Source organism: Triturus cristatus, chromosome 12 (assembly GCF_964204655.1).
Source record: "Triturus cristatus chromosome 12, aTriCri1.1, whole genome shotgun sequence".
NCBI lineage: Eukaryota > Metazoa > Chordata > Amphibia > Caudata > Salamandridae > Triturus > Triturus cristatus.
In genome coordinates, this window is record NC_140595.1 from 43,944,738 (window position 1) to 44,016,826 (window position 72,089).

Below are 72,089 nucleotides of genomic sequence, written 5' to 3' on the forward strand. Positions count from 1 at the left end.
GCAGAGGCAGCCCTTCGGGCCGCGGAGAAGCCAAAATAAATATTGTCTTAGAGGCGAGAGCCCTGCCGAACAGGGGGCTGCGGCACGAGGCTTTCTTGGGATTCTAGTCCTTCTTTTGTGTCTAGCGCAGAAGGGTCCTGCCAAAGTTTCTGAACCAGAGGGGTGGCAGAAGCACGAGTTTTGCATAAAGAGCAATACCAATCATGTATTTTGAATATAGGCCTTGCTGCTACAGTTAAATAGAAGGGGAAATTAAGACTCAAATCAATATTTGTTTTACTTAATGGGTTGAAGGAATTTGAAGGGTTAGAAAAGCCAACGTGCACGCCAGGGGTGTATCTTCATAGGGGTGTGTGGGGCCTTACACCCCTCTAATAAATGCATTTTCTGGTAAATAGTTGGGTATTGGTGATTTCAGTCGGGTATGGTGAGGTATCTCGGATTTTTACACACACAGACAAAGACTACCTTTGGCCGAAGTAGCTACACTTAGTCCAGATTTCTAGCTTTGACCTTCCTGCTCAGGTAGACAATTTTGACGAGGCTTGTATAATTTCATGTGCAGGTGGAGCTGTGTGTATTTTCACAGGATTGTAACCTTTGAGCTTCTGGTTGAGGGACTTAATTTACTTCATATAATTTCCTTTAGCCATCAGCTTCAGCTATGTGTAATTAACCAGATGTATAACTCTTGCTCTTCAGGGTGGTAGGATTAAATAGTCTAAGGTGTCTTGAGGGTCAATTTATTTTTCAAAGCGCACCCTGACTGAGTTAAAAACAGGTGCAGATCCACTAAGGAAATTAGTATCCTCTGTATGCCTGGGTCAACATGTTTCAGCCATCACACCAATGCCTCACCGGGCTCGTTGGCTTTCATCAGGACCTCATAAGGATCCCGTTAGTATCCTATCTGTGTGCATTCAATTGTGAAACTTCCATTCACCATACTCATACATGACATACATACCGACCCATTTGGTCTCTATGTTCGCATTTCTTTAGTAGCGTCCTGTGTAGAGCTCCATGACGGGAAGGAGGCAGGTGGACCTTGTAGTCAAACTTTAATCAAAGGTCTCTTCCTGGTCTTGAACCTATGTGTTTCCTCCATCCCCAGCATCTTCCACCCAGGCCACCCTAGACTGTTTCAAATCTAGGACCCCACCCAATAACCAAAGAGCTCCCTTGGCCGTCAAGGTTAAGAATGTCCAGATGCACTATGTATCTGGACTGGACGACCATACCACTTAGAATCCTAGTGGGTAAGAATAGTTTTTATACCACAGGGTAATCCCGTTGGGCTTGTATGGAGGGATAGGCTAAGCACAGTTGGGGTTCCCTCCTGTTGTTTTTGTATGTTAGATGGGTGGGAAGGTGAGCGGACCCCGTATCACTTCTCACTCCCTCCTTCTTGGAATATAGATCTTAACATTATGACAGATGCATGTGTGCCAGGTTGTGATGTAAAGTGTTCAAGTGAGATGGCTGGGCTAGGTTGGGGCAGTAAAACCAAAATGGCAGAACAACACCACACTAGAACTGATGATGTCTCTCAGATCGAGACAAATGCCCATCGACAAGACTTAGAGATGTAATGCTTAAGTTAAAGCAGGAATGTATTCTCTGACCAGCCATACGAAGCAGACAGTCTTGGCTTCTATTCGATGAATCTCAGAAAGGGATCATTGAAAAAGGCACGCCTAACTTAAGGCAGATGCTTCGTTCGATGCCTTTCCCCAGTAATCTGTTTTTCATCCGCAAGGCACTGATATTCCGCATCTAAGGCACGTATCCCACATTCACTTCATTTAGCATCGAAACGCTAATCCTGAAGAAGAAAGCCTCGTGCACGCAGATACCCGCAGGCCAACTCCTCTGGGCAATTTACTACATACATTTCAATCGTGATGCGGTCGTTCCTCTCGATTAAGTAAAAGCTATTGGAAGGCAATAGATTATCATATCTCTGGTTTAGCCAAAGCCCTTGTCTCCAGGGGAAAGCTACTGTGATTAATTTATTAAGAGATATTTCTGAGGGCTCATATTAAATTAAAGTACCTTGTTCGCTGCACGGGATCCACGCTACGTATAAACAGCTAAACAAAACAGAACACTGCTTCATTACAACCATTGATAAAATATTAAAAAGGAAGGAAAATAAATTATTCAAATCCCCCTTCCGTTATTTTTCTGGCCTGATTCAGAAGGCCAAAGGCAGGGCATGGCAGCGTGCTGCCAGGCGAGCGGGGAAAAAAGTGGGAAAGAGGAAACTGGCGGCCAAGCCTGCCCGCGCCTTCCCGTGCAAAGGACCGCAGGGCCGCGATCATTCTCGCAGCTCCGATTAAAGCGGAGTTATCTCCGCTCAGGGCTGGCTGTGCCACTGTTTTTATACCAGCCCTGTAATGATGTTTCATGAATTTTGATGAAGGCAAATCCAGTGATTAGAAGCACTAATCACCGTTTCCCCTGGCTCCTGACCTCTCAGCGAATATCCCTTCTCGGTGGATGGTGACATCTTAACGAGGGCCAAGAGAAAGGCCTGGCAAGCAGAGCCGGTGGACGCGAGGGGGGAGCAGGTAATGGGGTGACATACCCATACTGTAAATGCCAACTTTGTACTTACGAGAGCAATTATTGTAGACCAGCAGCATCTCCGTCCCCGCATCCGAATGCCTGTCACCGATGTGGGAGCGGACTGTCGAAGGAAGGTGGCCTTTAATTGGTGGGTAACGTGGAAAAGGGAGTGACATTCAATGCAACTGGGATCTACTTCCCCTTGTGACCTTAGTAGGAACTGCATTCCCAACCCAACACCTCAATATTTCTTTATGTTCTGTGGCTACCTTGGTGAGCCAGGTCTGGGTTCAAAAATGGGTCTGCACGGGTTTATGGAAGGACAGAGCAATGGTCGCGAGGCTCCGAGGGCTGGTGGGCTCCATGAGGAAGTCTAGCGTCAGCCACTGTTTTTGAATATCATGGCCACCCCACTTTGGGAACACACATGTTTTGGTATTTACTGGATTCTGCAAACCATTGGTACCCCAAATCAATTATTGGTGCAAAAAAATGGTAGCATCAGCCAGACCCTGGCTAGGCTGTGGAGAAAGTAGGACTATCTGTAACAGGCAAATTACTATAAACGGCTTAGATGGATGATGGAGATTCTGTGAAATGACAGGAAAGTCTGGAGTGTGACTACTTCCAAAGTGCTGGAGACCTTGGCAAGCCTGTCATTTCCTGGGTCAGTCCTTTCCTGGCTTCTGTGCTGCATCAGAGAGAACCAGATGCAATGCAAACAAAGCCTGCAATGCAATCTCTTCTTCTTCTCACATAATCATCACTGCCCAAGCCCCCGGGGAGAGTGAAGTGTCTGCACTGAAATGGCCGCCTACTCTGAAATGGCCGCCTTTCCTTTGAAGTAGCATTACACCGGGTCAGGTTCGTCAAAGTACTTTGCCACCCACACACAATATGGCAGAGCTCTTTGAAGAATGTGGTCCGAAAAAACAGAGTTCGATTGGCTAATAACTGGGAATGATCCTATAATATAATAGAAAAACCGACAAAGTACTGAGCGTCACCCACATGAAAAGTAGCTTCTGTTTTTTATCTTATCTTTGCTCGTTTTGGACCATTTCTTCTCTTTAGAATACCCCTTACTCACTCTCTGTTCCTTACGCTCCCACCCACTCGTCCTTTTCATGAGCTTGTTCTCTTTATATCACAGTTGCACACAATCATAGAGACAAATCAATGAATGAAACACAAGGAGTGTTCTTTAAAAATATCAGAGCAGGTGTTAATCTCTGTACATGGCGCAACTCAGTCTCTTCACTATGGTGAGACGTAATGGCAACTTGATGAAGCACCATGTGTCTATGATCCCCAAAATAACCCTTTCTAGACTCTTCCCTCCTCTACCCCTACTTACATCATCTCAAACCTCTTTTACTATTCAAATCTCTCAAACAAGCCTTTCTAAACCCTTCCCTCTGACTCTTCCCCCTCCACCTACCCATTACTCATCCCATAACCCTCCTACTGCTATGAACTCCCCAAAAAAATATTAATAATTTCTAGACCCTTCCTTCTTCTATCCCTCCACTATTCCTTTTGCAATCCAGATAACAGACTCACATGTCCACCACTCAAATGTATTTCATAGTTCACTATACTAATTCACCACTAATCCTTTATGGGTTCTGAAGTAGCGTGCTACTTGCCAAAAAAGTGCTTCGACACCCAGGGGTAGCAAGCAATATATAAATGCAAACCTTTTTCCCACTTCTATCCCTCCACTGTCTTCCTAAATGCACATAACTGACTAGCATATCTACCACTCAAATTACTTTCATATTTCACTATACTAATTCACCACTAATCCTTTATGGGTTCCGGAGTAGCGTGCTACTCGCCGAAGAAGCGCTTCCACAGCTCGTCAGGGGTACTAAACGCTATATAAATGCAGTTACAATACAATACGATGCCTGCAACAAGAGTGTATTCTGCAAATTGAGGGCAATCTGGGTGTTCCTCTCTTGCTTTTTGAGTTCTAAGAGCAGTCGGCTGTCTCTTTCGAGGTACCTAGCGTATGAGCCCTCAGCAATGGTACACCGCAGTCATTCCATCAGGACATGTCCACCATGTATGCCACTGTGCTGTGGATAACAGCAAGAGAGCAGATGAAGCAAGATGTTATTTGCCTCTTCATTACATCCTTTGTTTTAGGGCAACTATGTTTGGTTATAGTCAGTGCTTTAAATGGGGGCAAAATAGTGCAGGTACTCATTTAAATGTGCCGAGTGGGCGGGGTTTGGGGGCGGGGCTTAGAAGTCATGCCGATACTTATTGACTTCGATACTACTTGCCGCACATACCAAAACACATGAGAAATGTCTTTCACTAAACAAAGCAGGTTTTTTTTACTCATTAGAAACAACCGAAACCCAAACGCGGCGATATTTCAACATTTCGTTGTTTTGTAATATGTGCAACATCAATTCTGTTAATTGCTGTTGCTCCGCACAATTCTATATGTTCTCCAGTGACACAGAAAGAAACAAGCAGACATGAACCCACAACGCAGTACACACATTTCTTTTAATATAACTTCCAAGAGTGTCTCTATTGTCTCCCCCATTCTCTCGTTTTTCTCAACAATCGCAGACAAACATTAGCAGACACTTAACAAAAGAATCGGGTGGGCTTAAAGCCATTTGAACCTGGTTACCTCCCATGGCTCTCTTAATTACGCTGTAACTGGGCTGCCTCGATGTCTGTGAACACCCGATTGGTATGCAAATGAGCCCACGCTGAACTGTTCAGCTGGGCTGGCGCAGGTCTACAGAAGTGCCTTAGCTATCAAAGAAAGACCGCCAGGACCAGCTTTTCATGAGTACCGGTACTCTCCTCGGCTGTAGAGAAGTGCCGGTACTCCGAGTGCTAAATCTAAGAAGTGTCGGTACTCCGTACCGGTGAGTACCGGCCCATTTAAAGCACTGGTTATAGTTGTAATTTCCCCTAGACACTGCCATGTTACAGCTGATTCCCTCGAGGTGTGGAAGAGGCTTTAGAGGGTACAGTGCATGGACGCTTGAAGGTTAAAATGCTGTTAGCCACTGAGAGCCAATAACTTTTTATCGCCACTACATGATGTGGTTCCCAGTATTGTCCTGGTTTTGGTAGACAGATGGTTAGTAGTTGTAATGTATTCATTGATTTATAACCTGATTTAGATGTTGGCGGGATTGGTCTTGCCGTTGTTTTTTGTGCGGTATTCCCGCCCGCCACCCTGGCAGTACGCCCGATCGATAAAGATGCTGGATGGCAATGGGAGAGAAGACCGTCGCGGTCCCTCCGACTCTGCCGGGGCTCTGTTACCCACCCTTATGGCGGGATGGGCTGCAGCAGGTAGTGGATGGACTCCAGCCAGATTTCCGCTCTCCGGATTTGGATGTGGGCTGTTTCTAAGGGAATTCCGGCGGGAATCCCTCCTATTTCGAGTTGATGGAATGGGACGAAAATAGGGGAAAACTCACCTTTTTTCGGGGTACAGCCTGCTATTTCGTCCTCTACTCCTTCACCCAGGTCCCACCTTACCTGCTGCACCTTGACCGCAACGGGCCGGCACCCTGTTTTGACGGACCCGAAGTTAGGTGTTTGTGGTGTGTGTGGCTATACATTGCATGGCGTGTATAGGTTGATGGGGTGCAATTCAAAATTTACAAAATATGCCCACTACACATAACCTACATACACATACGTACACATACACAACAAATATGTTATTTAAATTTTTTGTTTTTGTTTTACCTGTCAGCCCACCACCACGGTCACCCCCGTCAGTACTCCGCGGGCATGACACCGCCAGCCCAATGGAAACATCCAAATCTGCTCGGCGGTACCCCGCCGTCGAGACTGCGACAGTGGGCTGTTCACCAGCACAGAAGACCCTCAGCTGTAGTCTTTTGTGTATCGCGTATATATCTAAATACGACGAGCGGAAGACCGTCAGCTTGGCGGAGTACTCAGTCCCGCCGCCGTGGTGGGATGGCAGAAAGACTGCCAAGATCTAAATCAGACCCTTACTGTGGCCCTCACGCTTTCTTACACCTGCACGGCACGGTCGGGGAGAGTCTGTAATGGATACAAATTTGGCTTTTAGACTCCAGAAATGGGTACAAAGAGGACTGGCAGAAACAGCCTGTAAGTCAACAGGCAGTCTGTCTAGAAGGGTGTCAGATCGACCCCTTCAACAAGAGGGCAATACACCTCGAGATCTTTAGAGACACCACAACTTGCATTGAGACATCAGAGCAACACACATGTAGGTCTTCAAGGACAACAGCTCTTGGCTTTCAGACTCCAGACTGACAACAACAAAGCAGGGACATCTTAAGGATTTTGGGGGACCTGGGCCAAACATATTTTGGGGGCCCCTGTTCAGAACAGCTTTGAATTTATGATCCAATTTGAGCCCCTGTTTCCCACGCAGTTTCCGCTTCCTCAGCTGCATTAGCGATCCAGTTTGCATCATAGGCATTAGCCTATATACTACTGATGCAAACAGACGCGTGCAGCTGACAGCAGTAGTAGTTAGTGTTTCATGCCCTGCTACTAGGTTTTTAATACTTTTTAAATTGTATATTGTGGCTGAATTACTCTGTGCTTTTTAACAATTTCCTCTACCTACGCGCACTTGCACTTTACTTGATTCTGCTTGCCTACACCTCCTTAGCTGCTCCGATTCGCATCTCGCTTTTTCTCCAGTCCTGGTCCGCCATGGCTGATACGCCGATTGTGCGGAGGGCTGGGGCTACTATCGGGCTCCTTCCTTCCGCCCACGTAGTTTCCGCATCCTCAGCTGCCTTAGCGGTCCAGTTTCATCAAAGGCATTAGCCTATATATTCCCGATGCAAACGGACGCGTGCCTTCGGCGCGCCGCTGGTGTGCCAAAGGCAAGGCCCTCTGCGTCCTTCAGCATCCCGGAGGCGTCTGGCTTTGGCCATGCTGCCCAGTTCCCCTCCGGTGAGTTTCTTCCACTACATTACAATAGGGAAAAACCGCTTAGCCTTAGGTGGCTACCATTATGTCAGTGTACAGCCGTTGATCCGAGCTTGGAGGTAGACTTTCGATTTAATAAGTGCAACTGGTCTCTCCTCCAGCCCAGGAAACTTGCACCCAAGATCCTCCCACGCAACAATAAGTATAAAAACAATAAGAAAACAGAGGACTTAAAGGCCACCCTTTTAAATTGTCGTTCTATGCAAATGCATGAACCACACATTTATGACCTACTTTTAGACGAACAGCCTGATCTTTTATTTCTCACTGAGACCTGGCTGTCTGTAGCCTCCAACCCTACTATCACTTTGGCCATCCCTACGGGTTATATAACCCTTAGGAGAGACCGACAAAGTAGGAAGGGGGCCGGTGTCACCATAATTTACAATTAAAAACTAGACAGCTCTCCCATACCAATGGAAAACATTGAGGGTGCAGAGTCCTTAGGCTTCTGCTGTACCTTATCCCACCATCATAGCATAGCTGTTTTTATGATTTATAGACCTCTCATTGCAATTGGAAATGTTATTACTACACTTAATACAGCCACCACCTCCCTGGCCTTAAAATACAACAACTGCCTTATTCGGGGAGATTTCAATATGTATATGGACAATGGAAAAGACCCTCAAACAATTTCCTTGTTTGGGACGCTGCAGGCCTGCAACATGTTTCAATCTATTTCTTCGGCCACCCATGAGAAGGGCCATACCCTCGAACAAATCTTTCACAACTTTGACATATAAGCAAGCCTACCTCTTCCCATTACCTGGTCTGACCACCTCCTATTAAAATGTGTCATTCCCAACTCTGCCACAGCCCCTCGGGCTAACACAGAGCAGAGGGTCCCTAATTACAGGACGTTCCATAAAATATCCATCCCGATGTTAGCAGATGCCCTCGGTTGTTCCTCACCGGAGCTGTCTGGCTGCCCCGACTCGGAAACCCTCTCAATAGATTCATGGCTCCTTACCAACATTGGTACAATGGTACCGGTTGTTTCCCGCTCCTCAAAGAGGTCGGCCTCACCAGCTCCATGGTTTAACGGTTCCCTCAGATCTAGCAAAAGAAATTGTAGAAAAATGGAACGGAAATGGCGTAACTCCTATCTACCTGAGGACAGGAAGGTGTATAAAGACACCTTAAAAGCTCATTACATTCTTGTGAAGGCAACCAAGAAAAACTTCTTTAAAACCAAAATAGAAAATGCCCAAAATAAGAGTAAGGAAATCTTTAGCATAGTTAAATCCTTTACCGTCCCGAAAGCAGGCACAAAGGAAGGGCCATGTACGGAAGAATGGTCTAAGCAAATAGCTCAATTCTTCCACAAAAAGATCTCCGTGATCCAACAAGCCTTCAGTAACATTTCAGAGGAAGAACTGACCTTCTACCTTAATTCCAATAGCAAATTTCACCTCTTGGTCCTCCATCTTTACTAGTTTTCCCTGAGTTTTAGCTTGAAGAGTCACTGACCCTTCTCCAAACCATTAAGTCTGGCTCTCCTACCGACCCATGTCCAGCGAATATCCTGAACCTATTAGCTCCCACCATAAACCCCACGGTAAACCAGCTCTTTAATGCTTCCCTCTCCTCAGGCAACATGCCGAAATTATGGAAGAATGCTAAGATTCTTCCACTGATAAAAAAGGCTAACGCCAAACTGACGGACCCTGCCAACTACAGGCCAATCTTCCTGCCCTCTCCAAAGTTTAAAAAAAGCATGTAAACAAGCCCCTCCAAAAACACATTGATGATGGGAAGCTCCTTCATGAGTCCCAATCCGGTTTTAGGGCTAACTACAGTACGGAGTCCGCTCTCCTGGATGTGACTGAATTTCTCAAGGGTAAGCTGGACCAGGTAGGCAAGGCTGTTCTGATAGTGCTCGATCTGTCGGCGGCCTTCGATACGGTCCCACTTGAGAGGCTCCTGGAGAGACTTGCTAACATCGACCTGGGAGGGCGCCTTAACATGGATGTCATCCTTCTTGGCAAATAGATCTCAGGACATCTGGCTCTCACCTTTCTCATCCCCGGTTCCGGCCATGAATGTAGATGTCGCTCAGGGCTCCATTCTCAGTCCTACCCTTTTTAATATATATCTATCCCCCCTTGCATTTCTGGTAGAGGAAGAGAGCGTCAAAATTGGTTCCTATACTGATGACACTCAGCTGATTTTTACATGTGAAAAAGGAACCGACTTTGACGGTGCAATGATTAGGTCTTGCCTCACAAAGGTTTTTAACTGGCTTAAGATCAATCAGCTGAAGTGCAATCCTGACAAAACTGAAGTAATCCAGAAATGCCTGACTGGAGCTCTTGGTGGCCAAAAGATCTGCTGCCCCCCCCCCCCCCCCCCCCGGAAAAGGAGAAAGTCAAAAACGTAGGAATTGTCATAGACAAGACACTCTCCATGCGCTTTCCAATCCAAAATCTAACTGAAGCTTGCTTTGGCATACTCCGGATGCTAAAAAACATTCCTGCCACTGTTACCGCATGAAAGTAGAAAGATCGTGGTGCAGGCTCTGGTGACATCAAAGCTTGACTATGTCAACAGCTTGTACCTCGGTCTTCCCAAAGCCCTTATCCAGCGCCTACCAGTAGTACAAACCAGAGCCATCCTAAGACCTAAACCCAGATCTAGTATGAACCCTATTCTTAAGTCTCTACACTGGCTCCGCATAAAAGAACGGATCAACTTCAAAGCGATGACCATCTTCTTTAAAGCTTTCCACAGCTTAGGAGCCGGCTACCTAAATAAGCGAGTTAATCACTGCACAACATCTAGACCCCTAAGATCTTCCAATGCCTACCTCTGGCCATCGTGCCTAAAATATGCCGTGCCCGCACTGGAGGCAGATCCCTCTGCTTTCTAGGTGCAAAATTGTGGAATAGACTCCCTGAGTCTCTGAGACTAACCACAAACCTACTCTCTTTCAGGAAGAACTTAAAAACATGGCTTTTTAATAACTGATGGGTCTTTTACGCACGTTTTCCTCCCGCTGTCATGTGCCAAGACACTCTAGTCTGAGTGGCTGCGCGCTTTATTAAATACATTATTTCATTTAATTTCATTAGGTCCCTGACAGTGCAAAGGAACACTCGTCCAAATTCTAAGGGCCTTATTTATGAGGCCTTGTTTCACTTTTATGCCGCCGGTGCGTCACTTTTTGTGACGCACTGGCAGCGAAAACAAGCATTGGCTTAGCCAATAGGTCTCGCTTTTGGGACCTTATAAGTGTTTAGCCATCATGCAACAGTTGCATAACTAAACACTTATAAGGTCCCAAAAGCGAGACCTATTGGCTATGCCAATGCTTGTTTTAACTGCTGCAATCTATTGAAGCCTCACGGAGAACATCAAAGCGGCCATGCGGCTGCGAAGGTGATCGCGATCAAACATCAAAGCGGCTGTGCGGCAGCGAAAGTGAAAGTAATCTCGGTAAAGCGCTACGCGCGCGCCCGCGCACATGCACTGTAGCTCTAGGCTGGCCTGGTAGCACTTTTTGGGGCCCTCACAAAATGTCTCGCCAGACCAGCGCATGCGCTGGGTCAGGCGAGACCTAAAAATGTGCCATGTTGCGCCCTATTTACAAAGTGACCCATCTAGGCAGATGCGTCACTTTGTAAAGCCCTGCACCACATTATTCCTCTGCCAGGTATATTGTATGCAGGGTGGGTGTTCCCCCGCAAAAACCCTCGTAGAAGTGGCATATTGAAATCTATGAGAACTCAGTGCGCCACTTCTAGGAGGCCATTGCGTCAATATCTTACACCTGCCTCACAGCAGGTGTAAGACTGATGCAGGCCCTTTCACATGGGGCTTGCCCCATGTGAAAGGGCACATTGCTGGACTTGCGTCTATTTTCAGACACACCCCAGCAATGTATCACTTTTGCGCCTACAGATACGCCAGAAATACTAACGTATCTGTAACTCCTTGCGACATGATGCGACATACAGTAAATATGACGCATCCGTCACGTTGCAAGGAGGGTGCACTAAGAAGTGACGCATCCCTGTTTTCACACAGCGATGCATCGCTTCTCATAAATAAGGCCCTAAATGTGTTTACATCTAATATTCAGGGATAGGTATGTGTGTTTTCAATATTGTAACACAGTAGCAGCACACCAATATTACTGCAAATAATCTCTGTGACGCCCTCCCATTTCTTATGTGTTAGGCCTTGTTTTGATCTAAAAGAAACTTTTTTTCTGTATACTGCATGAAACATAAACACAACATTTCTCAGCAAAATGGCTGTACTAGACTATAACACATCAGGCACATAAAACATAAATTAAAGGAAAACTGTATTTAAAACAATCCGTTTAAGAAATAATCAAGGTCATTAGGGCAAAACTCTGGAGAACGGAGCTGACTTTGTCAGGCGGCCCCCTGAAAGGCTGGGGCCCTGGGCCAGAGCCCACTTTGCCCATACATTAAAACGTCTCTGCAACAAAGGTCTGAAGATAGGATACGAATTCTCAGCCATGCATTTCACACCTGCTTCATCTTTTTGACTGGCCTGTGCAGTGGCTCTCAAGTGCACAACAGACACATGTGTTAGTGTTACATTAAACAGCTTTCTGGAGCCTGGCCTACAAGGCAACAACAAGGATTTCTAAAAAGCTACACCTTCGCCAGAGTTCGTCAAATGTCCTTCTGAAACAAACCGCACGTGAATCTCCTGTCTACCAGCCCTCCAGAGGAGCCTGCCACTCGGCGCATCTTTAGAGCATAACCAGAACCAGAGGCCTGGAAAAGACGGCCAGAGAATGACAGGGCATGTTCCAGGAGACTGAGCTGCAACCAGTGTCTCTCCTGGTTAGGCGCAGCCATAAAACCTCAAAGATATGGGATCAAAAAGCAGCCTATCCAGGCTGCTCGGCCGCGGAGATCCAGTCCATGCCAAGATACTTAACCTGCATCCAGGGCTTTAAGTGGACCGGGTCCTGCCGGTGCTCAGCACCGCCAGTTCTATAAAGCAGGTGCCGAGACGGGTCCCTATCGGGCACTCCATTTTTGCCCTCCCCCTCAGGGTAAAAAATAATAATCTTAACTCTGCAGCAGCACCACCCTTCCCTGCCTTTGATGTCACTTCAAAGAGACTCGTTATAGATCTTTCACAGTCTCATCATTTCAGAACAGAAGCATTTTCAATATTTTATACAATGAAGTCATAGTTATTGCTAACTTTATCTTATGCAGCCAACAACCATTGGCAAAGCCAATAGTCCTGGCTTCTTGTATGTGTAATGCTACCTGTTGTATTACATATCTGGATGCAATGACAGAAGCAGCAAAATACCAGTCGGGCGGCGCACTACGCTAAGCACAGACTGTTAGGTTAGGTTGTTTTAAGCCACGCCCTTAATTAATCGGCCACGCCTCTTCGAAGAGACCCCCCTCCCCAGATTTTTCATCCCACTTAAAGCCCTGCCTGCACCCGCTGGGTCTCAAAACGAAATAAGAGAATATACCATCTGCTAAGCAGAGAGGTTGGGCATGCAAACTTTGTCACATCCTAAAAAGCAAATGAACCAAACAAAAAGCAGCGGTCCGACCAAATGTCAAATTGTCGAGAAGCCGAACGGGCCGCTCTGCTGCCGCAGACAGGTTGTTTAGGATGATGGGACGTCCATCGGAGAGCAGAGCCTGGAGGGATCCTGCCTTAAACAGAAACCCGGAGATCTCCCAGCCGGGGTCCGGCCCTTCTGCCATGCAGGCAGGCCTGTGGCAGGTTCATTCGCACGGCCAGAGTTGCAGACATGCAACTGACGCCTCCTCATCCCAGCCACGTTTCAGAGGTGACGCCATCACGCACAGGCTTCCTATTTCACAACAGGACCATCGACCTCTATTTGACAGCAGAATTGCCATTTAGTTCCCGCCGGTGGAGGCTGCTGTGCGCGGAAGTGCCCGGCTGACTCTTCAGCCGGCGATGGCTGCTGGCGGGCCCCATGCTGGGAGGAAGGCGCTGCGGGCCCCAGGCCCTCTGTTAGCGGCTGCAGCCGCCTCCGGGGATGCGGGCCCGCTGCACCGCGGTGCACGGCCGCAGCCTCCAGTGCTTCCCCTGAACCTGACAATGAAAGCGACATTGTCTTTCCACCGCAATGCAAATTGGTGTGCGTGTTCCGGGGCCCTGTGCAGATTACGCGAAGATGTCCCTGTAATGGAAGAGAATGTACGAAAACAGCAGCGGCCTGCATTAAAGAGGCCTGCACGGGCCAGGAATACAGAAGAGACGCTGAGAGGCGAAACAGCAAGCAGCCAGCCCAAGGCTCTCTGCTGGTTCTGGCGCTGGCAGCGATTGCAGCGGCAATACCTCGCTGCTGGAGCCCTTACACAGTGTCTGGGCGTGCGCCTGCTGCCCGAGAGGGCGGCCTCTACCTTTAAACGCGCCCAGTGTCCAAGAGCACACCTAGTGTCGGAGGATGCGCCCACTGTCCAAGAACACACCTAGTGTCAGAGGATGCGCCCGCTGTCTAAGAGCACACCTAGTGTCGGAGGATGCGCCCACTGTCTAAGAGCACACCTAGTGTCGGAGGATGCGCCCACTGTGTAAGAGCACACCTAGTGTCGGAGGATGCGCCCGCTGTCTAAGAGCACACCTAGTGTCGGAGGATGCGCCCACTGTGTAAGAGCACACCTAGTGTCGGAGGATGCGCCCACTGTGTAAGAGCACACCTAGTGTCGGAGGATGCGCCCACTGTGTAAGAGCACACCTAGTGTCGGAGGATGCGCCCACTGTGTAAGAGCACACCTAGTGTCGGAGGATGCGCCCACTGTCTAAGAGCACACCTAGTGTCGGAGGATGCGCCCACTGTCAAAGAGCACACCTAGTGTCGGAGGATGCGCCCACTGTCTAAGAGCACACCTAGTGTCGGAGGATACGCCCACTGTCTAAGAGCACACCTAGTGTCGGAGGATGCGCCCACTGTCTAAGAGCACACCTAGTGTCAGAGGATGCGCCCGCTGTCTAAGAGCACACCTAGTGTCAGAGGATGCGCCCACTGTCTAAGAGCACACCTAGTGTCAGAGGATGCGCCCACTGTCTAAGAGCACACCTAGTGTCAGAGGATGCACCCACTGTCCAAGAACACACCTAGTGTCAGAGGATGCGCCCGCTGTCTAAGAGCACACCTAGTGTCAGAGGATGCGCCCACTGTCTAAGAGCACACCTAGTGTCAGAGGATGCGCCCACTGTCTAAGAACACACCTAGTGTCAGAGGATGCGCCCGCTGTCTAAGAGCACACCTAGTGTCGGAGGATGCGCCCACTGTCTAAGAGCACACCTAGTGTCGGAGGATGCGCCCACTGTGTAAGAGCACACCTAGTGTCGGAGGATGCGCCCGCTGTCTAAGAGCACACCTAGTGTCGGAGGATGCGCCCACTGTGTAAGAGCACACCTAGTGTCGGAGGATGCGCCCACTGTGTAAGAGCACACCTAGTGTCGGAGGATGCGCCCACTGTGTAAGAGCACACCTAGTGTCGGAGGATGCGCCCACTGTGTAAGAGCACACCTAGTGTCGGAGGATGCGCCCACTGTCTAAGAGCACACCTAGTGTCGGAGGATGCGCCCACTGTCAAAGAGCACACCTAGTGTCGGAGGATGCGCCCACTGTCTAAGAGCACACCTAGTGTCGGAGGATACGCCCACTGTCTAAGAGCACACCTAGTGTCGGAGGATGCGCCCACTGTCTAAGAGCACACCTAGTGTCAGAGGATGCGCCCGCTGTCTAAGAGCACACCTAGTGTCAGAGGATGCGCCCACTGTCTAAGAGCACACCTAGTGTCAGAGGATGCGCCCACTGTCTAAGAGCACACCTAGTGTCAGAGGATGCACCCACTGTCCAAGAACACACCTAGTGTCAGAGGATGCGCCCGCTGTCTAAGAGCACACCTAGTGTCAGAGGATGCGCCCACTGTCTAAGAGCACACCTAGTGTCAGAGGATGCGCCCACTGTCTAAGAACACACCTAGTGTCAGAGGATGCGCCCGCTGTCTAAGAGCACACCTAGTGTCAGAGGATGCGCCCACTGTCTAAGAGCACACCTAGTGTCAGAGGATGCGCCCACTGTCTAAGAACACATCCCTTGTCTGAGTGTGCGCCTGCTGCCCGAGAGGGCAGCCTCAACCTTTAAACGCGCCCAGTGTCCAAGAGCACACCTAGTGTCAGAGGATGCGCCCACTGTCTAAGAGCACACCTAGTGTCGGAGGATGCGCCCACTGTCTAAGAGCACACCTAGTGTCGGAGGATGCGCTCACTGCCTGAGAACACATCCCTTGTCTGAGCGTGTACCAGTGCCCAGGAGGGTAGCCTCCATCTCCAAACGAGCCCACTGTTCAAGAATACACCTAGTGTCAGAGGATGCGCCCACTGCCTGAGAATACATCCCTTGTCTGAGCGTGCGCCTGCTGCCTGAAAGGGTAGCTTCTATCTTTATAGGACCCGGACCCCCCAGGTTGCTCCCGGCCCCGCCCCCATTCGAAACCACAAATCAATACTTGACGACCAGAGCTGTGGGTAAAAGAGGCCCTGTTTATTACAAACCAACAAACATGACAATATATAATTAATACAATTCCAAACGATATGGATTTATCAAATTCAATCGTTAAACAATATTTACATTTAAGTTGACCATAAAATCATAATCCATCAGCAAGTCTGACATAACTCAATTTATATGCACAAAGAATGTTGTCTATTGCTCCAGCACTAAGGGGCCTTCTGGCTCGCGTCCCCCAACCAACTGAGAACCACGCAAGGCACAACCCACCTGCGTCCTTGAGAGGTGAGCCCCTGCCTTCTGGTCCTTGTCCGCCACCTGAGGGGCCCACCCCTCCACCACCAGGCTGCCCATCGGGGCTCGTAGGGAATAACCAAGGGGGGATGCCCCATGCCCTAGTTTGTAAACTGGCGCCCTTGCCCCCAGCCGGTGACTCCATTCTCTCTGGGGTGAGCTAACCGTATCTCCCCCTCCGTGCCTGCCTAGGGAGTATGCAGGAGGACTCCCCTTAATGTAAGGGAATTTATGTGGCCTCCTTACCGCCACTCTCCGTTCAACTTCCAACACCTTCCCAAGCTCTATCTCTAGGGATGGGTGGGTGGGAGATTCAAGAAGTCCCCTCCACACGGGGCCGGCGCCGAAAGGTAGAGAGGGCGAGGACCAGGGCAAGTTGCCCTAAATAGGCCCCCGCCCTCTCCTCCCCCCCCTCATTGTCTGCGCCGGCCGGAAGTGACGTCACGACGTTGCCCCGGAAGTAATTCTTTGTCTTAGTCACGCCCAATCCTTCGATGAGGAGCTACGAGGGCGTTGCCGGGTTCCCGGGGGGCCGTGCCCTAATGGCGCGCTTCCTTATAGTACGCGCTTTTCCAAACATGTCCACTGTCCAAGAACACACCTAGTGTCGGAGGATGCGCCCACTGTCTGAGAACACATCCCTTGTCTGAGCGTGTGCATGTGCCCGAGAGGGTAGCTTCCATCTTTAAACGAGCCCACTGACCAAGAACACACCTAGTGTCAGAGGATGCGCTCACTGCCTGAGAACATATCCATTGTCTGAGCGTGTACCTGTGCCCAGGAGGGTAGCTTCCATCTTTAAACGAGCCCACTGTCCAAGAACACACCTAGTGTCAGAGGATGTGCTCACTGCCTGAGAACATATCCATTGTCTGAGCGTGTACCTGCTGTGCGAGAGAGTAACCTCTATATTTAAAAAAGTCGGCTGTCCAAGAACACACCTAGTGTCGGAGGATGTGCCCACTGCCTGAGAACACATCCCTTGTCTGAACGTGCGCCTGCTGCCTGAGAGGGTAACTTCTATCTTTAAATGAGCCCACTGTCCAAGAACACACCTAGTGTCGGAGGATGCGCCCACTGCCTGAGAACACATCCCTTGTCTGAACGTGCGCCTGCTGCCTGAGAGGGTAACTTCTATCTTTAAATGAGCCCACTGTCCAAGAACACTCCTAGTGTCAGAGGATGCGCCCACTGTCGGAGAACACATCCATTGTCTGAGCTTGTAAATACAAAAGGGTTTCAGCACTATATACATTTATGTAAGCATAATATGGCGAGAGCAACTCAGTAACAGAGACATCCAGCACGAGATGTGTATTTCATGAAGAAATGTTCTTCTTTATTTTTCTCAGATGAAAAAATCTTTACATTTCATATTTCATGTCCTTATAGCCAACGCGTTTCGTCTCCCACAAGACTTCTTCAGGGCTTACATATGTGATGTATAGAATTTTTTCTTTTTGATGTTCATATAATTCGAATTCAATAGTCAACGTTTTCTTTAGATCACTCAGTCTTCGGCAATGGTTTGATAGCCAGCCACATGCGTAGTCATCACCCGATTTTAGCAAAAAAGCAAACCGTTGCCGAAGACTGAGTGATCTAAAGAAAACGTTGACTATTGAATTCGAATTATATGAACATCAAAAAGAAAAAAAGTCCAAGAACACACCTAGTGTCGGAGGATGCGCCCACTGCCTGAGAATACATGCATCCCTTGTCTGAGCGTGTGCCTGCTGTCTGAGAGGGTAGCCTCCATCTTTAAATGAGCCCGCTGTCAATGAACACACCTAGGTGCCGATTCCGATCCTGTAAAACCCGGGTAAAAATGGTCGTGCGGAGCGTTTTCTCCGTACGACTCGTACCCGGGAATTCCACCGTACAAACCAGCAAGTACGATTCGTATAGAAATACCATTTCCGTACGAATCGTAAAAAACACCGTACGGCTAAAAAATACATACAATTCCGATCCTGGACAGCACGTACGCGACATCCGCACGGAGTCAGGCAGCGTTTTACGGAGCAGCAAGTACGATTCGTATCTACAGCACTCCGCACGGCTATATTTGTACGGGAGCCAAAAAGTGCCGGAAAAGCTAAGTACGCTGCGATGCACGAGGAAAAGGGGGCCCGCTACGTGACGTACACGCCATCACCCACATTGTACGTGTCATCATGTACGGTGCGTACCCCAACATTGCATATGTATGGACCGTACCCCCCACCCGTGTATGTCCGCACCGTACCCCAGACATACCCCCACCCGCGTATGTCCGCACCGTATCCCAGGCGTACCCCCACCCGCGTATGTCCGCACCGTACCCCAGGCGTACCCCCACCTGCGTATGTCCGCACCGTACCCCAGGCGTACCCCCCACCCACGTATGTCCGCACCGTACCCCAGGCGTACCCCAATCCTCGCGTATGTACGGTCCGTACATACGCGAGGATTGGGGATGCCTGGGGTACGGTGCGAACATACGCGGGTGGGGGGTACGCCTGGGGTACGGTCCGTACATACGGGGGTGGGGGGTACGGTCCGTACATACGGGGTGGGGGGTACAGTCCGTACATACGGGGTGGGGGGTACGGTGCAGACGGACGCGGGAGGGGTGGGAGGCTTGGGGGGCCGTACGACTCGTACCCCGGGCACAAGTGTACTCGGGGTAGGGGTCGTACAAAGTTCGCTCCGTACGGGGGCCTTTTCCATGCGCTTGTGTTTTCGGACGGGCGGTACGGATCGTACTTGCGCGCTCGGACTTCAGTTTTACGAGTTGTAAGTAAACCTGTCCGGGGACGTCTCGTAGACTTTTCCCGAGGCGATTCGTATGTATTTTCCACGTACGAATCGTACTTCACCGTTTGTACGGGACTTGTACGATTCGTACGTAAAAAAATACGGATACGAGTCGTACGGGAAAAAAAAATCCAGGATCGGAATCGACCCCCTAGTGTCAGAGGATGCGCCCACTGTCTGAGAACACATCCCATGTCTGAGCGTGTGCCTGCTGTCTGAGAGGGTAGCCTCTATAAAATATATAGAAATATCTAATGGAATGCAGAATGTTATATTTTGTGTAATGTGGTTCTTAACCAATATGTGTGTAGCTACACCCGTCTTTAGAAGAAGTATACTGATGTGATAGGTACATAATGATGTGTTTTTGTTACCTTATATTTGACTGTAACTTACAATGTGATAGTTGATGGATATAAATGAAATTCACTTAAAGAATGTTGTAAGATGGACATTTTTTACTGTGATACCTGATGGAAGTAAATGTAATTTTTGGAAAGGACATTCTTAAAGAAAATACTTGAGAAGTGAGAATTTTTTTGGTAGGTTTATTATTTTCTGAATGCCATATATTTGTTTAGCTAGAGAGACCTCTTTGTGTTTTTAAATAAGTTTTTAGTCTTTTATGCAGTCTTGTTGAATTGATCAGCTCTCTTGTGCCGTGTCTGCATTAGCGGTGGGCGGAATACTACGTTCTGCCAGGGGAATGACAGCATTAGTCGACTCGAGTTGCCGATAAATTCCACTATTCACCGTGTGGCAGAATCTTTCCTCATGCACACCTCCAAAACGGTATGTTGGCGAGATTTAGCATTACCTAGCATGATTTACAGTCTCTAGGAGGACATCAGGCAAGATTTTTCTAACGTGGGTGGTTGCAACCGTTCGTGGTCCGAAAGGCTCTCGCTCTAGTAGAAAATCTAGTAGAGCGGCAGTAGCTATGCCCTAGGGCTCACCGGATGGTGCCATTCGCACTGATTTTTCAGCACAGGATGTGCTACCGGCACTAAATGGCAGCGTGATATTCCAATTTCCCCCCCCTTTGGCGTAACTCAGTGGAATCTCTCAGAGTTTTTATGTAACTCCACGGAATTCCACCGAGTCCAAATCGGCAAGTTCTGCCACCCCGAGTCTGAGTGTGTTGCACAGTTGAAGTTTTAGATGGGCGCTTTGGGGGGATATTTATATATTGTCGAGGAAGTGAGAAGTGTTTTTCTCTCTTTTAATTTATAGGACTATCCATTAATTTATTGGATTTTGTATGTTTGATTGGTGATACATTTTTTTCATGTTGTTTTTTAGTGATTTACTCGGCTACTCGAACTGTTAAATAGGCCCTGATGAAGGGAATTTTATTGTGAAACGTGTTGGCCAATTTGTGCTTGGACATTAAATCGTTGCCAGTCTATGGGAATCTGCCCCACTTGTGAATACCCTTTTGAAGTAGAATTCAGCATTGCTGTAAAGAATACCCTCTAATGCGAAAAGTACCCAATGATGCAGAAGCTCTCCACTCCCGTAAAGATTACCCAATGTTGCAGAAAGTAACCCACTTCAGAAAGTACCCACTTCTGCTGAAAGTACCTATTGATGCAAAATCTCTCCCCTCCTGTAAATACCCACTGCTGCACAAAGTACCCCTCTTCAGAAAACACTAATCCTGCTGAAATAAACTCTGCAGCAACAAGTACTCTCTCCTCTAATGATAAGTAATATTTATTTAGCACTTCAAACTGCACTTCTGCCGTTTTTAAGAGCTGTAAGCAAGAGGCGTTAATATTATATCAAATGTAATGGTACCCAATTTACTGACTTCAAAAGAATGGAAGGCTGAGTCAGCCTTACCACTAATCTGCAGGTCAACGGGTGTTTCAGTGGCGAGCATTGAATTTATTAGCCAATCCGACCTACATTTAATACTGCCATAGTCTGTAGCCACTGTTGTGGCATTTGTGTCATTATAGAAAGTACCCCACCACACATACTGACCACTGAGCCGAATGCACCCACAGCAAAAGAATTAGGCCTGTATGAAATTTCAATTACACTGGCGTAATTTACATACTTTCCTCACCTTTCTTTTCACATGACCCTTTTTTTTTCACAACAAATTTTATTCATTTTTAAAGGTACAGGATGTGCCATGCCCAATCTACACTACAAAAATAATTAATGTGGAAAGTACCATGTTTTTGAGAACCGTAACAAATTAGCCTGCTGAACATCAGGCCTAGCAACTGAAAGGTAGCACCGAACCCCACTGAATACCCACAACCGCATGGGATTTAATGTGTGTGCATCAACATTCAGAGTTACTTGTCTATGGCTTAATGCATATTACCTGGGGATTTATGAGGGGTTAGGATGTGGCAGAGGGGGAAGATCAATACCCCAATATACCGCCCAGCCAGACTAAATTTTTCTGTGTTTCTGCAGGCAGCCCCGCGCCTGGTAAACCGCAATCTCAGCACCCAAACATCTGTCCATGCCTTTTTTCCATTCCTCCATGCTCGGCAGTGAAGCCGCCTTCCACATCTGGGCCCTGTCTCCTTCGGCCAATGTTAGGCCCAGGTGTTATTTGTAGTGGTTTCCACCAATCTTCTTTGATCATGTGGAAGGTTCCAGGCCAGGACGCGACTCACACAAGATGTAATTTTCCGCCAATATGGTTGTAGCACCTCGCAACTCCAGACCATGTGTAAAAATGTGCCCTCAGCACCCCCACAACGGAGGCACCGGGGGATTGAATGACACCCATTTTCCATAGACGGGATCGGGTATAATATGCGCGATGGAGATATTTGAACTGGATAAGGCGGTATCATGAGGAAACCGCTGCACCCTGGGGACTAGCTAGAGCCTCGGTCCAATCGTCATCAGTCATAGTTGGTAGGTCGATCGCTCAAGCGTCTCTGGTCTTATTTAGTGTATTTCGTGTGTGGGTGATCAAGGTCTGACAAATTTGTCTGATCTTATGTGCAGGGCCGGACTGAGAACAGAAACCAGCCCTGGCAAACTGCTCAGCCGGCCCCCCCTGGGCTGAGGGGGCGTGCAGCCGAGCAGTTTGCGAGGGCCGGTTACGGCCGATTTTGTTACAGGGGGCCGATATTGCTGACCACCGGTAAGAAAAACGGATCCCCAGGGGGCCAAAACCAAAGCCCCCCCCCCCCCCCCAGCGGCCTACCGGGGAAACGCCCGGTGCCCCCTATGGCCAGTCCGGCCCTGCTTATGTGCCCCAGGTCTCCTATTAAGATACAACCCTCCAGGAGATAGAACTCAGGTAGTTCCTCGAGTTGACAAATTTGTGGGGTTAAAGCGTGTCATAATTGTAGATATCTGTAGAACTGCGATTTATGTAGCTGAAACTCAGTTTATAATTGTTGAAATGATTTGAGGGTGCAGCCTTGCATAATGTCGCCCAATGTGGAGATCCCAATGAGGTCCCATTTGTGAAAGCCTGTAAGTACGGAGACAGGGTGTATGTATGTGCCCTGCCATAGTGGGGTCGTTTGTGTCAAGCGTCCCAGCCAGCTCATGGTTTTAACCGTGCGTCGCCATAGTTGTATAACTGTTTTTCTGGCCGGAGGGAGGGTGTCAAGATTTATCTGACTATTAAGGAGTTTCTGTAGGGGAGTGCCCTCCATTGCCAGCCGTTCCACAGAATAGGCCGAATCTGATTGGGGGCTATACCACCATTCTTTAATGACTAAGAGATGGGAAGCGGCATGATATGCATATATATCAACCGCTGCAATGCCTCCGCAGTAGGTCGACTGTGTACAAATGTTTAGCACCACTGGAATCGCCCCACCCTGCCATAGGAACTTATTAAATATTGCATTTAGTTGAGTAAACAATGAGCAGGGGATGTTATATGGGAAGTTCTGTAGCCAATACAATAATCAGGGCAGGGAAACCATTTTAAAAATGGCCGACCGACCGTACAGTGACAGAGGCAGTTGTGACCATATTGTGATTTCTTCACAGACGGCTGGGAGAAGCGGGTTGATATTATGTGTCCACGATATCATAGGGCATGATGAGATAAATACCCCCAGATATTTGAATCCCTCTGTGGCATGGGATAATTGTGCGGCCCAGGTCCCACGTCCTTAGTCTCCACACACAGAGTAGAGCACCGGTTTTGAGGGGTTGGTGCCTAAGCCGGAGGTTTCACTGAATACCCGGAGGATCTGAAGAATGCGGGGCCTTGAGGACCAAGGGTCCGTCATGAAAAAGAGCACATCATCGGCATATAGTGCAATTCTGTCAGAATATTCGTGTGACCACTCAAACCCTCAAATCAATGGGAACCGACGCACCCAGGTGGCCAAGGGTTCTATGGCTAAAGCAAATAGCAGTAGGGATAAGGGACAGCCTTGCAGCGTGCCCCGGTGAATGGGAAAGGGAGTCGACCGATGTCCCGCCACCCGCACTGAGGCCGAGAGGTCTGTATATAGCAGCTGTATATAGGCTAAAAAGTGAAGTGCAAAATTAATGGCGCAAAGGAGTTTGAAGAGATATGTCCAGCTTAAGGAATCAAACGCCTTGTTGATGTCGGCCAAGAGGAAAGGCCACAGGTCGGCCCAATGCTTGGGCCCTTGCGAGGGCGTGTGGACCTGTCTGATGTTATGTCAGGTGGATCGCTGTGGCATAAAGCCAGATTGATCTGGGTGAATGAGATCTCGGATGTGCGAACAGAGGCGGCCAGCAAGAACTTTGCTGAGGAGCTTGGGTTCAAAATTAAGAAGAGAGATGGGGCGATCTGAAGAGGGATCCTCGGGGGGGGGGGGGTCGACCAGGCTTTAGGAATACAACGATTTCAGGGTGGCGCCAATCTATGGGTACAATGTGTTGTACAAGACAAGTGCCTCGTGGAGTGTCGCTAGAAGATGTGGGTCCAATGTGGTCGTATGTGGCCGTAGAAAATCACTGGGGAATCAGTTGGGGACGGATGTTTTACCAGGGTGAGTATTGACTAGTACCGCTCTGAGCTAGTCTAAAGTTATAGGGGTGTCTAATAAATCCCGTACTTGGTCAGATACTTTATTGGGGGGTATGTCTGATAGGAATTCGTCAATAAGGGCGCCTGATATAAGTTCCTTCTGTTGAGACAGAAAAGCATAATATGTTGCGAATACTTGGACCACCATCTCTGGGAAGGTACATCGTACTCCTTCTGAATCGCGCAGTGCCGGCACGGGGATAGAGGCCATCTTGGCCTGGCATAACCAATGAAGTATTTTACTAGACTTGTCTCCCCACTGATAAATCCTGTGCTGTGTTGCTAGCCTGATCTCCTGCGCTTCGTTAGTGATGAGTTGGTGTATTTGTTGCTGGATTTGGGGAAGGTTACGCTGCAATCCCGGGGCATTCCCTGTTGCAACTTGCATCTCGAGGGACCGTTGACAATCGTCTAGTTCCAATATTTGGACTAGGCGTCTGTATTTTCCACCTGTCCGGAAACGTATGTCCACCCCTTGGATTGTAGGTTTGAGAGACTCCCATAGGATAATTTTAGACAGTACAGTGTCAGTGTTAGTCGATAGATAACCAGTAATGGTCTGCTGAAGGGCCTCTTGTAAGCGGGGTCCCTAAGGTGCCAGGGCAACATACGCCATTGATAGTGGGGCCTTTGAGATTTTAGATGTAACTTAAGCTGGACAGGAGATTGGTCTGACAGCCCCCTGGGCAAGATGGAAATATGGGATATCCTGTGTGTGTAGCTATGCGCAAGGAAGATATAATCAAGCTGTGATAGTGTGCCATGTACTGCCAAAGTATATGTAAAGCCTTTCTCGGAAGGGTGATGGACGCGCCACACATCTGACCACCCCAGTGTAGTAGCTAGGACGTTAAGTTTGTACTTACTTGTATGGGGTTCCTGTCCTGATCCTTGCCAGCAATCCTGAGGTATCATGACGTTCCAATCAGCATCTAGTACAACAAGGCCCTCAGGGAGCTCCCCCTATATCTGTGAAACTCTGTCTGAATGTTTGCCCCAGGTGGGGCGGAGCGTAGACACTGCCTATGGATAACTGTTCACTGGACAAGGTGCCTGTGATGATGGTGTACCGACCCCCAAGGTCCAACCAATGTTTGGAGATGGTAAATGGGATGCCCCAGAATCGCCGTGCCTCGGGAGCTCCGCGCAAACCCAGAATGGTATATTGTGGTTTATACAAATCTGTTGAGACTTGCGGTTTTATTTCCTAGGAGATGGGTCTCCTGTAATAGGAGGACATCAACTTTACAGCGTTTGGCCGGTCGAAGTACCACACCCTTCTTGATCTTATTGAGTACCCCCCTGACATTCCAGGATACTATGTTTAGCTCCCCTAATTGAGGGCTATAGGTGTGTAGCGTCATCTGTCGTCTGTGTATTACTTTTTCACTGTTGCAGTTACAACGGTGGAATGAGACCTCAGTGTGTGTTCGGTGTCTAAAACAAAAGTAACTTAATATAACAAAACTCCCCCACTCCCAATCCCCCTCCCCTATACTTCTGAGAACATGGAGTACCTGTCGTGGTGGAGAAATCACTGGGGCCCCAACATTGGGAGCCCAGGGAACTCCACCAACAATACCCTAACATCCTAGAACCGTTAAACATGGCAATTTAGGGGCATAGCAGTTCTATGGGTGGCTCCAAGTCAGGTCGATTTACCCAGTAGTTCTGTATCGGAGAAGTAGATGTTGTTATCTATCAAGGCCACAGGCCCGAAAGGTGGTAACAATCGAATGATACTATGTCTCTTTGTCCTGAGTTTGAGACCGCCAGTTGGATCTAGATCTGTGCCTTCTTTTAGAGTTGCCTCTTCTCTACCTACTCCTTTGCGATCCTTGTGAGGAGTCTGAATCCACCGGTGGTGGGATATGCGGCTTAAGATGCATAGTTTCGTCCGCTAAGGCAAAGACAGCCTCAGGAGAGTCAAAGAAAAAGGATATTGAGTTGTACGTAACCCTCATCCGAGCAGGATAGAGAAGCATGTAGTATACATTGAGTTCTCAGAACCTACGCTTAGCAGCCACGAAGGACTGCTGTTGTAGCTGTATGAGTCTGGTGTAGTCCGGGAAAATCATCATTATTGGTTGTGAGTCAAAGAGCAGTCGATCCTTATGAGTTTTTGCAAACTGGAGAATGGTGTCACGATCAGCATAATTTAGCAATTTAGCGTTCACCGGTCGCGGGTTTTCACCGGTCAGGAGGCTTCTTCATCAATGCCCAGTGGGCTCTCTCCTCCACGAAGCAGGAAGATAGGAACTCTCCCGGTAGTAGGGTCTTCAACCATTTTGTAAGAAAGTTGTTCATAGAGGAGCATTTGCAACCTTCTGGGAAGCCGACAAAGTGCAAGTTATCACACCGTGAACGGCCCTCCGCATCTTCAACTTGGGACGCTAGTTCCTGTGTCACGACCGTGAGCTTGTTCACCTTTTATTTTTTTTAAGGGAGGCCACTGTATCGTCTACGGTTGAGACACGGGTTTCAGCTTCCGTGATGAGGTCTACTGCTTTGCGGAGGTCCTGGAGCAGGCATGAGACTTCGGACCCCATAGCTCTGAAATTCGCCTCCAGGGCATCTTGCGATTGCCGCTAGTAGCGTCGTATTATCGGGAATCGGACCGCTGGCCTCTTCTCCTCCCAAGCTGCCGGGGGCCGTAGTAAAGTGATCCAAGGTACTCTGTTTGGAGCTGGCACCCGCTTGTTTGTCTTTGTCCATGGTGGTTGAAAGGGCACGGGAGAGAGGAAGGAAACGAGGAGACGATATTGCGGAAGATCTCCCTTCCAGCAACACTGCGTCCCCACCTTCACGGATCTACACTGCAGAGCAGTAGATCTTGTAGTTTCCGGTGGCGGTACCTTCAAAACACCCACGGCCCCCCTCCGGAGTGGTGTCACAGGCCAGGTCTCATGGAATCAAGCCACCCGGACCGCAAGCCACTCCAAGCCTAGCTTGGCCGCTTCTGCAGCCCAAGGAGGCCGGCCAAGTGGACCCCTAAAAGAAACAGACATGCCGGACCCCCTAACAGTTCGGTCCCACTAGGCCGTAGGAGCCCTTTCCTATGTCTTGGCTGTAGGCACGGCCTGCACAGCACCAGAGTGCCTCAAATGTCAGCTATGCCTCCGAACTCCCAGTTCCTCGGACTCTATTGTCTGGTGTGTGAGGATCTTTGCACTGGGGCCTCCCGAGGGAACTCGTCAACTACCCGGGGCCCCGAACATCGGCGCTGCCTGCGGATCCCTGGCAATCTCTGCGTGGGTCCCCAGGACGAGGGGGAGTCGGGTCGCCAGACACTTGCCCCCTTTCAATATGGGGTCATGACTATCTTCTCCCCGTGTGTAGTGTGTAATAGGACTTCCGGGGACGGCCTTCCTCGACTCTGCCGGTTCTCCAGACGATCCCGCCAGGGGCCCCGCAGTGCCGCCTTAAGGTGGCCGCTTGTGGCCGCCAGTCCGCCCAGGGACACAATGGGATGTCTTATTTAATTTGGAGGCCCCCGGGGCACCACAACGTAGTTTTGGGCCCACGGGGGTTGCGGCCTTCTTCACCCTGCCGGCCGTATGGTTGTGAGGGTCGCAAGTGGTTATCGCACATCAAAGCCGCGCTCGCCCCCGCTGTGGCACTGCGGAGCCCCCTCACCTCAGGCCGAGTCCCTGGCTGGCTGTTTTCTTCGTCCTGGCCTCCGTGATCCGACACACTGACAAGCCGAGCTCGTAGGCCGGCAGCAGCCCAGACCGGGCCTGGCTTTCACCGCAGTTCGTCCGCTCTATCCCATCGTCAATTTTTTTATTCAGCTCTGCTGCAGCACAGTCAGTTCCCCATGATCGGCGCTGTAGGATTGTAAGCTGGGGTCCGGATTAATGACGGATTACGGCAAACGGTGACTTGTGCGGTCGGAGCTTCTTTAAGTCGCGTCCGCCATGTTCACCTTCCAAGCCACACCCCCACATGACACATTTTATGCAAAATTACATAAAACAATGCCAATATGGTACATGGATCATTTGGAGGTTGGTCATTTTTTGTTCTATTTTTTTTTAACGCAATGGGAGTACTCTTGTCAATTTTGGATGTGAGGACGCAATTTGCACTAAAAAAGTAGCGCAAAATTACAGATTTGTGTTTTACATAGTTTTGCTCCATTCTTCTAAATTTCTCATAATTATGCGGAAGAAAATTCTGGAAATTTTGCACTCTCCTCGGTGCACTATTGCTGGACAGTCAATCCACTCCTTATAGTACACATCTTTTTTTAAAGATCCATCTATTTTAACCGTCCATATTGTTTTCAATAAATTCCAACACATATTTGAGCCAAAAATAAGACACTGCAAGTCAGGTCTCACTATTGGTACTGCTGCACACAGTGTTCAGAGTTCCGCCCCTTGTGCCTCAGAGGAAGGTGTGTAAACACTGCTGTCGATTGGTGGACCCAGAAGTGAGGCTGACGACAGAGGCCTGCCAATCACGAGGTCACATGTTTCTTGAACTCTCTGAAGCCAGAGCCCTTTGTATGTAACACACTGTAAGCTTTATCGCCGGAAATGAAAATGGATGGAATGCAGAAAGAACAAGCATTAGCATAGCCAATAGGTCTCGCCTTTGGGACCTTATAAGTGTTTAGCCATGCAGCAGTTAATGTTGTTGCAGTAAGGATATTGTGCTGCATAACTAAATACTTATAAGATCCCAAAAGCGAGACCTATTGGCTATGCCAATGCGTGTCTCTACTGGGCAGAGGTGATGCACTTGTGTGCGCACTATGACAAGATCATAGCATGTCTCAGCAACACTGCTATGCTTTTAGTGTCAATACCGGCAGCAGACATCTGCATTTAATCTGCAACACCATGGTGTTTATAACAGTTTCGCAGTTCCAACGCCGGGACGCCCCTTTGCCGGGGTAGCTGAGCGCTTTATTAAATCAGCTAACATAACATAACATTCCACAGATAAGTACCCTGCGCTGTGTTTCCGTAGAATTTTAAGCAGACAACTGACAGACAACCATTAAAGAAAGAGGGTGGAAAAAATGGCAGAGGTCTGCTGTTGGATATGTGGCAGAACACAGCGCTCCAATCACCCTGAGCATCAACGCGCCTCGATTGGTGTACTGTCTCGGATTAGATAATGTTTTCTTCCGAATTATAGTGGTGAATAGCTATCAGATGTCAGATTGTGCTGCGGGTGGTTCTCATAAGCATTTGTGGTCTAGTCGTCATTTCTCACAGACGCTCTGCTTTGAAATGCATAATGCTCGATGAGATAATAGGAGTGGGCCTAGGCGTCATTCCTTACAGACGTGCCATTTCTGAGTGAATGCTGCTCGATGTGCTGGTGTCGTGAGTAGGCACGGTCACTTCAACATGCAGCTAGCGCATTCATATCTCGCTTGCCCACCTTTAGCAGTTCAGATATGCACTGTATTCTATGGTGAATCTTGATAGCTTCATTACAAGGGGATTTTTCATAACGCGTTCAGCCTCCGACACATGGCTATAATGTGCTTACTTTAACACAGTATGACTTGTAAACCGAGTTCTTGACTGGGTAAAGAAGATGGGGTGATGGTGTCACTGTCCCTACACAGCTTGTAATCTCGTTGCCAGTGTTATATTGAAGACCAGGAGCATGCAAAAGTCTAGTAGGTATTTATCCACATTATCGCAGTCCGGTCAGCTATAAGGAATGACAGTGTGAATGTTGACAAAATGACAATAACCAGCATAACTACTTTTGAAATGCTCCAATAAACGGAGAAGGACGGGGTGAAGGAACAGCTGATAGAGAAGAAATTAGACAAGCATTGGCCGCAAAAGTGTTCTGCTTATTGAGGAGGAGGGGCGTGGGTTGGAGCGGCCCTGAAAGTGACGCGGGAACTGCTTAATGAGGAAGAGGGGGGGGGGGCGGGTTTGCGCGACCCTGAAAGTGAGACGGGAAAGCGAAAGTTTTCTGCTTAATGAGGAAGACAGTTGTGTGCGCACGCATGATAAACCGAAATGTAAAAAACAACACGCGAGTTTTAACGCGATCTGTGGTGGGGGAGGGAATTGAAGCGCAAGCAAAGTGGAGAAAGGCACGCAAGGCTTAATGAGCCATGACACAAACCCAAATGGCGGCTGCACGCGCGGGTGAACGCAACCTTGAGGCCAGCAAAAGCCTCTGGTAGCACTTTGAAAACCCCCTTACTAAATGTCTCGCAGAGCAGCGCATGCGCTGGCTCAGGCGAGACCTAAAAAGGTACACTTCTCAATGGAAGCAACACTAATTTTAGGTCTAGCCTATTGACTGCTTTGGTTGTCTCACCAGCCTCATGTAACACACAATATATAAATAAACATGTATGGGCAACGCCAGTAGGTCTGGCCAAGGCAAGCTTGTGTGATGGTTATTTTTTATAGTACCAACATGTGAGAAAAATTAAATTTGAAAAGAAAACTCACCACTATCTAAAGATTCGGTTACATGCTTGCAATAAAAAAAGTCTTTTTTTATTCTTGGATTTTTTTTATTACTTGAGGCTGGCAAGACAGCTAAAGCTGTTGCTAAGACAACACCTAAAATATTTACATAGGTACAAACTTGGGAGTGTTTTTTTGTCTGCCCTCACTGGTCTGTTCAACTGTCATTCACAGCTTGCTATAGCCTAACACAACTTGCAGCATGGGGCAATGGGTTGGCCCTCTTCAGCTATTGGCTCGCTTGCAATATGAGTCACAGCATCATGCCTGCATACATGTGCACACCTGCCTAAAAAACTGCATTACAGTGCCAGGCCTACAAAGCAATACTTTGCTTTGTCAGTGACTGTTTCTTTCCATTCTATATTCTCATTTATTTTTAGTCATACTTGTGTGTAAATTATCTCTTCAAGTTCCAGTAATTCAAAGCTGATAGTAACCTCTCTTTGTGTCAATAGGAATCATATTTTCCTGAGATGTGCATTAAAACAAAAAAAAAGTTTCTATACCTTTCGCCTGCCTTCTAGGAAGCACCTATTTTCAATTAAAATGAATTATTTAAAAAATAAAACATATATACAAATGTTTAAGCGCCACCATGTTTTCTTATTTCTTATTTTTATTTCTGTGACACATACTGGCAATAAAAACATAAAACGGTCTCACCAGCTTTCCAAGACTCGGCATGTAGTTTCTGCCAATACTTGTTTATCAATATGCAAGTAAATGTCACCATTCACGTCCCTATGACATTCAAATCCACACGCTACTTCTTAAAAGAGTACATTAAAGAAGAAAAAGCGTAATATACCCTTTTCTCTCATTAACCCTTTCACCGCGGCGGGAATTCCGCCGCGGTGCTGGAGGGTGCAGGGGGGCAGCGCGGTGGCGCTGTGCTCATGACGGAGCCGCTCCGTCATGAGCCACGGTTGGGCTGTGCTCATGACGGAACGGTTCCGTCATGACTCCGCCCATTTGCGTTGTCCCCCCGCACAGGCGGGGAAACAGCGCCGCGCAGGCGGAGCGGCCGCCAACGGGCGTGTCATGACGGAACCGTTCCGTCATGAGCACACGGCAACCGTGGCTCATGACGGAACGGTTCCGTCATGAGCAGGGAAGGGGTTAATTACCCCGGGATACAAATATTTACGGATAATTAATCACAGGATTCCAATAACAACATCTAAAAGATTTGTGATGGTTGAAAGTAAATAATAGGTGGTGATGGAGAGGCTTATAGAAAAGGGTAGGCTATGCATTTAGGGGAAAAACATCGTACAATATAAAAAAGGGAAAGGTTTGATGTTACACCTGTCAGCCTTAGGGTGGTCTTCCACCAAACCTTTTGCCTTACTCCTCCATTGTTTGCTGATCTCGGTTTTCTTGGCCTTAGGACTCTGTGTAATTTACCACTACTAACCAGTGCTAAAGTGCATGTGCTCACTCCCTAAAACATGGTAAAATTGTCTTACGCCCAATTGGCACATTTAATTTACTTGCGAGTCCCTGGTAAAGTGGTGTTACATGTACCCAGGACATGTAAATTAAATGCTGCTAGTGGGACTGCAGCTCTAATTGTAGCACCCCCTTTACTAGCCTCTTTAAACATGTCTCAGGCCTGCCATTGCAGCCTCTTTGTGCAGTTTTAAACTAACATTTCAACCTGGTTAAAAAAACTTTTTCCAGGACTTACTCTTCTTTTTTAATGCTTATATGTCACCTCAAAGGTAGGCCCTAAACAGCCCAGAGTGCAGTGTATTTACAAAGTTGGGCATGTACTTTTGATTTTTATATGTACTGGCAGTGAAAACTCTTAAATTGATTTTTCACTAATGTAGGCCTACCTCTCCATTAGTATAACATTGTTTTAATTATTACATTTAATAAGTGGTAGCTTTCAGTTGGGAAAAGAGAACAGATGGTGGGCGGAATGCTGAACAATGTAAACATTTACCCCCAGTCAACAGATCTGGGTTTAATCCATCATTGTTTTGCCCACCACGCCACCCCAGTTTGGACCCAGCCATATGCAAATCAGTCTTGACCCTGTGCCTCATGGGAACAGTCCAGCCTGAACTGCCAAGCCAGGTCCTCCCTGGACCGGAAGCAAGCATCCTGGGACCGGTTTTGGGGTATCACCCCATAACACACACATTAATTAACACAACAGGAACATCATGTATTTCTGAGCATAAATCACACTTGGAAATATTACTAGCAGTACTAGGCCCAACAGTGTTAAAATGACATCAGTAATATGCACACTTGGAAAAAATCCTATTTTACCCCCAGCACCCTTATGGAGTGCGATATGTTGTCAGACCTGGGCCCACCCTGACAAATAAAACAATACATTTCCACACATTTCTAGGGGGCACCCCAGGTCACACTAATATCAGGAATGTGTGCCTACAGAAATGTATAACACTTTTCAGCAGCACCGTGTCAAAATGAAGTATTCGTTAGGTAATGAAAGAAACCAGTAAAACAACACCGCTGTGCAGTGCAACTATTAGCCGGCTGTCCTCAGGCAGCACACTCTCCAACACGCACACAGCACCGTAACGCACTGCAAGGGATATAGGCAAGTCTGTATGAAGCACACTTGTACACTCACGCATTCGGCACCGTAACATGATGCAAATGATATCCAGCAGGTTAGTTGATAATATGAATGCAGACCCATGGCACAATCCCTCCCACACCTCTCAGTTAAAACCTCACTACTCTGCCCACAGGTTTGAGTGAAAAACACCCACCCCTTACTATAACGGTTTAAGGCAGGAGTCACACTTAGTCAAGGGCCCAGCAGAGAAGACTGGAGTAACTATCAGGGTAACCAGGCAATTGTCGACAAACAGGGTGTTGGCCACCATTTGGGAAGTTCACCCACTTAATGCAGAGCAGAAACAGGCTAGAGTCTGTCCCAGTTCAATCAAGGGGTCCCTCAATTTGCCTTCCGGCCCCAGGCCATTTCTGCAAAGTACAGGGGGGGTCATGCAGTCTCTTGACCTGCGTCCGATCGCTCTCTGAAGTGTTCCTCAGCCCAGTGACTTACTCTCGCTACCCAGGCCTGATACAGGTGGCACTACCTGGCAACACAAAGTCATCGGGCCGGATGAGGAGATGGCAATTGATTCACTGCATTGAGGGCAAGACGGAACACTCTGAATGAGGGTGCAGCTGTTCCCGCAGCCCACGGGAAGTGATACACAACGTCCGGTTCACATTGATCAGAGTTGCATCAGACAATCTGATCACAAGGAACCAAAAGTTGAGTTTGCCGTACCTCCCCGGAAATGTTGCACAATGTATGGTGCGCAATGATACGAGTTGCAACAGACAATCCGGTCCCACACACACTTAGTTGGGTTCACCATAATACCCTGCAAATGAGACACAACGTCTGGTGCGTGATGATATGAGTCGCACCAGACAATCTGGTCCTACACACACAGTCACAATTTCAGTAGTACTGCATGAGGTAGAATGAGGCACTACTGTGGATGCGCACTCCAGCTAAAGATCACAACCTGTGAATCGGACACTGCGTGCAATGAGCATGTAATTGGTGTGTCGCATGAGAGAAATGTGGCACGGACGAAGAAGCGGGCCACGCTGGGTCCCCCAACCGGTGAATTCGCTCACCACCACCTAGACGCTTGTTTGTGCTGAGGCCCCATGATGCAGAGGCCACACACCTTAGATGTGGGCACGGTTTAGGGGCTCCGCATGAGGCAATCCGGTCTCCAGGCACAATACTTTGTTTCACTCTCACACTGCGCTGCAGTCAGGATCCAGCAGACAAAGTAGGCACTTGAGAGGGCACTGCTATCCAGTTGAAACACGTAGACAGTGTAGGTCCCTCACAGGAGGTCTTTGATGTCCCTGAGACCTCCATAAAGAACAGGGGTCAAGCCAACTAGCCCTTGGAAAGCACACTTCAGGGCGCCACTCAGCAGCAGGTAGTCAGCCCAGGCCAGCCACTACTCAGGCAAGGTGCACAGTCCCTTCTAATGGCAGAATCCTCCTTGTGCACTAAAGATTCCTCTGGCAGTGTGCACCATGCAGTCCAGGATGTCTGTCCCCACAAGTGTATCTCTGCCCTGCTGAAATATGGCACCAGTAGTTTTTCTGTACTATGCTTTTAAAGTTGGGGGATGGGTCAGAGGGTTCCCCATTGAACCACAGATGTCTCCCCTAAATTTCATTACCATCTGCCATAAGGCCTTGGAATGCAGATCTTAATCTTTAGTGGGGGCCGTGATCTGGCTTTCCAGAGGCCAAGTGCCAAAAGCTCTCCCTCCAATCTATCCAGCCAGGTCCTCAAACGGCAGATGTCTGTCATTCTGGTTGCAAGCCCAATCTTTATGGCTGTCTCTGGGGAATGCACAGATGTGCTCCCCCAGGCTCCAGTGTGGACTGGATTCAAACTAAAAGGCACACAGAAGATTTTAGAGCCAAGAAATTCCCCTTTTATTGAAGTAAAAAGGAGAGATGATGGAATGCTGAACAATGCAAATATTCACCCCCAGTCAACAAACCTGGGTTGAATCCATCGTTTTTTTGCCCACCACGCCACCCCAGTTTGGACCCAGCCATATGCAAATCAGTCTTGACCCTTCTTCTCATACAAACAGTCCAGCCCAAAATGCCAAGCCAGGTCCTCCCTGGACCAGAAACAAGCATCCTGGGACCAGTTTTGGGGTCTCACCTTTCATCAGCCAGGCTAGCTTAAATCCTGTGTCGCAGTGAGCACGAGAGCCATGTCTGGGCATACCGGAGCACTTAGGGCGAGAAAATCAAAAAGAACAAATGATGGATGGAATGCTGAACAATACAAACATTCACCCCCAGTCAACAGATCTAGGTTGAATCAATTGTTTTTCTTTTGTCACTGGAGTCAAGCTTGCCTGGCTGATGAATGGTAGTGAAAACTATTTTTTCAGAGCAGGCACTGGTCCCACGGACCACTGCCTGTTCTTAAAAAATGGAAAGCAAACTTTTCATTTTTCTTTTTTAAATGCAAACCATTTTCCTTTAAGGAGAACAGGCTGCATTTTTTAAAAAACAATAGCTTTATTTGAAAGCAATCACGGACATGGTGGTCTGTTGACCCCAGCAGGCCACCATCCCCATAATTTTAGCGATTCCCAATGGGTCGCAAATTGCGATGTACCTCATTAAAATTGATGAGGTAGGTCGATTTGTAGGCCTGGGCGGTAAATTCCGTTCCGTTCGCGGCATTTGCGGAATTTGGGTAATTTCGCGTTCCGCGGAGAACGCAGAATTGCCAAATGATCCGCGGCTTCGCGGAATTGTTTGCTTGTTTGTGCTGTCAAAATGCGTGTTCGCAAGATATTTCCCCCCGAGCACACAAACAGTGTTCGCGAACAGATAAAAAGCTTCGTGAACGGGCGGAACAAGCAATTCCGCATGTTCGTGGAACTCTGCGTACTCGCGAAGATATTTTACCGTTTCGTGGAGCTTTGCATAGCGCCACTACACAAATTCCACCCACCCCTATCGATTTGCGACCTACTAGGACTCGCTAAATGAAACTCATGGAGTTTCATACATTAGGAATAGCGATTGCCTAATTGGAATTCGCAGAAAATTGTGATTGGATAATCGCTATTTGCAATATTGATACATGTGGCCCTGTTGATTTTAAGAATAAAGGGTTGGAAGGGATGAGTTGAGTGGTGTAAATTAAAGGAAAAGAAAATGAGAACAGCTCCACGCCCGTAATAAAGTAGATTCTGGAGTTTGAAATGGAATTTCATTAAAAAAATCTCCAGAAATTAGAGTCAAAATAATGACTCCAAAATGAATTGCTTTGAGTAAAATAAATAATATTTTGAAAAATTCAGATTGGTGAGAGCAGGAGGTCCACAGTTCTGCCTGCACAGTTTCCTCTGGGTAAGAGGTAATTGAAGGTGCGCGTGCAAAACACGTGACTGAGCGGTAATGGAGCATCCTTGTTGACAAGAGGTCATTATTTAACCTTTTTCAAAAACTTGAAAGGTTTTCTATGCATTAAGAGTGGTGTGCACGTTTGGCAGGCCATGGGATGGAAAAATCATCAAAGTCAAGAGCCTGATTCGTAGAGTGTCAGACAGAGAGGCAGAAGACATTATGGCTGACACCCTGCTACACTGCCATTTTTAGAGCTCACCGCCGGCACAGCAAGGCACTGAAAGTCTGGTGCACAGGCGCTGTCTTTTGCCTGAGCACCAATATTTTTGTTTTTCACAAACTCTCAAAGTTGTAGTTTGCTTATGAAAAACACAAAACTAATGCTCCCCAACACCCTGGGACTTTTCTCAAAGGGTGTCGGTGTAATTTTGGGGGCTGTCTGATGCCTTTATTCCATTATAGTCAGAGCCAGCAGGAGTACCACCATCAGAAAACTGATGGTCTGTCTTACTCATAGGGCCTCATTACAAGTGGCCAATGGTCGGACCGCCGACCGCAGTTGCGGCAGTGAGGGGACTGCCGACAAGCATGTGGGTAGTTCGACAGCTCTATTAGAATGCGACTATTTGGCGGTCGCAAAGTGCACTTTTAACACTGCAGCTCAAGAAAAGGGCTGCAGCACAAATCACAAAGTTAACGTGCACTTTCTGCACATCCATGCACTGGGTGCCAGGAATTATGTGGTGCCTGGCACACGGTGTATGGATGTAATTGGGGGCACTATATGTGCCAGCAGGGCCACTTTACAGTGGCTCACAGGGGCTGGGGGCCCTGTTTTAGGCCCACAAGTCAGATTCTGACTGCCTTTTCCTGGCGGTCCGACCACCATGAAACAGCTGTGGGAAATGGACATCGTAATTCCGACCGCGCCATTCAAGGGATACGATTATGACCGCCGCCCCGACGAGATCTTAGACCCTGTCGAAGGTGGTGGTCTGTCTCTTGATAGCTGACGGTCTGACCGCATGCATCATAATGCAGCGGTGGGACCGACGGTCTGTCGGCTGTGGGCCCGGCACTGACGTCCTGTCGGCGACGGTCCCACCGCTATCGTAATGACCCCTATAATACTGTTTAGCAGACAGGAGACTATGTCATGTTTGTGATGGAATACCCTGTCCCCAGACTCTAAATGAGACCCAAGTGTCTAGCATTACACTCAATCTACTAGAGCTCAGACCTACCTGTTGGTGCATTCAACGCTTCTGTACATTGAAGGTAAATTAAAGGTTTAAAGCAGGATCCCGCAGAATGCTAGTCATATCAGCAGAGCCCTTCGAGTGAAAAGTGGCACGGAAAGTCCAACTTTCCATCTGCAAGGGAAGCGGATCTAGAGGTTGTGCAATTTAACATACTAAGGAGGGGTTAAATGTAAGTCCAGGGGTCTGCCAAGTTTTCCTGGGAAAGCAGAGGGACCGCCTGCACCACCAGGACCATAGCCGGGCCATCAAATTTAAAGTTTTCTCCCTAACTTACGACCTCCTGAAGGGATCTTAACTTTATGGCAAAATCCACTCCGAGTGGGCGACCTGTTGGCACAAACATTTTTATTGAAGACAGACACTCAAAGTGGGGACTTTTCTTTGGAAAATACTAGGCCTGGGCGGTGAACTCTGCTCCATTAGTGGGAATTTTTCATGCTCCGTATAGCTTGCAGAGTTCCAAAATAGAGCTTTTTCCTCACTCGTGCTTGCCAACGGTAAGTTGGCTAGTGCAAACGTGGAAAATCTAATGCTACACCGCTTCCCGGAGAGATTCCTCAACACGGGCGGTCCCAGACGGTTGCCACCATTCATGTTGAGAAACCTTCCGTTTGCTTTGGGGAAGGTGCTGCTTGAGTAGAACTTCTACTCGAGCGATAGAAAGAAGCGGTTTCTGTTGCGCGTGATACAGTTTTTGCTGATTTTACAGCACGGGACAAACACCCGGCGCTAAAAATCCGTGCAAAGCTTGGCAGAGTTTTTTGTCACTTTGCAAAGTTCTGTGTAGCGGAACTCTGCGTACTCCACTCAGGCCTAGAAAATACTAAACTGAAATGCACATGGGCTGGGGGTCTGCTCCCATCACTTGAGAGGGACGACTGTAGCAGTTCTGAAGAGAATCCATGTTGGCGGGAATGGTATGAGGTCCCACCGACAGCATTCCTGCCAGTTTTGGGTCTGCACACTGGTTTTCCGGACGGCGGATCACAGCAGCTCTGTTGAGTGGAAATGACACTGCCATGAGATCTCAACGAGGCAGGAGACCCATGAGGGCAGCGATGGGACATCGCTATCACTTGGCCGATGTTCCATGGGGGTGAGTGTCTGAAAAGTTTCAGCGCTCCATCCGTCATCTCCTTGTGTTTGCCTTGATGTTCCACATCCAGTTTAACCATGTCTATAAGAGGGGACAGAGTGCCAGGGATCGCCCCAGCCCCTCCTGGCCCAATTCTGACCAGAGATCTATTTGCAGGCCCGGGGCCCCTACTGATGATTAACAGGCTGCGCTAATGGCCATTTTTAAACCTCCCGAGCCCTGGAGGACAGATCTCCAAGGAAACCAGCGGGGAGGATATAAAAATGTGCAGGGAGCGTCGGGGAAGTGCAGCCCTGGAGAGGCACTCAGTCACTACAAGCATTTTAATGCAAGGTTAATTTTTGTTTAGTGGCAGGGCAACTCCTCTCGAAGCCGCAGAGGAGGCGCGACCTTCAGAGCTGGAGAGGGAGGGAGACGTCTCTTTCAGGAGCCGAGCGCTCGCAGACTATCTCTGTGGAAAGGGGGGCGAGGGGGGAGGATATTAATGGGAGACAAAGGCTGGAACCGAAGATCGATGGAGTGAGGGGGGCGGCGGCAGAGGGCCTGGTATCTGCGGATCACGAGCATCCAAAGAAATCAGACGCACAATGGGACGTCCTGACGCTTTATTCAAATTATCGCCCCATCGCACGCTGGGTAATTAATATCGGACGCCGCATTGATCCGCTGGACAGGAAAACCACACAGGCATTTTCCCGCCAGGCCTTGTATTTCATCGATGAGAGCTCCCCGTGTTCAGCGGACTTGAGGTCTCTCCCTACCCCTGATGGGGAGACAAGGAACCCCAGTCGTGTTATTGAGCATAGACTACGCTTCATACCTACCCCTTCTGTAGCCACAGAGCCACTTGCAAACTGCAATGGTGCAGCAGTGGCATTTTCTAGACTACTACGAGTTGACATACTCCCCCAAATAATCGATTATTGATAGCTGTATAAATTGCTGATTTTAAATAAAAAAAGAATTGTTTCTAGCTCTAATGGATCAAAAGTTATTAACATTGCTGCGCACACCTGCAATGCAGGGGTCAACTTCTGCAGTTGTTTGCTGTTAGGAGGAATTAAAAGAGGTGATTGTGTTGCCCAGATAGTGTAAACAATATGGGCCTGATCACTCTGTAGGCCGGCTCATTGGAGGCTTTCCAACCTACATGGTAGGAGAAATCCTGGGCCAGTCGGAAAGGCTACATAATCCCCTTGGAAGGCTTCGGGATTATGATGGCACTTTCCCGACAGCAGTTCCATGTGGACCTTTCAGACATGGAACTGCTGTTGGTAAGTGTCTTTGAAGGCCCCTGGCAGGGCCCTCTTTGCCCCTGGCCCTCTAGTTGAGGCCCTAGTGCCTGCCACATGGTGCATGGATGTGTAAAGACTCCCATTTCTCAAAAAACCTTAAATATTTAAACGTAACCCAAACAGAGAGGCTAGAATGACTTCTTATTTGTCCTGATATTTTTATTTCTTCAACTTTTAACACAAAATGAGGTTCCTGTGACAGACACGGCTCTCAAAAGTGAAGCTATAGCAACAGGACACTCACATATTCGAAGGATCACAAATAAGTACCATCTCTTTGAAGGTCACATGTCGTGACCTTGAAGTACCGGCTGTTTGGTGATAAATGGAGAAAACGTGTATTTATGTGCATGCATCTCTCTCTCTCTCTCTCTCACTCTCTCTCTCTCTCTCTCTCTCTCTCTCTCTCTCTCTATATATATATATATATATATATATATATCATCCCGACGTACAGGGTGGTTCTCTAATTGCAAGAGATGCAGCATAATTGATGCACACTTCCTTCAAGTCTGCTGCACAGCTGTGGTCTCCACTGCTGCATAATTGCAGTGGCTCTGGGTATGAATCAAGATGGTCTGCAGCATTCTCCAGAGGTACCGACCTCTTCATCTGTCTCCTTTCCAAGACATCACTTAGGATATTGTTTGAAACTCCAGTTTAAAAAAAATGTCGAGGGGGTTCAAGAACAGCAACCAGCTTTCAAGGAACTGGAGGGAAGTGGGTCTGTCTCTGAACTCTTCAATTGGCGCCGGTCCCACAGCAAGCATCTCGCAGAGGCAGTAGGTAACGTCATCCTCTGTAAGCAGATGAAAGGCAAAGGCTCCCTGGCTGCCTCCTACCTTGAGAATTACATCTCAACCACAGCCTGCACGAGGAGTGGGGGGGGATGCTCGCCATCAGCTGTGAGCTGTGTCTGGAAGGAGACGCCATGAAGCAGGGATGTGGAGGTGCCTTTAACAGAGGCAATAATATAGGGGATGGTCTCTGTACCACCAGTGTGCACATGAACTGTTTTAAGCGTCTGACCCTCTCACCTCTGGAAACAAAACACACCTAGACTGGATATAATCTCTCCCCCTGCATCTCAGGTTTCAGGATACACCAGGGTTAACCCTCAATCCTTTGTCCCTCTGTCATCCAATGGCGTAACATAAACCCCCGCAGCCCCCGCGATGCGGGGGGGGGCTGAGCTTCAGGTGCCCCCTCAGCAAAAGTGGTAGGTGGTGGGTCCAGTAGGCCCCCCCCATGTTTTGTTACCCCACTGTTGTCATCATGAAACATCTGGCCTTAACTAAACTTGCCTCCACACCCTTCTGGCTACAAGACACACGTCCTGTTGTAATCGCTGTCCCTCACACCTCTGGATCAAAGCACACTTGGTCTGGTCCACATATCTGCTCCTCACACCTCTGACTTCAAGGCTGTAGGAGGCTGGCTTAGTATATGGTACTCACTTATGTAAGCGTAGCACCCTACACTAATGCAGACAACCCTCATGGTGATTATAGTGGTTTTAGACAACCTTAGAAAGCTCTCTGAGTGGTAGCTGTAGAGAGCAGCCTTCCGGCTCAGTCCAGAAGGAGTGTAAATTAGGTTATTTTACCAGTTCTTAAACATATAGTGTAGATTAAGCGAAAAAGAACCACACAGTGTAGTTATTAAAATATGTATTTATTATAAACACTCACTAACACATTGCAATATCTCCTACCCGGAGATATAACCACAATACACACAATACTTTGATAACAGAACACGTAAGTAGCACAAATACATAGTGGTCTCCAGGGAGAGACCAAACCATATACTAAAATAGTGGAATGCGAACCATCACCTAAGTCAAGTCTGGACCCAGAAGACGTAGAAGATATTAGGGACCCAAGGAACCACCCACGGTAAGTACCCCGGAACCACCACGGATGACGTGTGCAGAGTGGGAACAAGACAGCGGACTCAATACAACTCAATGGGTACGTCACGGTTGCAGTTTTTAGGAAGAAGGGCCCTTCCCAGAGCACCCTGAAGAAACCCCCCGGTGAAAAAGGAAGGTTGGAGAGTCACCCCACCCATGTTCACCCCGGGAACCAGGATACCTACACCAGGGAAGCCAGGTGCATGGGTGCACAGTGACGTCGGAACCGCCAGAGACCATAATGAAGGACTTCAGTAAAGATGCCACTGGCCAAGAAGGCGAAAGAGTCTGTTGGAACCCAAAGGTGGGTTCAAGATGAGAGGTACCTGCAGGCAGAGGGGACAGAGTCTATGCCACTTAGGAGAGACCAGGAGACACGGAAGATGAATGCTCACCGATGTTGGAGATGCAGGAGAGTTGATGGTGCCCTTGAAGTTACAGCTGTGTGGATCATGCGACGCTGTGGAAGACCAGGAGCCATTCACAAATGTCCCACGTCGGATGTCAAGAGGCATCCGGCAGGGACACCAACAAGCCTTGGCAACGGCAACCAACGTGGTAGTAAAAAAAGGTGCAGTGTCGGGACCAGCAAGGTCCAAGTGACTCACCACGAGCAGGTAAGTCAGAGCAGGCCCAAGCAAGCAGGGGAGCCCACTGGAGCCAAAGAAGACTCTCAAGAGGACTTACGGGCCGGAGCCACAGGAGTCGCAAGAGGACCTCGAGCAGCTCACCAAATAATGAAGACCCATGGTGCAGAGGATGCGGTGCAGGCGAAAATCTTGGCTGTAGGAGATGCTTGAGACTGGAGCTTCTTGGAGCCCGAAGATCCCTGGTGAAGAGTGTCAACAAGACTTGGCAACGGCAAGTCAACGCCATGCACAGGGGTACTGCTCCAGCAGTTACAACGAGGAATACTGGCTTCAAACTTGCTGTGAAGACAGTGCAGGCCTTGAGAGAGTTGAGGAACTACCACCTGTGTTGCTGAACCTTTCAGAGTCGGTAGGAGCTCAGGAACAGCAGACCGGTCAGCTTCGTTGCGGTGCCTGCAGATGAAGGGAAGTGACTCCTTCACTTCAAGGGAGATTCCTTCAGGTGTCTTGGATGTCCACAGGCATGTAGAAGAGCCTGTATGGAGCACAGGCACAGATGACGCTGAAGACTGGCAGGACAATGAGACCAGGAGCAGCAGGAGTCTTCCTAGTTGCAGTCTTGCTTCCCAAAGCGAAGTCCAGTGAAGTCCAAAGTGCCCAGCCGGTTTAAGATTAAGTGGTTTCGGAGCTGAATCTTGTCCCATGAAGAATCTAAGGAACCACCCACAGGCAATCCCTTAAGTACCCTAAGAAAAGGGTTGGGGCGATTCAGCGAACCCTCCCACAGGAGGGGTTGGACAGTGGGGAGGATACTCTCATGTCCTTTGTCCAGTTTCGAGCCAGAGCGGGAGCCAACGGTTCCCTGAACTGGTTCCAACTAAAGTATGCAAGAAAAGCACCAAATGTGCCCTTCAAAGCACTCTAGTGGCACTGGCAAGCACCCCCATCCTGTTCCAATACACTAAGTCCTGTCTGGGAGGAGGTCAGACTTCACTGTGACAGAAAACCTATTGTTCTGCCTTTCCCTGCTTGAGCTTGGCTCAGCAACAGGAGGGCAGATTCATGTCTCTGGTCGGCAGCAGCTATAGTTTTCTGTCCGGGTCTAGAAGACTGGTACCAGGAGCACTGAGGGCCTTCCGAAGGACCTTTACAGTTCAAGGAATCATACCTCCAACACCGTTTACGGTGTTGGGGTATGATTCCAAACATGACAGGGTTTGTCACAGCCAGTTTAGAGTTAGCAATCGTGTAATGACACATGGCCACTCTATATATCATAATGGCTGATGCACTTATAACCAGGGAGAATGGACTCTGTGGATTGTAGGGGTGTCCTGCTCATGCAGCGGCACCCTCTCACTTATAACCAAGCACCCTGCCTTGAGGATTGAAAGGCCTGCCTTTTTTTTTTTACGGAGTTTTTTATAGCGCAAACTTGACCCGAAGGTATCGGTATCAGAGCGCTTTACATAGCACCAGTTGCGTTACATGAGGACACATTCATTTTTGTTAGGCACGGGAAGATTAAGTGATTTGCCCAGAATCACAGGAAGTTCAGCGTCATTGCCGAGACTCAAACCCTGTTTCTCAGTTTCGAGGTCGACCGCCCTAGCAGTTAGGCCAACTCCTCTTCCCAAGGAGTGTGAATTATACGTTTTGAGTGCAGGGACCTCAGATATAAGGAAACTTATATCTGTCATAAGTGGTGCTCGCACCAGTTTACGCAGGCTACAATGGCAGGCCTGTAGTCTCAATGTGAGTGGTCTTCCATGGGTGGCACAATACAAGCTTCAGCCCATGGGGGACCCCTGATGTACCTCTGCCGTGGGTACCTTAGTACCATACACCAGGGACTTACAAAGGTACATCAGTAGCCCGTCTGGGGGGTACCCAAGTACTCACCATGTCCAATTTAGGGAAGAAGCACAGAGACCTGATTAGTAGGATCCCAGTCAGACTAGTCGGAAAACATAGCAACACTAGGCAAAAAGTAGGTGTAACCATGCAGAAGGGTCGAACTGAGTGCTGGGATGTAAGGCAGTGTGCGCCCACCCTCCTCCTGTTTGAAAATGCTCCCTTGAGCTAATGAGCTGACGAGCTCTGGTTGAAAAGAATGTGTTTCTCTCCACTGAAGAAGGACAACTATCCTGAAACACTTGTCTAGAGATACACAGTACTGGCTGCACCAACAAGGGTGAACAACTAAAGCCTGTCACCGAAGCAAGTGTTATCATGCACTGCATTTACTATGATGCATCGGGGCAAATTGAGTGCTGGGAAGTGAGGCAGTGTGCACCCACCCTCCTCCTGTTAAACCATGCAGAAGGAGCCTACCTTCCTACAAAGGCACACATGGTCTGGGCTACAGGTCTGCTCCTCACACCTCTGGCTTTAAGATGCGTCTGGACAGGCCTAACCCTCTACCATTCACATGTCTATCTTCAAGCCACACTGGCTTGATCTACATTTCTGTGCTATGCACATGTGGCTCAAAGAGACTTCAGGCCTGGTCTGCATCTCTGCTTCTCCCACCTCTGGCATCAACACACACCTGTCCTGGACTGATCCTCTACCATTCACATCTCTGACTCCAACACACCTCTGAGGTGACCAAGCATCTGCTCTTCACTTCTCTGGTTCTACACCTGGACTGGTGTAAATCTTGGACCATTACAGCTTCGATTTTACAAACAAATTGGTGTAAACCTCTTCCCTGCACACCCCTGCTCCAATGCAATCTTAAATTGTTCTAAATAACCAAAGAAAACAGCTTAGCTTAGCTTCATATGATTGTTTTATTTGACAGCATCTTTGTCAATCATTTGCCGTGCTGAGTTTTTATCTATGTTATGCAATGTCATGGTATGCTATGTTGTGCCCTTATGTTATGCTATGCTCTGCTCTGCTATGTTATGTTATGCTCTGCTATGTTTTGTTATGTTATGTCCAATGTTTTTCCTTCTGTTGCACCGAATGGAGTGGGAATAGTAATTGTCACCCCTCCTGAGTCCAACACTTTCCCTACTGTTGTATGGATTGGAGTGGGAATAATGTATTCATCATTCCAAGGGTTTAATAGTTTTGTTAAGATTGTGTAAATATAAATTATTATTATGTGCTTGTGTATTTAATTTTATATACCTTTTCATATATATATATATAAATGATTGTTATTTTTATGATAGTTTTAGTAAAATGTATTTTTGTTTACTTTTTATGTATGACTAAGTTGGCAATATTTTATATGTTTTTGCAGCTCATTTGTTAATTTTTTACTTCTTTTATATGTAGATATACACACAATATTTTCATGTTTGACGGTCAAATGTTTAAACAAGTCCTCGGTACTGCAATGGGGACTTGTTTCGCCCCAAGTTTTACGAATCTGTTTCTTGGGGTGTGGGAGGAGGAAGTACAAAGAAACATTGACCAAACAGAAACAGGAGAGAGGATAATCAAATGGTTAAGGTACATTGACGACCTTTTTATTGTATGGAAAGGAGATGAACAATCAGCTACCACATTCATTAACAACTTGAATATTAATAATTATAACTTGAGATTAACATACAACATAAGTAAGGTAGCCATTGAATTTCTGGACGTGATAGTAGAGATCCGTCAAAATGAAATCTGCACTAAACTACACAGAAAAGAAACAGCTGGGAATAGTCTTCTCCATGCTCTGAGCAGCCACCCCGAAACCCTAAAATGGAGCATACCATTTGGTGAATTACTCAGAGCAAGGAGGAACTGTAGTACCATAGAAGATTTTTGCATTGAACAAAAAATCATGTTGGAAATATTTAAAGAGAGAGGATATCCAAAATGGGTACTAGAAAGAGCTGTAGAGAAAGTAAAAAAGATCTCGAGAGAAGAAACCCTGGTAGAAAAACCTAAGGAAGTGAAAGAAGGGGAAAACCAACCCAGAGTAATCCTCACATTTAATGCAGAATCTAATAACATTGTTAAAATTCTTAACAAGAATTGGAATACACTAAAAACCGAACCTACTCTGATGAATGATCTACCCACACGCCCACTCATAACATATAGAAAAAGCAAAAGTCTTAAGGATATTGTGATGAAAGGTGATATTTCCAAAACTCAAATTAACACACGTCTCAATTTGAAAGGATTTTTTCCGTGTGGACACTGTAAAGCATGTTGTAACAGCCACATGCGGAAAAAATATAATACACCTGTAGCAGAAAAGAACATTGAACAATTCCTAACATGTGGAACCACATATGTTATCTATATTCTTGAGTGCCCCTGCCATTTAAGATATGTGGGGAGCACCACTCTGGCAGTCAAAAAGAGAGTATTGGAACATATGCGCGCAATAAACAATAAAGACCCACATTATCCAGTGGCAAGACATTTTGCTAAATACCAGCTATCCAATAAGTCACTTTTGTCATTTTTTGCAATTGAACAAGTAGAGTTCAACAGAAGGGGCGGGAACAGAGAACTAAAATTGAGACTGAGAGAATCATGGCACATTGTCAACTTGCAAAGCAAATATCCAGGAGGATTAAATCAAGATGAGGAACTAAGTGTACACTTACGAGAGTGAAATCCTGTTGTATATTCTGAACATTATAATGAACTGCATGTTTCTGTGTAAAAGAATTAATTCTGAATAATTTTATTACTATTATTAGAATCTAATAATTTTGTATTTTGTTTTAATTATAGGAGGAAAGGAAGGGGTCGACTCCGGAAGGGAATCGAGATATACCCCTACCCTTTTCTTCCAGAGCATGAAAATTGAATCATATGACAGATAAGAGAACCTTCGTATTCCTAATGATATGTCTTGGTTACTTTCTGTTAAGTTTGGATTGAAGAGGGATAAAGGGTGGCACAAATAACGATTATGTTTTTTCTTGCAAGGGTGTGGATCTTTAGTTGTGGTGGGTAGTGTCGCGGGATGTAATGAGGCTCAGAGGCGGGAGGGCGTTCTATTGAGGTTTTTATTGTTCTATATACTCTTTTTCTGTGTATCGTAGGGTGGTAAAAGGGTAGAGTGTTCTCCTCGTCTGTGTCTCGGGCCGGTCGTCGGATCGTGGACGTCGTCCCTCTCCTACTCCGCTCCAGGGTGCTATTTTCTCCGGGATAGGGTCGGCTCTCCGGGTCCACTCAACGAGGGGGAGAAGGGACAAAAGGGAGAAGTGGGTCAGTCTAGTGCTCTAACGGAGTCACACGTGAGGGGCCAGGGAGTGGAGAAATTGCACCGTGCTCTGTACACTACCCTACGTGATGGGTGTTGTGAGGGAAGGGTACGGTGAGGGGTACGGCTGCTAGGTTTTAGGCAAACTCTGGCGTCCCGCCCAACCCGCGATACGAGCCCGTACCTGCTGGTGCCACGCTTCTCCGGAAACGTGGCGGGGCGAGTCACAGGGTCGTTGGCCTCCTGGCTCTGCTACCGGCGATGCTGGTCGGTGCCTGGCGATCTCCTCTTCCGTCTCCTTCTCTGGTTTCTCCGCTCGACTCTCTCTCCGCACTCTCCACTCCTCGCTGGTGTTCACACACCCCTCTTCGGTCCGGCTTCCGGGATATGTCCGATCCCTCTCCGCGTCGTCATCAATGGGGGTGTGTTCGGAGGCGAGTTCATCCCAGTTAAAGAAACAGTACTCTTCCCTTTCTCCTGTGCTTCGGAAGGACGACTCTCTGTCCCGGGTGTCAGGGTGCTGAAGGTAAAGAAGGGACAGGGAGTTGTACATGCAGTCCGTGTTCACGGGGTGGATGTTGTCTGCGTCGGGGTCGTGCTCCTTGTCACAGGTAGAAAATGATGTAACGTACTTAAACAATGGGAGAATTAATTAACAGTAGATAACAAATTTCTTTGACACTATGTCAATAACAAGTATATGATAATCCAGGAGAGGTTATTGAGTTATCGAATGTTGAGAAAATAATGATGTTTTCTTCAAATTTACATGAGCACTATGCTAATGAAAAAATGATTTATCATGAATTTAAAGGGTCTGAATTTGACCAGTTCTAAGTATAACAGATTATGAACTGAATAATTATAGTCCAGTGTCTTCTGATACATATGTTTTTACAATAGGAACAGAATGTATGATGACTTATAAAGCACTAAACTGAGGAAATGATATTAAACATGTACTTGACTAGCTTAAAATGGCCGCCATAGTAACAGACACTCTAGATGACAATTACAGTCCGTTTTCTGTTTTCTGTTTGAATTCCCTTATGGTATATACGTGAGCTTAACCCACTGTCTACTGTGTGAGCAAGCCTGTTGTGTCAGGCGAAACGCGTTACCAAAATTAAAAGATCTGGTGAAAGATAAGCCCTGTTGTGGTCGTGGCAATTATTAATTTGGGAATTTTGAAAGTCGGCGCGCTCCACCGTCATCGGACGACCTGCCTGCCTTGGGCGAGGGGAGACAGAAGGAGCAAAGTCTGGAATAAATATGTATATATATATATATATATATATATATATATATATATATATATATATATATATATATATATATATATATATATATATATATATATATATATATCCACAAGTACAGGTTTACCCACTCGAATGAGGCCACAAGAAGAATAATTTCTCTCGTTATTTTAATTGGCAGCCAGCAAGCAAAGGACTGATCAGCAGCTTTCATCTAACAAAGTTCATGCGCCGGATGCGTTTCGGGAACTCCCTGTCCCTTCTTCTGCGGCGTGTAGTTGACAAATAATGAAAGCACATAGTGTCACGCACTCCTTCATTTAATCACCTGCCCACATGGGCGTGGCAAAATGCATAGCCTCCTGGATATTGTAGTGCGCTACTCGTCCTCCCCTGTGGGTGTGCTTCACAATTACAAAATTAAACATAGTTCTTTACCAAGTGGGAGATGAAAAACAAACTGAAATCCCATGCCCTGCTTTATGACTGTCAATCCAAGTAGGCGGGCGTTATATACATATATATATATATACTTGTTATATTAGTAAATTTCAAATAAATGAGAAAACTATACTATAAATGAAAAATGATATTTAAAAAAATAATTTTGCATAGTTTAATAAATATAAATATTACTTAAACATGTTCAATTTTCATTATATCAATGTTATATGTTAAAATATTTAAGATGTACTACTTTTAACTATATATATATATATATGTTAAACAACAATACTTCTGTGTGTATTTTTTTAATATTAGTGTAAAACAATATTGTTTTCAATATTTTTGTACTTACCTGTATATGTATAGGAAAACTATATTTGTGTGCTTGATATTTTTGAAATGATAATTCTGGTTTCGATATTATGGCAGTGAACAATTTTAAGCTGTGTTTAAAGATAATCAGATTTCTGCATGAACTGATGGATAAAGGCAGCTTGTTCCAGTGGTATGGGGCAAGATGAGAAAACGAACAGCCACCGCTTCTAGCTTTGCAAATTCTAAGCACAGCTGCCAAAGCTATATTTTATGATCAAGTTTCCTTCTTTCGGCTGTTTACTGTTGACATGTGCTCTGGGTTGAGCAATCGGTCCTGGCACCCAATTCAATCAAACAACCTGGGGCAGTTAACACACTAGTACACACAGACCAAAACGGGTTCATAGCAGAACGCAACACTTACTCAAAGTCCGCCGGCTACTCAGATTGATGAGAGCTGATGCAAGTGGCACGAGCAAACAAGTGCCCGTATCACTTGATATAGGAAAAACATCTGATACCTTGAGCTGGAATTTTCTACTGGCGACACTGGAGAGTATGGGTATAGGTCCGGGATATCCTAGTTGGATGCGTACACTATATAAGCGCCCGGTGGCAAGATTTAAGACCAGACGGTTGATGTCTGATCTTTTTGCCATACAATGGGATACCAGGCAGGGATGCCCACTGTCGCCTTTGATATTTGCACTGGCCTGTAGTTTACACTTGCATGCACCTCAGTGGGGAGTGGTGGGTGGCGGAGTGCACCACATAGTCTCCTTCTACGTGGATGATGCCCTCATTTACTTGTGAGAAGTTGGCACTACACTCCCAGTCCAGATGGAGACCCTGGGACAATTCGGGACCATGTTGAGTTTGGGGGTGAACTGGACTAAATCATACCTGTTCCCCCTGTATCTAGTCTAGGATCATTATAGAGGAGGCTTACCTCAATCCAGGCTTGAGTGGCGTTAGTGACACGTTGAGTGTCGTTGAGTGGCGTTGAGTGACACATTCAAGTATCTGGGCATACAAATCTATCATGCGAGTAGGGATGTAATAGAGGGTAACCTGCAAAAAGAACTGGGCTCAATACGCAGGTCTCTCCCATTGTGGACTTTGCTCCTGCTGTGCCCTCTGGGCCGTGTAGCGATCTCAAAGATGCTGATATTGCCACAACTATTGTATTTTTTTTGCAGCACTGCCTCTCACACTCTCGCCACACTTTGTCAAAGACCTACACGGGCTCCTCTTGAAGCTGATGTGGGGCATGGGTATTAAGCGGGTGGCACCATGCAAAACACAGCAGCCGCTTCGGGCCTGTGTCCCCCAATTATAAGGTATATTAAGCGGTGGGTCAACTACAGTGGCCGCTATGCAGGTTGGGGACAGCTCCCTGTGATGAACTATCGAACATCCAATGTATAATCAATGGGGTGCACATATACACCTGGCTATCAAACTCCCAGGTACACCTGTCACATGAGACTCACCAGATGAGAATAGCATGGCAATGCTGGCACAGAGTTTACTTGGCATCATGATGTTGTGCGCTGGAAAGAGGTAGGGACAGAACTGGCAGGAGATCTTCACACAGAGGGTGAACTAGGGACCTTCCACGAGTTGTAGACATTTATGACTTATAATGCCATACAACATGCGGTTACCACGCAATGGGGGCAGGGCCGAGCTGAACCACCCACATCACCACTGCTATACACAATCCTATCAAACGGTGGCACATGGAAAGCTATAATGGCCCTATATACCGCTCTCCACCCCCAAAGCTGCAAACCGGACACTAGAGCGAGAGATTGCTGGCCGGCGGATCTCCAAACACAATTCACTGATACACAAAGGGCTTGTGTCCTTCAGCTTGTGAAGGAGGCCTCACGTAACCCACGGTTCCGCTACACTCAGTTGAATTACCTACATCGGGTGCATTTCACACCACAGCGTGTAAAACACATGTTCCCAGGAGCATCCTCCGAGTGACCCGGGTGTAGGATAACTGATGCAGGTTTCTGCCACATGGTGTGGCAATGCTCGGTGATATAACACGCCTGGGGGAGGTCGCGGGTATCACCTCTGCCCTGGTCGAATGCATGGTTCCAGGCACACCGGGGTCATGTTGGCTGGGCCTCAGGCCTAAGGGGGACAAGTATCTAGATCTATTAATCGGCCTCACTTTTGCACTATTATCGATGGCCTGGAAGTCCCCCCCACCCCCTAATATGAAATGCGGGCTCCATACCTCGCTGAAATGGGCACTGGCTGAAAAGGATGTTCTCACCAATGCCCGGGCACCGGGTAGGGAGGGACTGGGGTACTAACCTGAGATGCATACATTAGGAACGTCAAAAAACGACACAAGGCCACCTTGAGAATCCATCTGAACGCCTCTATATATCTGAATTACTTATATAATGCTCAGTGGGTACCACCACGGAGCGAGATGTTGCTGTATCATGCCTCCCGTGGGCTCCAGAGTCAGCCTCAGTGCTAATATATAAACAAGCGACACAAATAACGTCCATGAGACGCAGATTGCAGCGGGACCCCAACCCCCCACGGCATGCTGCGTATGCCTAGTGCCCAATCGTTGAGTGACCCCCACATAACCAGTTGCACAATTCCAATCCTTGGTTGCGGAAGATGCATGCATTTCTCTTCCCCCCCCCCCCCTGGTAGTCACCTGCATGACCTACTTGCATTATACATGGTACCGTAGGATAATGTAAGGATCTTCATAAATATGACATGGTTGTACGCACCAACTTGTCGGTCCGTGTAGCCTGTGTCTTTGTGACTCCACGGTGTATGTTTTCGACACCGGGTTGGTCCCGAAATGTCATAGTTTTTGTTCTGTGTTGTAAAACCAATTTAAACAAGCATTTGCAATGCAATAGGTCTCGCATTACTAAAAGTTTGAGCTATTGGTGTTGCATAATTATTTGCAAAGCCAATAGCTCAAACTTTCAGTATTGGCGAGACTTATTGCATTGCAAATGCTTTACCTTTGGTATAATCGCGGCACCCGCGCTTTACTTTTAATGTTATAAGTAAAGCGGGGGTGCCACGATTATACTAAAAGTAAAGAATTAGATGTTTTTTTCTATTCCTTTACCTTTGGTATAATCGCGGCACCCGCGCTTTACTTATAACACTAAAAGTAAAGCGCGGGTGCCACGCTTATACCAAAAGTAAAGAAAAACAAGTGGCGCGCGCGTCACGCCTGAGTCTGGGCACGATCATAGCTCCTCCCACGGCCTATTGGTGTCTATTACGCGCTTGGTGCGCGTAATAGACACCAATAGGCCATGGGAGGAGCAATGCGCGAGCCTCGGGCCAATTGCGTGCAGTCTTTTAGAATAAGACGCACGCAAAGGCCAATGGGGGAGCTGAAAAGGAAACGCACACGCACGAGCATGTGCGATTCCTAGGTCAGCTTGATTTACCCGTTTTTCACCTACAAAAGGTCTCGCGACCTGCGCGAGCACTACTGCGCAGTGCAACGCAGGTTGCGAGACCTAAAAAAAAAACAACAGTGTGAGGCAAGAGGCTGGCCCACTTTACCCATTGGCTCCCTTCAGTTCGAGTCCCTGTTCAGAACTTGTGCGCATTGTGCTCATCCACTTAGAAATAGTTCCTTTCGCTTGATAATGTGAGCGGATTTGGGGAGGTTGAATATGAGTGTGGCAGCCTCATGTTGAATGCCAGTACAACAGGGAATCATTTATTAGGACTATCTTGGAAGCACCAATGCTTTGTGCTAAGGTATCGTGATTCTTTTTGTAAATGTTAATTATAATGTACTGTAAAAATTACCTTTTAATGTTTTTTAAAGGAAATAATACATTCCTGTAAGAGATTAGAGTAAACTCCCTGTTAGACGGACCGGGAGGGTCGGCCGAGGACAAGGGGAGAGGTCTCCGGGGAGAGCCGTCTCCAGTGATCGTACAGACAAATAACTTCCCCCCCACAGACAGATACCACACAAGGAGATGAGTTAGCGTTCTTTATAAGCACTTCTTAAGGTACGATGAAAAGGTACAAGGAGGTCTGGACTCAGGGGTCCCCTCGATTCAAGTCTCTCAAGATGGGAAAAGGGGGTAGCGGGATAGTCTGGTTACCAGTCTGGTAGTTGAGGTGGTATGGTGGGTAGCTCACAATCCTCGAGCTTGGTGGTCTAGCTGGTACGGGCCGCGGCAGCGCCAGCAGGTCCCAGTGAAGATGGTCGATACACGGTCCGCGGCAGCGCCAGCAGGTCCCAGGGAAAAAGGTCGCTGTTCGGTCCGCGGCAGCGCCAGCAGGTCCCGGTGAAGATGGTCGTTACAATGGGCCGCGGCAGCGCCAGCAGGTCCCGACGAGGATGGATGTTGCAGAAGGCCGCGGCAGCGCCAGCAGGCAGGACGATAGTTCACAAGATAGGGCTACGGCAGCGCCAGTAGTCCGTCAAGGCTGAGTTCTCTCGGTGTCTCTCGACTCCAGGATACAACTGCCTTCCTGCTCCGGAGCTGCTCCAGTTATAGGGCAGGCGCCCTTTGATGTCCGGACCCTCGCACTTGGAGGTCGGAGGGTCCGGGATGAAGGTGTCCAGACACCCAGCGGGGGGTGGAGCCGGTGCCTGGGGGAGCTGGAGGCGATCGTCACCTGGCGGGGGAGAGTCCTTGGCGCTTCGTTCTCCCCTTGACCTGCCAAGTGGTCCGCTCACCTCCTGGGTGGATGGTGGTGCCGGGATGTCGGGGCCGGCCAGGCCCAGGGTTAGGGTCGGGGGGAGGCCACGCGGCCTCGTGGCGCAGGGCCCAAGATGGCGGCTTGACCCGGCCGAGGGAGCCGGTGGTGGCTTGGGCCCGTGATACATGGAGGTCCGAGGACAGGAGTTCCGTCGGGAGACGGGGTGCGGGTGATTCTCGTGGGTCACGCCTGGTGGGCCGGGGCTTGGGCCCTGTCATGCGGGGAGGGAGCAAGCCCTTCGTGTGGCCTGTCCAACATGCGTCCCCCCCAGCTGAAGGCGGGGAGAGTCACCCATCTTCTTGGGGACTCTCCTCGTCGAGGCGGAAGAAGCGTGACAGGCCATCTGCGTTGGCGTGGTCTTGGCCCGGTCGGTGCTCCACGGTGAAGTCCATTCCCTGCAGGGAGATGGACCAGCGCAATAGTTTTGGGTTCTCCCCCCGCATCTGCATCAGCCACTGCAGGGGTCTATGGTCGGTTTGTACCCGGAAGTGGGTACCGAAGAGATAGGGCCGGAGCTTTTTGAGGGCCCACACCACTGCGAAGGCCTCCCTCTCGATTGTGCTCCAGCGCTGTTCTCGGGCCAGGAGACGTCGGCTGATGAAGGCCACCGGCTGGTCATGACCCTCGGGGTTCACTTGGGAAAGAACCGCTCCGATGCCGTGGTCGGAGGCGTCTGTCTGTACTACGAATTCCCGACTGTAATCGGGGGCCTGGAGCACAGGGGCGGTGCACAGGGCGGCCTTCAGCTTTTCGAAGGCCGCTTGACAATCGGGGGTCCAGTTAATCCGCTTTGGTTGGTTCTTGGACGTGAGACCCGTGAGGGGCCCCACAATGCTGCCGTAGTCCCTCACGAACCGCCGGTAGTAGCCGGTGAGCCCCAAGAAGGCTCGGACTTCGGTCTGGGTGACGGGGGGCTGCCAGGACTGGATGGCAGCAATTTTAAGTTGCAGTGGGGCCACCAGCCCGCTCCCCACCTGGTGCCCCAGGTAGGTCACGGACCCTTGACCAATTTGGCATTTGCCGGCCTTAATCGTGAGGCCGGCCCGCTGGAGGGCCTGTAGGACCTCCTGGAGGTGGAGGAGGTGGTCGGACCAGTGGCGGCTGTATACAGCGATATCGTCCAGGTAGGCAGCGCTGAACTCTTCGAGCCCCGCCAAGACCTGGTTCACAAGACGTTGAAATGTAGCGGGGGCGTTCTTCATGCCGAAGGGCATGACCTTGAAGTGGTAGTGGCCATCGGGGGTAGAGAAGGCGGATCGTTCTTGAGCCCGGGGGGTGAGACCGATCTGCCAGTAGCCCGCTGTTAGGTCGAAGATACTGAGGTAGCGGGCGGCCCCCAGCCGGTCGATCAATTCATCCGCTCTGGGGATAGGATGAGCGTCGGTTCGGGTGACAGCGTTCAAGCCCCGGTAGTCGACGCAGAATCTCAGTTCAGGTGTGGTGCCGGGGGCAGCGGCTTTGGGGACCAATACAACCGGGCTGGCCCAGGGACTGTCCGAGGGCTCGATGACCCCGATCGTGAGCATTTTGGCCACTTCCTCTTGTATGCAGGCCCGTACCCGATCTGGTACGCGGTAGGCCCGGTGTCGGATAGGGGGACTGTCCCCGCTGTCCACGTCGTGCAAGCACCAAGGGGTGACCCCGGGAGTGAGGGAGAACAGTGAAGCGAACCGCAGCAGGAGGTCCCGGCAGCCCTGGCGTTGCTCTGGGGTGAGGGCATCGGAGAGCCGGACCCCGTCCACGGAACCGTCGTTCTCCTGAGTCTTCAGGAGATCCGGGAGGGGTTCGGAGTCCTCTTCTGCTCCACTGTCTGTAGCCATCAGGAGGCTGAGTTCTGAGCGCACAAAGTGTGGTTTGAGTCTGTTGGTGTGGAGGACCCGAAGGGGGTTCCGGGGGGTCCCCATGTCGATGAGGTAAGTGACGGGGCTTTTGCGCTCGACCACCTTGAAGGGCCCCGTCCACTTATCTTGCAAGGCACATGGTTCGGTGGGGGACATCACCCACACTTGTTGACCAGGTTCGAACTCGACGGAGGAGGCATTGTGATCATACCCTCTCTTCATGTCTTCCTGGCTGGCCTCGAGGTTCGCCTTGGCCATCTCCCTGAAGCGCCGGGTCTGATTACGTAGGGCCAGGAGGTACTTGAAGACGTCTGGAGGGGTCTTTAGGGGGGCCATCTCCCAACCTTCTTTGACTAGGCTGAGGGGCCCTCGCACAGGGTGCCCGTACAGGAGTTCGAAAGGGCTAAAACCGAGGGACTTCTGGGGAACTTCTCGGTAGGCGAAGAGGAGGCACGGGAGTAGTACATCCCACTGGCGACGGAGGGGCTCTTCCAATCCCCCAATCATCCCCTTGAGAGTGCGGTTGAATCGCTCCACTAGTCCGTTCCCTTGGGGGTGATAGGGGGTCGTGAATCGGTAGGTGACCCCGCACTGTTGCCAGAGGGACTTCATGTATTTGGAGATGAAGTTCGTGCCTCGGTCGCTGACGACTTCTCGGGGGAAGCCCACCCGGGAGAAGATCCCCATTAGGGCCCGGCCAACCACCGGAGCTGTTACAGTTCGTAGAGGCACCGCCTCGGGGTAGCGGGTGGCGTGATCCACCAGTACCAGGATGAACCTATGTCCTTGTGCCGTGCGGGGGTCCGGGGCCCCACAATGTCTATTCCTACCCTCTCGAACGGGGTGGTGACCACTGGGAAGGGTTGTAGAGGGGCTTTCAGCTTACGGCCACTCTTCCCGCTGGCCTGGCACGTGGGGCAGGACCGGCAGTGGTTCAGGACGTCGTTCCGCATCTTCGGCCAGAAAAAGTGGGTCATTAGGCGACTGTAAGTTTTGTCTTGGCCCAGGTGTCCAGCCAGGGGGACATCGTGGGCCAGGTTGAGCAGGAAGTCTCTGAAGCGGAGAGGTACCACCAGTACTCGACCGGCCCCTAGCTCTGCGATTCTCTGTTCGCTGTATAGCAGGTCGTTCTCCCAGTAGACCCAGTGAGTTCCGGTGGAGTCCCCTGCGCTCTGGGCGCTGGCTTGTTGGCGGAGTCCCTCGAGGGAGGGGCAGGTCTTTTGCTCCTGGCGGAACTGTTCTTGGGTGGGCCCCCCTTCTTGACGCCACTGAGCCAGGCCGGGGACGTCCTGGGGTTGCGCGTCCCCTTCGGTCGTTGGTTCCGGGGGGTTGGCCTCGTCGTTGTCTTCTACTGGGGCGACCGGGGGCGGAGGTGCTGGCCATTCCGGTTCTTCTGGTCGGGGAACGGCACGGGCGGCCATGGACCGGGTGGTTACGCAGGCCCAGTCCGGGAAGCCCAGCATCCCCAGGTGCTCTCTTCTCTCGACGGTGGCCCACGGGGAACTCTCAAGGTCATTCCCCAGGAGGCAGTCCACGGGGGCATCATCCCGGACCGTCACTTTCAACAGGCCGGAGACCCCTCCCCATTCGAAGGGGACGCAGGCCATTTGACACAGACTTTCGGAATTGTCGGCTGAGCGGACGGGGCAGAGAATGTTCGGCAGGATCTGCTCGGGTTTCACCAGGTGACAGCGGACGGCCGTCACACTGGCGCCTGTGTCACGTAAGGCCTCGGCCCGATGCCCATTAATGGTCACCCAGTGACCGTATTTCCTGGTGTTGGCGGGTAGGGGAGCCCGCGGGACTATGTCTTTTCCCCCTATGCACGCTAGAACCATGGCGGCCGGTTCCCACTCTTGCTGGGCCGGCTCATACTCTTCCTGTTCTTCTGATAGTCGTTCTTCCCCCAGGGCGGCGGCAGCTACCTGGCGGGGCTTGGGCGTTTGGTTCTGCGGGCAGCTCGGGTCATTGGCGTAATGGCCGACACGCTGGCATCGGTGGCACGTGACATTGGCTCGGAACCCTGGACGCATCGGGGGATTTCCCCGGCTGGCCGGGGGCGGGGTGCTGGCCACGGGTGTTGCCGGGAGGGTGTCTCTCCCTCGCCCCTGGCCTCCTCCTCCTCCCCGAGGACGGTGCTGGCCTTGGTTGCTTCGGTTCTGCTCGTGTGGTCCTTTCCGGCCCACTCGGGTGCTCTCCCATCGGTCAGCTTCAGCGGCGAGCTGCCGGGGGTCAGTCAATTTACTGTCGAGGAGGTGCTGCCTGAGCTCGACGAAGCAGTTGTTCGACAGGTGTTCCCATACCATAAGGTTAAAGAGTTGTTCGTAGGTCGTTACATGGCTCCCCTTGATCCAACCCTCGAAGGCTCGGCTGAAATAGTTTACGTACTCCACCCAAGTTGTACCCGGGATTCGGGTGCAATCTCTGAACCTCTGGCGGTACATCTCGGGTGTGAGGCCGTAGCGGGTGAGGAGGGCAGCCTTCATGTGGTCGTAGGACGACATTTGGTGATCTGGGAGCTGCAACAGGGCATCGCGACCTTCGTTGACGAACCTCCCCCATAGTCCGGCTCCCCAATCACTCCGGTCGATCCGGTGGGAGGTCATGGCGATCTCGTAGGCTTTGAACCACTGCTGTATGTCGTCTTCTCGGACATACTCTCGGACAACATCCTTGGGGATGTGGACTTTTTTCTCGGTTGCCCCTGGGGTGTGCGGTCGCTCAGGCACCCCCGGTTCTTTATTCTGTTTCCGAAGTTCTATTTCCGCCAGTTTGCGCTCGTGTTCGAGTGTTATTCTTTTTTCCTCAAGCTCTCTCTGTCTCTGTTTTTCTTCTAGTTCCTCTCGGAGCCGCAGATGCTCTAGATTTAGTTTCTGCTCGGCTAACTTTAGTTCACCGTCCATCTTGAGTCGTGCCATTTCCAACTCGTGTAATCTGGTCCTTTCTCTTTCCTGGATCTCCTCCTGCGAGAGGCCCGTTCCCCGCTCCTCGGGAGCCGTGGCGTTCCCCTCTGGTGCGACACTGTTTTGGTCGGAGGATCCGGTGATCCCAGTTTCTGCCCACGACTCAAGGGCGCGCTTCAAATCATCTTTGGTACTCAGGCCGGTGGTAGCAATGCCTAGTTCCATGCAGAATTGTTTAAGTTCGCGGTGGCTATATTCTTCCAACTTATCCATTTGGAACTTTTCAGTGGAACCGCTATCTTTGGCTGACATCGTGGTTTTGTCGTGGGGTGAGCTACTCTCTGTACGATTACGCGTTGATTCGGATCGCGCCGCTGGCCACCAATGTTAGACGGACCGGGAGGGTCGGCCGAGGACAAGGGGAGAGGTCTCCGGGGAGAGCCGTCTCCAGTGATCGTACAGACAAATAACTTCCCCCCCACAGACAGATACCACACAAGGAGATGAGTTAGCGTTCTTTATAAGCACTTCTTAAGGTACGATGAAAAGGTACAAGGAGGTCTGGACTCAGGGGTCCCCTCGATTCAAGTCTCTCAAGATGGGAAAAGGGGGTAGCGGGATAGTCTGGTTACCAGTCTGGTAGTTGAGGTGGTATGGTGGGTAGCTCACAATCCTCGAGCTTGGTGGTCTAGCTGGTACGGGCCGCGGCAGCGCCAGCAGGTCCCAGTGAAGATGGTCGATACACGGTCCGCGGCAGCGCCAGCAGGTCCCAGTGAAGACGGTCGATGTTCGGTCCGCGGCAGCGCCAGCAGGTCCCGGTGAAGATGGTCGTTACAACGGGCCGCGGCAGCGCCAGCAAGTCCCGACGAGGATGGATGTTGCAGAAGGCCGCGGCAGCGCCAGCAGGCAGGACGATAGTTCACAAGATAGGGCTACGGCAGCGCCAGTAGTCCGTCAAGGCTGAGTTCTCTCGGTGTCTCTCGACTCCAGGATACAACTGCCTTCCTGCTCCGGAGCTGCTCCAGTTATAGGGCAGGCGCCCTTTGATGTCCGGACCCTCGCACTTGGAGGTCGGAGGGTCCGGGATGAAGGTGTCCAGACACCCAGCGGGGGGTGGAGCCGGTGCCTGGGGGAGCTGGAGGCGATCGTCACCTGGCGGGGGAGAGTCCTTGGCGCTTCGTTCTCCCCTTGACCTGCCAAGTGGTCCGCTCACCTCCTGGGTGGATGGTGGTGCCGGGATGTCGGGGCCGGCCAGGCCCAGGGTTAGGGTCGGGGGGAGGCCACGCGGCCTCGTGGCGCAGGGCCCAAGATGGCGGCTTGACCCGGCCGAGGGAGCCGGTGGTGGCTTGGGCCCGTGATACATGGAGGTCCGAGGGCAGGAGTTCCGTCGGGAGACGGGGTGCGGGTGATTCTCGTGGGTCACGCCTGGTGGGCCGGGGCTTGGGCCCTGTCATGCGGGGAGGGAGCAAGCCCTTCGTGTGGCCTGTCCAACACTCCCCATGAACCGGCGGCGGCGGAAGGGGTTGTGCGCGTGACTGACCTGAGATGCCCGCACAGGGAGGAAGTAAGGGATGGCCCAGGGGACTGACCACAGAAGGTTTTAGGATGTGGGACACAGTCCAGAGGGAGAGGAAAGATCAGCGACGGCTGAGTCACTAGAAGCAGAACCTCCCCCAGCTGTAACACTGAAACTCCAAGACAGTCAGTGACATAGAAAAGGGACATGGATTGGAAAATGGCGTCGACTCCGGTGAAAGCGAACCAGTGTTGCATGTTCAAATATGGCTGAAGCACTTATTCACCTAAAAGAGAGTCACTCCCCCCAGCTTAGAACAGCAGACACTGCGTCAAGCACGCATTAAGCTGGGTCTGGTGGCTCAGTGGACTAATGCATCCACTGTAGGGGCCTGTGTTCAACCTCATGGTCACAGGTTCTACTCCCGCCTGGTTCACTTTTCATCCTTCTGAGGTCGATAAAATGAGTACCATTGAGTTGGGTAACAATAAAAATCGGTTATTCAGCGCCAGGATTCCCGTGCGCTTTGCAAATACACATTGCAGTGGAAGCGCTTTTTGGCAAAGAAAGGCTATACGCAGAATCCTCTAACTACCTTACCTTTTGCAAATTTTCTCCAATCACCAATACAATTGTTTCATGAAGCAAAATTATCAACTCAGAAACAGAAGCATACCAAGAGCCTAGAGAAGGAGAAACGGCCGATAACAGCAAGAACATGTCTGTGTCAGTCTGAAGACACACAAATAAACAGTCTTAGTGAGAAATTGAAACAATAAAGCATTTCCCGTTTTACATCAGGGTGGTAAAATAATTCTGTGACATTGGAACACTTAATCTGTCATTAAAAATGCCTTGATAATTACATAACATGCCACTGGTGTGCTGTAAGCATCCACTTAATGAAGTAGCAAGTCATTGGAAGTGGGTTTAATAATCACAATGCCTGCTTGTGTGGTTAGCACTGACACCTGGCAGGTACAATTTATGTCGGGGACATTGGGAGCCAGCTAATAGCTGCACGATTAAACAATATCAGTTTGATTACTCCTTGCGCATAGAGGCGGGTTTCAATAGACAGGAAGCACTGTACAAGCAACCAACCGGGGATGGCGGACACGGATAGGTGACACCATGGATTCTACAGGGCCTTTTCCAAGATCTGTAAAACTTTCGGGACTACCTTGGCCCTCACTATGACTGGCACGGTAATTGGTGTGATATGCATCGCACCTGATAACATCTGATTCCACCAAGTCACAATTTACTGGGTGCGATCAATACCACCCAATGATGTGTTTCTTGGGGATAACATCCGGATTTTGGTGTTTACAGTATGCCCGGGCGGAGCTGGCATAGTGCAGCTACGCAGAGTTCCGCAGAGTTGGAAAAAAAACTCAGTGGAACTCCTCTCCGCTCCCCTTCACCCTCCCTAATTTCATTATATATTTTTAAAAAGGCACTTACCTGCTGGGGCATCCCTGGCCTGCCTCCTCCTCGCATCGCCTCTCTCTCCTTGCCGTCCTCGTCAACGGAAACCCCTATGTTGTACATCATGTGCGCGCATGCGCGTACAATGTAGGCAGTGGTGTAACACAGGCCCCCGCGGGCAAGGGGACCCGCAAGGTCTAGAGGTCCCCCTCAGCAAGGTAGTCTGGCCGGAGAGCTCCTGACTGAGTCAACGAACCTTGCAGGGGGGCCCTCTCAAGTTTCGTTACACCAGTGAACGTAGGGGTTTCCGTGGATGAGGACAGTGAGGAGAGAAAGAGACGATGGTGAGGAGGCAGCCTAGAGATGCCCCAGCAGGTAAGTGCCTTTTTATATATAATTAAATTAGGGAGGGTGAAGGGGCCGGCTAACTCCGCTCCGCCACGGAGTCGGATTTTTGCCTGAACTCCACGTTCTCAACGGAGCGCGGAGTAGGCAAAACTCCGTAAACTCCACTGGCGGATGCGAGTTCTCTGCCTGGGGTTAGTTTACAAATCAACCAATTCCAGTAACAATGACCACTTTCTTTTTACAATAACTAGTGAGCAGTTTGACCTGCTCTTTGTCCAAAAACTCCAAACTGTGACCTATAACAGGAGTTAGTGCACATACTGCAGTTAGCCATGCCAAAATTGTGATGTAGAAGAGGAGTTACCACACATATCGTAGTTAACCATGCGAAAATTACGATATAGAACAGGAGTTACCGCACATATCACAGTTAACCATGCGATAATTACAATATAGAACAGGAGTTAACACACATATTCCAGTTAATCATGTGATAATTAGGATATATCAATGTAGCATGAAATGTCCCCCAAGGCGCCAAATGGACCCTCACTCGAGGATTAAATACTTTTTGAAATGCTACATTGATATTCGTTACGTTCTGGTCCAGAGAACGATATCCCAGGAGCACCTTTCATCTTATATCAAAAAGAAGAATACTCTGAACATTGACAAACTAGTTGTGCATGGGCTGACATTACCAATTGATAATTGGGATATATAATAGGAGTTACCACACATATTGCAGTTAGCGATGCGATAATTGTGATACAGAACAGGAGTTACCACACATATTGCAGATAACCATGCGATAATTACGATACCTAACAGGAGTTACCACATATATTCCAGTTATATATATATATATATATATATCTAATCGAAAGGAAATGAGACAAGTGGTCAGTGAGGAACCAGGCAATCTCGATGTTGGGGACATGCAGGTACTTTTTGAATGTCAGCAACTCATAAGAGAAGGGGAAGGTATGACTGTGGTAAATCAAGTTAGTCAAGCAGATGAACTTTTTTGTCTAGATGTTTTTGATAGTACTACCACTAATTTTAGACCAAAATCGAGTTTCACACCTAACACCCCTAGAGATACTTTGGATATATACTCTGACCTGGTAATCAAAGATTTAAAGGAAATATCCTTAAATTCTAGCAAAGAATTTTTAAAGAAAGCTTCAGGTTTTGATAAAAAATACCAATCTGTGATGGCTAAAATACAAAGTAGACAGGACATAGTAGTAAGGCAAGCTGACAAGGGCGGCAACTTGGTATTGTGGTCCCTTGAAGCATACAATTGTGAGGCAGCCTTACAATTGAGAGATAGAGAATGTTATTCAGTAGTCCCCCACAGTAATCTAGTTGAAATCAAACTTAAATACCAAAAAGACCTTGCGAGATGGCAAGGAATTGGGTTGATTAATCAACTAGAATATTTGTTCTTGAGGGTGGATAACCCAGTGGTACCCATATTATACCTAATACCAAAAATCCATAAACACAAGGATAAACCACCAGGGCGTCCTATCATCTCAGCCATCGGTAGTCTCTTTGAACCAACTTCCAGATATTTAGACTCATTCCTACAACAGTATGTGAGGGCATTACCCGCTTATATTCAAGATTCAAGGGATTTTTTGAATCAATTGGAAAATATAAGATGGGAAAACTCTTATCTCCTCATAACATTGGACGTCGTGAGTCTGTATACTAGTATTGCCCATGAAGATGGGCTAAGGGCAATGAGGCATTTTTTAAACTCAAGACCTATTAATCTCTACCAGCATACTAATATGCTGTTGGAGATGTGTAGGCTGTGTCTCACCAACAATCACTTCCTTTTCGGAGGTGATACTTACAGACAGCTTAAGGGCACGGCGATGGGCACCTGCTTCGCCCCCAGCTATGCCAATCTACACATGGGCTGGTGGGAGGAGCAGGTGCTCAAAGTTGACTACATTAATGAGTGGAGAGAACATGTCATTAAATGGATCCGCTTCATTGATGATTTATTTATCATATGGAACGGATCTAGAGAATCAGCACAAAAGTTTATTGAAAGCATAAACATAAACAAATTAAACTTAAAATTTACTGAGCAAATAAGTACAGAGAAAGAGACTTATTTAGATTTAGAGGTGTACATTGCACAGAATTCAATCCAAACGTGCACTTTCAGAAAACCAACTGCAGGAAATTCAATCCTGCATGCGGCTAGTTTCCACCCTACTAAACTTAAGATGAGTATCCCTTATGCAGAGAATCTGAGAATGAAACGCAATTGCAGCGAAGCAACTACTTTGGGGCAGGCCCAGGAAGCTTTGAGCCACAGATTCCTCCAGAGAGGATACAAAATGGAAACGCTAAGACAGGCAAAATCGAAAGTAGCAAATATGGAGAGAAGTGTACTATTGAAACCAGATATTAAAAAAGCTGAAGAAAAGCGGAAGAATACTGAGAGTCAGCTCCGTATGATCACTGGTTTCAGCGCATACCAGGCTAGAGTGAGAGACAGCCTGAGTAGACACTGGCACCTTGTCAAACAGGACCCTATTCTAAAAGGGAAGGTCTCACGAATCCCTTTGGTGACTTTTAACCGTGCTAAATCTATGAGAGATGACCTATTTAAAACTGATTTGGAAGCCAAGAAAGGTGGTGGTTGGCTTAAAGTAAGCCCAGGCTTCTATAAATGTTTTAAATGCAAGGCCTGTAGACACGGTAAAAATACACATCAAATAATGTCTCCCCTTTTGAACAGTCCTTGGAAAATAAGAAAGCCCCTTAATTGTAAAAGCGAATTTGTTGTTTATGTTTTGAAATGCTCTTGCCCTAAGATGTATATAGGAAGCACCATCCACATGGTCCACGTGCGCATCCTGCAGCATCTTAGGGCAATCGTTAATAACGATAAAAACTATGTTGTTGCTCGTCACATAAATGAATTTCACAAAGGCAACACTAATGAACTAATATACTTTGCCATTGATCAAGTCCCTAAAGAACAAAGTGGTGGCGATAGGGAAAGGAAATTAAGAAAACTGGAGTCTAAATACATACTTATGTTCAACACAAAAAGCCCTCATGGTATGAATGTTGAAGAAGATCTACACATACATTTAAAATAGAGGTATCGTTCCTAATCATGTTGATTTTAAACTTGGTTTTAATTTTGATTTTAACAATAACTATCCAGTGATGGATTGATTGCTCCTTTTTTCCATACTCTTTAATGTGATCATTTTAAGGACAACCGTTGTTTAATAATCATAGGACACAATTTATAACTTCCTTCAGGATTCCCTGATAGATAGAACGCTGTTGCACTAGCACTTTATTGTGAAAATATTGCGATTTTTTGCACAAAGAAAGGCACTAGCACTTTAATTAAGCATTGAATTGCACATATGTTTATACTGTACAAAGCACTAGCACTTTATTGATACAGAGTTGAATCCTATTGTTAAGTTATTCTATAATTGTATGTCCTAATATGACATTATTATGTGTCTTCTTTTTCCCTTGTCTACCCTCTTGGTTCCTGGATGTAAAGGTTACCAAAATGGATTGCAAACGAATTATTCATTGGAAACTACGTTGATTATAAATTAAGAAAGATGGACAATTCAATTATGACAAGGGATTTAAACTTATACGACTAGACAATGACCTGTGTAATAACGTTATAAATGATTTGGAGTATGGAATTATAAGAATGACGCACTATTGAAATGAGACTTAGAGTACTCTATTTATGTATCAGATAATGTCACTCTCTCTGAATTTTCTTTTTTAATAATGGATGCTTTGATTTGAATGTAAATATATGAAATATTTGTAACTTTTAAATCCAATCCATTTTTTTGACTCACTTGAATGAGACAAATGTTGATATAAGAGAGATTTTTGGCACTATGTCAAGATAACTTTGTATTGAAAAAAACTAAGTATCACGGCAATGATAGTCTGCTGTTTATGTCTATTGAGGAGCTAATCATGTGACCTTGTATTTTTGCTTTAAATGGAAACGTTTGGTCCACATTAGATTGTGTGAGCAAGGGATACGTCCCGAAACGCGTTACGAAAAGGAAACAAATACCCAAGCCGGATGGCTGAAAGCATCCCCAGTGTCGGTGTCTGATTTGGAGAAGGTCGGATTTGGTTGGAATATATATATATATATATATATATATATATATATATATATATATATATATTATCTACTGGCGGTCGCCAGTAGATTATCTACTGGCGGTCGCCAGTAGATAGTTATAGTTAGGATCGTGTTTCCATAGGAAATCCGCAACTTTCTATTTGGAATAACTTTGGCGCCGATTGACGAATCCTTGCGAAATTTTCAAAATAGGTGGGGCGCTCCGCTCCGCTCCTTCCCTGAAAGTCTCGGGGGGATTCGTCAAGCGGGGGCTGAGAAAAAGGGGGGGTCCCAAAACACGTTTTCCCCATGCATTTTTCCATAGGACCTTTAGTCCAAGCTACAGCCCGAACGGCTGAACAGAATTACTTGAAATTTGGCAGAGAGGTAGTCCTCAGGTCAGGGATGTGCCTTTTGCAGGTCTGGTGTAAATCTGTTCAGTATTTCCTGAGAAAATAGCATTTAAAAGCATATATATATCTATAAGCGCGCACCGTGCGCGTACGGTAAAACTTACCGTACGCGCACGCTGCCGTGCGCGAGCGCGATTGTGATTGGTTGTTAGATCTTAGTAAACATTCGAATCGGTCGAAACCAGGAAGTGTCGGCCGCCATTTTGTCTCTCGCAGTCTGAGGGGGTGAAAAACAAAGGTGGAGAACGTGAAAAGGGGGCAGGGTGGACAGTTCCTGACCCCCTAGCCTTTTTCAGGGGGTCCCAGAAGGACCCCCAAGGGCCAAAATTTCCTTTAATTTTTTTGCGAAAAATCGCGGAGTACGCGTAGCGTGCGCGTACGGTAGAAACGGAAAAATTCTGCGAACTGCGTAACGTGGGCGCACGGTGCTCGAAGCGCATCGTGCGCGTACGGTACGCGCACGGTGAAAAACCTTAGGAAAAAAAAAAATACATAACTTAGCATTTAAAAAACCGTACAAATTCACTGAAAAAACCATAGGTTTCACACACATTATAGTTAGGAATTAGCATTTAAAAAACCTTGCAAATTCACTTAAAAAACCATGGGTTTCACACATGTTATAGTTAGCTGGACATTTCACTCGTGAAAAACCATTGAAATTCCCCCGTTATAGTTAGTGCAGGCAACTATAACTCACGCGACCGCAATCCTCTGCTGATGACGTCAGATATTACATCACTGATGACATATGTGTCTTTCTGAAAAAAAAATATTTGTAATATATGTATAGCTAAAAATTAATGGAAGAAGACATGGGTAAATAAGTGTCTAAATACAGTGATGTAATATCTGACGTCATCAGCAGAGGATTGCGGTCGCGTGAGTTATAGTTGCCTGCACTAACTATAACGGGGGAATTTCAATGGTTTTTCACGAGTGAAATGTCCAGCTAACTATAACATGTGTGAAACCTATGGTTTTTTAAGTGAATATATATATATATTTTTTTTTTCCAGTTACCCATGCGATAATTGCAATGTAGAACAGGAGTTACCACACATATTCCAGTTAACCATGTGATAATTGTGATATAGAAAAGGATCTACCACACATATCGCAGTTAACCATGCGATAATCACGATATAGAACAGGAGTTACCGCACATATCGCAGTTAACAATGCCATAATTACGAAATATAACAGGAGTTACCACACATATTCCAATTAACCATGCGATATAGAACAGGAGTTACCACACATATCCCAGATAACCATGCGATAATTACGATATAGAACAGGTGTAACCACATATATTGTAGTTAACCATGCAATAATTGCGATGCAGGAAAGGATCTACAGCACATATAGCAGTTAGCCATGCGATAACTGAGATATAGAACAGGAGTAACCGCACATATTACAGTTAACCATGCCTCTAGTAATTAACCCCTAATAGCGTCAAAGGTGAAACTGCATGTTTACCCTGTGTACTAGGATAATGGTGACTTGATCTATGACGAAAAAATTGTCCTTTAAATGTATCTATAAGGTGTGGCCTGGTCCAGCTGCCAAGGCCGAGCTCCTAACAAGTGAGCGAATAAAGAGAGCAAATACGTTATAAATGCAACATTACTATCACAATAATAAGGAATGCCCACACAGGCTTGATCTTTGCTGCAAAAGATTAAATGAACAAAACCAGAAATCTTTTTCACAAAACTTTATTAATTTGTAACTCTTTAAATACTGTTTGCTGTCACAGTGATTGCCTGTGATTACTGAGCTGTGCAACAGCAATTTCTGATCTTCTCTTATGGTAAACAATGGGCCGAAGTCATGCGTGGGCTGTTCAGCACCTTGGATAGCACCAGCAGGTTGGCATCAAAGTTAAATGAGAGCATACAGAAGTGCCCCGGGGGTGGGAGACAATCATTACAACTCAGTCATTACAACGCACTACCTTTACAACGCAACATCCTTTACATCGCATGCCATTACAACGCACCCATTACAACACATTTCATTACAACGCATGCCACTACAACGCATGCCATTACAATACATTTTAAGGTAAATAATGGGAAATGGTCATTTTTACCCCTACACTATCCGACACTTAACCTACTGTAGCACTCACTGGAGTAGGAATAGTAATTTTTATCCCTACACTATCCAACACTTACACTACTGTTGCCCTACAAGTATTATGCGTTGTAATGGTATGCGTTGTAATGGAATGCGTTGTAAGTGTATTTTCTAAAAATGCGTTGTGATGGCACACGTTGTAAAATCATGCGTTGTAATGGATGTTGTGATGTAAAAACTGCGTTGTAAAGACATGCATTGTAAAAGTTTGCGTTGTAACGTCTCCTATTCAACTTCGGGTCTTGCTGCCAAACTGTATCACTTTGTGGCAATGTCGATACAAAATGAATACAGAAACAGCACAACAACATCGTTGTTAAGCATGCTCTAAACTTGATAAAGCTTGATAAAAGACCCAGATGTAACCAAACTTCAGATACTAATTTCTCAAGCTCTCCAGCTGTAGGCCAAATATTCTAACTCTGCTGTCTGAAGGAGGCCTCATTCTAGCGAGCTGCTCGTGTTTAGTATCCCAAAAGAACTACATCGACCCTACTATTTTCTTGGTCAAGGCCAGGATGCTTCAGGACATCATGTCTGTCTCATGATTTGGGGTCAAGGGATCTCCAAGACTTCAAATAATTAGGGTCAGTGGAATAACACAGGAGAGCACCAAATTATGCGGCAGGATTGAGTAAATTCCGTGGCAAGAAAAGGCAACTAATGCTGCTTAACACAGCACATTTTTTGAAAGTATTCCTTCATTATTTGTATTTTTTTATACACAGGCAAACACTGTGTGGGCAAAGGTTTCACCCCATTAGTACCACTTTAACACCCAAATGCAGTAATATGCAACCAAAAGGTGACCAGTTAACCTTTACAAAGGGCCTGCCATTGTGTGACTACATGTTGCTGCATTTATAGTAACTTTTGGTCCATTTGAGTTAGAAACAACATGCTGTTGTTAACATCTGCAGAATATGCAGCAGATGAAGAGTTATGTGGCCAATGCGGCAAATACATAATTATGAGGAAAACGCAGCAGCTGAAAAATCAAATTGTTCCTTTGGCACAGCGTATAACTCCATCCATAATTAAGGTAATGCCACTTGCTGAATGGCCTTGATAACAGAAGTGTCCCTCCCTCCCTCTCCCCCTCTCTCTCTCTCATCAGGGATCAGGATGCACACTGACCCTTAGAAATCATTATGGACGGAAGCCGCAGGCGAGATGAGCCAATCATGAACCTCCAGTTCTATGTCTATAAGCACTGGTCTTGTCTAGTGTTCAGCCCTGTGCAATGCTAGACTTCTGTGCAGCCAGCCAGGGTGCCATAGAGTGTGGCTCGAGCGGGTGCTGCATTAAGGCGACAGCAGAATCCAGAAGAAGAGAAGGGGTTGGCCACGTGATGAATGAGAGGGATTGATTTATTTTCTGGGGTTTGTGACAGATCCACAAACCTGCTACCTAGGCCAATATAGTCCAATGTGTAAGTGTCACTCAGGACGTCATTCAACCTGCCACAAGGTCAAACCACCATCCTGAACAATAACCAAAGTGCCGCCCAGTCCAAAATTCACACTAAAACCTAAGCTAATATTTTTTTTTTTTTTTTTTTTTTTTTTGAAACCGTTTATTGCAGTCTTCAAATATATACAAGTATGGGCCTACAACCTTCTGGCCGGCCGCTAGAGTGACAGGAGAATATGACATACATACAAAAAAGGCTCTTGGCGTTGCAGAGAGGTAAATCAGGAGGTATCAACGACGTGGGCCACATAACTCCGAGCCCGCAATACGGTTTCATTTTATAAGAACACAACAACACACAAAAACCACACCCGCAAGGCAACCCGCAATCCGAAATGACAGCACGTGCTCCGTAAGTGGGGGACCCCAACCATCCACGAGAATCTAAAGAGGGGAACGGGAAGAGAGCACGGACCGGGGGACCCTGTGCCCGGGGCCGGGGGAGGGGGTCAACTAGGGGGACGGAGCTGGCGAAGCCGCCGGCAGCAGCGGCGGCTCACAAATACCCCCGCGGTAGGCGTTCCAGGGGCCCCAAACTTTCACCCACGCCCCAGGCTTACCTCTCGCCACGTACACCACCTTTTCTCGGAACATGCACCAATCCATGTGCTCTTTCCAGGCCGACACCGCCGGGGGCCTCTGGGACCCCCACAGCTGCGCGATGTCACGCTTAGCTACCATATATCCCAGAGTCACCCATCGTGTCTGCGGAACCGAGTAGTCAGTTGGTTCCCACACATTCAGCAAGCATCTCCTCGCTTCAGGCAACAGCGCGACACGCGTAACCACTCGCAGGACCTCATGCACACCACGCCAGAATCGCTCCACCTTCGGGCACTCCCACAGAATATGCAAAAAAGTCGCCAAAGCACCACACCCACGCTTACACAGCCCATCCTCGGCATAGCCCATACGCAGAAGCCTTGGCCCCGTCATGTAAACCCGGTGGAGGATCATTAGCTGGACGAAGCGAAGGCGAGCCGGTATGGCCACCTCCTTCGGAGAGGCCACCGCGGAGATCCAGTCCTCGTCGTCCAACTCCAGCCCATCGGCAACCCAGGCCTCGCGGAGGCCAGTCAGCAAGCCCGAGCGATCATTAATCAGTTTTTTATATATGAGGGAGATCGTGCTGTCCGGAACATGGCCATCCAGCACTCTATCCTCCAGGGGGGATGACTCCGGAATGGAGGCGACGTCTGGGAAGACGGAGCTCAG